General features: G+C 42.4%; 2 protein-coding genes, 1 long non-coding RNA gene and 1 pseudogene across 3 annotated transcripts; all 4 read right to left on the bottom strand.

The window, feature by feature from the left end:
* Window positions 1-13,722, bottom strand: part of LOC119890526 — a 21,279-nt pseudogene extending 7,557 nt beyond the window's left edge.
* Window positions 13,723-16,424: 2,702 nt separating this feature from the next.
* Window positions 16,425-40,779, bottom strand: LOC119890523 (NACHT, LRR and PYD domains-containing protein 12-like). Its single transcript, XM_038701838.1, has 18 exons — window positions 40,630-40,779; window positions 35,725-35,859; window positions 35,366-35,476; window positions 33,744-33,854; window positions 33,536-33,614; window positions 27,892-28,120; window positions 25,874-27,665; window positions 25,590-25,763; window positions 25,322-25,495; window positions 25,050-25,223; window positions 24,785-24,958; window positions 24,528-24,689; window positions 24,271-24,444; window positions 24,005-24,178; window positions 20,583-20,756; window positions 20,375-20,421; window positions 16,994-17,321; window positions 16,425-16,771 (listed from the first exon to the last, which is right to left on the bottom strand). Exons 2-18 carry the CDS (start codon window positions 35,769-35,771, stop codon window positions 16,576-16,578), a joined length of 4,320 nt encoding a protein of 1,439 aa, XP_038557766.1. The 5' UTR covers window positions 35,772-35,859; window positions 40,630-40,779; the 3' UTR covers window positions 16,425-16,575.
* Window positions 40,780-45,763: 4,984 nt separating this feature from the next.
* LOC119890250 (NACHT, LRR and PYD domains-containing protein 3-like) lies at window positions 45,764-67,934 on the bottom strand. The gene is given in 16 exon segments (XM_038701423.1): window positions 45,764-49,970; window positions 51,137-51,183; window positions 51,333-51,506; window positions 58,054-58,227; window positions 58,324-58,497; window positions 58,597-58,770; window positions 58,870-59,043; window positions 59,449-59,626; window positions 59,629-59,688; window positions 59,691-59,771; window positions 59,774-61,243; window positions 65,525-65,753; window positions 65,933-66,011; window positions 66,842-66,982; window positions 67,437-67,500; window positions 67,813-67,934. Coding segments are annotated over 14 exon segments (3,600 nt in total). The 5' UTR covers window positions 66,883-66,982; window positions 67,437-67,500; window positions 67,813-67,934; the 3' UTR covers window positions 45,764-49,425.
* LOC119890252 lies at window positions 56,921-57,834 on the bottom strand. Its single transcript, XR_005442204.1, has 3 exons — window positions 57,804-57,834; window positions 57,553-57,717; window positions 56,921-56,973 (listed from the first exon to the last, which is right to left on the bottom strand). It is a non-coding gene; the product is annotated as an uncharacterized LOC119890252 (long non-coding RNA).
* Window positions 67,935-72,089: the final 4,155 nt, after the last annotated feature.

The following is a 72,089-nucleotide window of genomic DNA, read 5'->3' as shown; positions in this document are numbered from 1 at the left end:
CATCAGCTGCCTTTGGCACAGTCAATCACAGGATACTGCTGAAGGCTTGCCACCTTCAACAAAATCTAAGACTGAATTCTTGGTCATTCCAGCCAAGCAATCTATCCACCATAACACCCAACTGCAAACTAACTCCTCTTCTTCACTCCAACCAAGGTGGTGAGAAACTTGGGTGTCATGATTGATGACCAGCTGTCCTTTTCAGACCATGTTGCTGCTGTCTCTTGGTCGTGCCGCTTTGCTCTATACAATGCTCTATTTAAAAAATCAGACCCTACCTCACTCAGTACGCCACTCAGCTTCTGGTGCAAGCCATGGTTATCTCTCGCCTCAACTATTGCTACCTACGTTCCTTCTGGGCCACTGCGCTCCTCCAACGAACGCTGCCTCCCTACAATCTCAGTCCCTGTTCTCATCTGTGACACCATGATGGGGCTACCACATGCAATCAGAATAGGGTCGTCCCTCTCTAGCTCTTTAAAACTCATCTCTTCCGAGAACACTTTCTCTTGTAACACCTCTAACATTACATTACATTTATTCATTTAGCTTGCACTTTTATTGAATGCGACTTACAGTTGCTATACATGTCAGAGGTTGCAAGCCTCTGGAGCAACAATGGGTTAAGTGTCTTGCTCAGGGACACAATGGTGGATGGTCACAGTGGGAAGTGAACCTGGGTCTCTCACACCAAAGGCATGTGTTTCATTTATTGCACCATCGCCACATGTGCTATTCTTCTTCTATCCCCTTACAATTCTCTTGTACTGATTACAATTTTTTTTTAATTCTTACTTTTTTCCCTAGGTATTTACCCCATTGATTCCATACGTGCTATTAGTTCTTACTAGTATTTATAGCTGCCCTTATTAGTATGTATTGTCAGTTGAAGATCTTGTGCTGTATTTGACGCTTTGTTGATGCTTCTATGCTGTTCCTCACATGTAAGTCACTTTGGATAAAAGCGTCTGCTAAATGAGTAAATGTAAATGTAAAAAATTTACATTTGCAGTGGCGCAATGGATTAGACACACACCTTTGGTGTGAGACCCTGGTTCAATCCTCCACTGTGACCCATCCACCATTGTGTCACTGAGCAAGACACTTAACCCCTAGTTGCTCCAGAGGCGTGCGACCTCTGACATGTATAGTAATTGTAAGTCGCTTTGGATAAAAAGCGTTAGCTAAATGAATAAATGTAAATGTAAAAAAAAAGAATGCAAGTCCAACTAATGCTCCATCTCCTGCACTACCTCTGGCTTTGAAACCAAACTCCTTGATGGTGGCTGGACTGTTGGAGTTGCCCTGGGTGAAAGACACCCATGTTGTGTGTTGATGTGTTAAGAGTTTTCTCCAGAAAATGAGAGGGTTGCTTCTATGTGACTAATGGTGCTTTCAGACCAAAAGCGAAGCAAGCGTTCGGGGCGGTGAGTTTACACACAAAGTCAATGAAAAGATGTGTAGAGCCGCAATCTCCTGTCGGGGGAGGGGCCCGGCAACACAAAGGCAACGCGAAGGAATTCGCATGAGAAGTCATGCTAAGTCGCGATAGCATATCAATTGATGAGATTGTCCGCACGTCACCGAGGCTTCAGAGCGTTGTGTGGAGAGGGCAAGGCAGAGCGGGGGATTGAAAATCTGCTGGCCGGCTGAGAGATGCTAAACTTGGGGAGCAGGGAGCAGCGCTTCAACCATTAGACAAATAAACCCCCGTAGTCGGTCGGATTCTGCTCTGACAACTACGTCATATACTCGCAGGAGCTCGGAGTAAACTGCTCTTATTACATTAGCTTTTTACTTTAGTTTTCAACGTTGATTTATCTTCACTGGAGCTTCTCAGCAGCTAGCTTCTGTGCACATCCGGTTCCAATGTTGTTGTTAGCGTCGTTAGCTCTGTCGGACTTCATATTTATATAAATACCAGACAAAACTGGACATTACTTAGAGAAAAGAAAGCGAGGAGGTTGAACTACCTGTTGAGTTCAGAAAACATGTGTCTCTAACTTTATTATTATTATTCCAGCTATCATTGTACTTTAATGTTAGCATAGCCCTGATCGATCCAAACTCCATTCAGAAAACAAACATTTTAGAAGTTGTTGTCTTGCTGATAGACCTAACAAAGCATGAATTCACATGTTTAACAAATCTGCATCATCTTGTAGTTATTTCGGCATCAGTTTAATCCGTTTATTGCTATTTAATCACAGCAAAATGTTTACTTTGGGTTCATACAGTTGTAATAAAGGTGAGTAGTGTTTATTCATGTTATCGCACTAAAATCGCCTTCTCGCATTGTGTGTGAACACTTGCAGCGAATGTACTCATGCGAGGAAAGTGTCGCGAGGCGAAAATTCGCGGTTGGTCTGAATGCGGCATAAGAGTTGCTGAGAGGAGGGCTCCAACTGTTGTCTTTGCTTCTTCACCTAACAGAAAGTCACAAAATGTGCATACATTTAATTTCTGTAGATCTTTACCCTTGCAAGTATACTGGCGTGGTCATGGGGGCTTCTCTTACCTGCCTTTAAGACTGGAACAACATATTTCTTGTGCTTGAAGTTCTGGCAGAAAATTATGTTTACATACAACTCCTGACCTGGCTTCCCCTTAAGTACCATATTGCTGTGACATTTAATACAAGATCATAAAAATGACTATAAAGCCTCAACATTTAACTTGCCAGATGACTCTTTGCAGACAGCTGAATTCTGACCTGAGAGTTTCCAGTGTACAGTGTGAACTCTCCAGTCCAGCAGACAGCAGCTTCACTCCTGAATCCTTCAGGTCGTTGTTATTCAGGTGCAGCTCTCTAAGACTACAAGACTGGGAGTTGAGAGCTGAAGACAAAATTTCACAGCTTCTCTCTGACAATTTACAGCCATTCAACCTAAAAATGTTTGATCAGGCAGTTTATTCACTGGTCAAGTGTTTTTAGAAAAAGGTTTGCTCAATACATTTAAACAAAAGGCTGAATCCTGACCTGAGAGATTCCAGTGTTGGGAAAGAACTCTCCAGTCCAGAAAACAACAGCTTCACTCCTGAATCCTGCAGGTTGTTGTTACTCAATTCCAGCTCTCTCAGACCAGAGGACTGGGAGCTGAGAACTGAGGACAGAGCTTCACAGCTTTTCGCTGACAGTTTACAGCCACTCAGCCTAAAAAGGATTTTTGTCAGTACGTTCAATTAATATAATTAATATCTGTCATAAGTAAAGCTCAGAGAGTCATCATTTTCAAATAGCCAAACACTAACCTGAGATTTTCCAGTCTGCACTGGAGACTCTGTAGTCCAGAAGACAATAGCTTCACTCCGGAATCCTGCAGGTTGTTATTACTCAGGTCCAGCTCTCTCAGACTACAAGACTGGGTGCTGAGACCTGAAAACAGAGCTTCACAGCTTCTCTCCGAGAGGTTACAGCCACTTAACCTAAAAGGGATTTCAATCAGTTCATTCAATAATCAATAGCCTATATGAAGTAAATATCAGTGTAAAGGGTCATCATTTTAAAATAACTGAACATCAACCTTAGAACTGACACTCTGCAGTGTGGACTCTTCAGTCCAGCAGAAAGCAGCTTCACTCCTGAATCCTTCAGGTCATTGTTATTCAGGTGCAGCTCTCTCAGACTACAAGACTGGGAGCTGAGAACTGAGGACAGAGCTTCACAGCTTCTATCTGAGAGGTTACAGCCACTCAGCCTGAAGAGGATTAAGCAACACATGAGAAGAAAAACAAACGATAGTTGTTAGTAGTAGTTTTACAGGTTTTAGTAATGCCAAATTTAACATAGATAGTTCTGTATGCACATACAGAGCTTTGTTGGAGTCATGGACCACTGGCACCAGCCTCAGAAGAGCCTCCTCTGAAGCAGAATATTTCTTCAGGTCAAACACCTCCAGATCTTTTTCTGATGACAGTAAGATGAAGACCAGAGCTGACCACTCAGCAGGAGAAAGTTTATCTGTGGAGAGACTTCCTGAACTCAATGACTGTTGAATCTCCTCCACTAGAGAACGATCATTCAGTTCATTCAGACAGTGAAACAGATTGATGCTTCTCTCTGCAGACAAATTCTCCTTGATCTTCTTCTTAATGTACAGGACTGTTTCCTGATTGTTCTCTGAGCTACTTCCTGTGTGTATCAGCAGGCCTCGTAGTAGAGTCTGATTGGTCTCTACTGAAAGACCCAGGAGGAAGCGGAGGAACAAGTCCAGGTGTCCATTTGGACTCTGTAAGGCCTTGTCTACAGCACTCTCATAGAAATCTGTAGATTTGCTTTCTGACACTTCCTTTGGCAGCAGATTGACACCAGAGTTGATGAATGTCAGATGGACATGAAGAGCAGCCAGAAACTCCTGAACGCTCAGATGGACGAAGCAGAACACCTTGTCCTGGTACAGCCCTCTCTCCTCTTTAAAGATCTGTGTGAACACTCCTGAGTACACTGAGACTGCTCTGATATCGATGCCACACTCTGTCAGGTCTGATTCATAGAAGATCAGGTTGTCTTTCTGCAGCTGCTCAAAAGCCAGTTTTCCCAGAGACTCAATCATCATCCTGTTCTCTGGAGTCCAGTGTGGATCCGTCTCAGCTCCTCCATCATACTTGGTGTTCTTCAGTTTGGTCTGAACCACCAGGAAGTGGATGTACATCTCAGTCAGGGTCTTGGGCAGCTCTCCTCCCTCTCTGGTCTCCAAGACCTCCTCCAGAACTGTAGCAGTGATCCAGCAGAAGACTGGGATGTGGCACATGATGTGGAGGCTTCGTGATGTCTTGATGTGGGAGATGATTCTGCTGGCCTGCTCCTCATCTCTGAATCTCTTCCTGAAGTACTCCTCCTTCTGTGGGTCAGTGAAACCTCTGACCTCTGTCATCATGTCAACACACTCAGGAGGGATCTAATTGGCTGCTGCAGGCCGTGTGGTTATCCAGAGGCGAGCAGAGGGAAGCAGGTTCCCCCTGATGAGATTTGTCAGCAGCACATCCACTGAGGTGGACTCTGTAACATCAGTCAGGACCTCATTGTTGTGGAAGTCCAGAGGAAGTCGACACTCATCCAGACCGTCCAAGATGAACACAACCTGGAACTCTTCAAAGCTGCAGATTCCTGCTGCTTTGGTTTCAGGAAAGAAGTGATGAACAAGTTCCACCAAGCTGTACTTTTTCTCTTTCAGCACATTCAGCTCTCTGAAAGTGAATGGAAATGTGAACTGTATGTCCTGGTTGGCTTTGTCTTCAGCCCAGTCCAGAGTGAACTTCTGTGTTAAGACTGTTTTCCCAATGCCAGCCACTCCCTTTGTCATCACTGTTCTGATTGGTTCTTCTCTTCCAGGTGAGGGTTTAAAGATGTCTTCTTGTCTGATGGTTGTTTCTGGTTTTTCTGGTTTCCTGGATGCTGTTTCAATCTGTCTGACCTCATGTTCATCATTGACCTCTGCAGTCCCTCCCTCTGTGATGTAGAGCTCTGTGTAGATCTGGTTCAGAAGGGTTGGGTTTCCTGCTTTAGCAATCCCCTCAAACACACACTGGAACTTCTTCTTCAGGGTACACTTGAGTTTTCGTCGGCACACTGTAGCAGTTCCTGAATAAGCAAACAACAAATGAAGTCAGTGAGTGGATCCTACAGAAAATCTGAGAATCTAAACATTTAAATGTGGCTGTTTCCCATGTCGCCTCCAATTCCTCTTTCCATCATGTTAAATCTGTTCAAATATTCTTACTACTCCGCCAGAGACGCTCAGCCAGCTCCTCCTGCTTCATTCTCCTCAGGAAGTCCAGTGTGATCTTCAAAAATGCCTCTCTGCTGCTCCTCCTCTGCTCTTCATCCTCACCGTCCAACACCTCCTCATCCTTACTCAGACTTTTTTTCAGGACATTTAATGACTCAATATGTGACTTATTTCAGCGACACCAGACATTATGTTGTTCAAGCCAGCTGTTAGACAAAAAGCTAAAGGAAGAATGGAGAACGAGGGAGAAAGGCGTTCTTTCCACAGCTGGAAGTAGCTGCTGCCATTATTGTGTCACAGTCTAAGATGCAAAGAACATTGTCGTCTATGGTAAACTCTGTGCGACCAGCAAAAAGCTTTCAACCGTGAACAATTCTACATCTAATTTATTGAAGCATCTGCTAAAGTAGCACAGCAACATGAAACTTACAGAAAGAAATGTTTTGTGAAAATACGGAATAGCCTACTGCTCTTAAATACATGTGCAGATAATAGTTCAAAAGTCGGGATTTACTTGCTTTATTTTTTTATTTCAGCCGGTGGCGTTATATACGTTATATTAAAAAAAAACATACTCCTTGCTGCTGTTATGAATATCATATTAGTTAAAAAGTGGGGAGAGAGTCCTTTGTTTGGGGGTGAAGGAAGTGGTAGTAATAGTAGTAGTAGTTGATTTATTTGTGGCAGCCCACAAATAAATCAACGCACACACATATTGAATTTTCTATGTTTTTTTACTAGACGTATTTAAAGTCATATTTGATTGCAGAGCTGCATGCAGTGCATATATTCAGGCAGCACCTCCACCTGCTCTCTCTCTCTATGTAAAAAAAACACATTCTCCACTACAAGGACGCTCTTTCTACAGCCAAATCCACCTATTATGCAGGTATAATTAGTTCAGGCGAAGGAAACACCAGAGCCCTGTTCTCCATGGTCAACAATACACTGCGGCCACTGGACTCTCTCGTACCTCATCTGTACACAACTGCTTACTGTAACTCCTTAATGTCATTTTTTAATGCCAGTACACAAGATTCACCAGCAACTGACTACTAATACCTCTCATAGTTTGTCTTTTTCAGTTCTCCCGACACCTCTTTGTCGTTCATTTTCAAGTTTCTTGCTTACCTCTGTTGCTGAAATATTGGACGTTATGTTATGAGTTAAGGATTCTGGTCTTGTTTTGGTTCCATGTCTTGAGTTCTACTGTTTTGCCTTGTTTATTCTTGTGATGATTTTGTGTTGCATGTCTTAGTTCCTAGTTCTGTCCCTTAGCTCATGTCTTGGTGTTTACTCCTGGTCTGCATACTTCTGTGTTGTTATTTTGCCCATGTCTGCTCTGTGATTAGTCTTTTTTCCCTGATGGTTGTAGTTTATTTGTATAATTTGTGATATGTCTGCTTGTGTTCTGGATTAGTGTGTTATTTATATTATTCTGATCTGTTCTGTTCAGTGCCAGCCTTAGTTCTTGTCCAATTCTATTTCTACGTGGTTGTCGTTATTAATTTCCCAATTGTCATGATTGGTGTCTGTCTGTCAGTTCATGTTCCCTGCCAGTTTCATTTATTCATTTGGTTATGATCATTCGGTGTTAGCATGTTCTGTTCTGTTCAGCCATCTTAGTCCGTTCTGTCTTGTGGAGTTGCTTGTATTTCTCACTTCTGGATTCTGGATTTTCTGTTGCATTGCTCTTTTGCTTGGATTGTGTTTATTTTTTAATTTTTGTTAATAAACCTTTTGAACTGATGCTGCTCTGTGTTCTACATTTGGGTCCTCCAACCTGCTGAACCCTACACTCGCTGTGACACGTTATTAGAAATTTTAAACCAACTACTTGTCAGCTTGACCCTCTTCCTACCATCTTGGTGAAGGCCTGTTCAACTTCTCTCTCTCTTCCCATATAACTACCATAATACATTCCTCTCTCACCTCTGGTATTGTTCCCTCGTCTCTCTATCAGCTGCAATAACTCCTATACTTAAGAAACCCGGTGCAGACCCCAACAATTTCAACAGCTTCCGTCCTATTTCTAACCTACCTTTTCTTTCTAAAATTCTTGAAAAAACAGTTGCATATCAGGTCCATGCACACATGTCTGAGAATAACCTCTATGAACAATTCCAATCTGGGGTTAGGGGTTAGGTAAAGGGTTAGGGTTTAGTGCAGCCTTTGACACCATCTCTCATAACATCCTCCTTGACAGATTAGTCTCTATTGGACTCGCCCTTGGACTGGATTAAATCATATCTCTCTTGCCGCTCTAAGTTCATCCAACTCAAACATTTCAAATCAGAGCTATCCCCTGTCACTACCGGTATTCCCCAGGGCTCTGTCCTGGGGCCCCTTCTGTTCATCATCTATCTGTTTCCCCATATCTTTCGTAAATTTAACATCCATTTCCACTGCTATGCGGATGACACCCAGCTCTACCTGTCCACCAAACCTACCACATCTCTCCCACCCACCTCCCTCTCTGATTGCCTAACAGAAACCAAATCCTGGTTCTCTTGCAACTTCCTCAAACTTAACAGTGACAAAACCAAGGTTCTCCTCATTGGCTCCAAATCCACTTTGACTAAATGTGACAGTTTTTCTCTTACCATTGACAACTCCCCAGTTTCCTCCTCCCCTCAGGTCAAGAGTCTGGGTCCTTCAGCAGCTTCACTGGCTCCCAGTTAAATAACGCATTGATTTCAAGACTCTGCTCCTGAGCTTCAAGGCCATTCATAACCTCGCTCCTCTGTACCTCAGTGACCTCCTTCATATTAACACACCCACCCGTACTCTTAGGTCTTCTTCTTCTATTCACCTCACTGTACCTCCTGCTCGTTTGACCACCATGGGGTTCAGAGCCTTCAGCCGCTCTGCCCCTCATCTATTGAACTCTCTTCCACCAGACATCTGCAATGTTGACTCGCTCTCCATTTTGAAATCCTGCCCGAAAACACACCTTTTTAAACGGGCATATCCCACATGATCACTATTTATCAGAATATAGCAATCTTTGTTTCCAAATATTATGTACCCTGACTTAATGCACTATAATTATACTTGTTGATTTTATCGATTTATTGTTTTACTGTCATATTATGTTTTGTGAGGTGACCTTGAGTGTTCAGAAAGGCACCTATAAATAAAATGTAGTATTATTATTATTATACATCGCTGCACAAACCTGTCCATTGTTACAATATAGCCGGGTTGTCAAGGTTAGCACGCTGTATACAGCTGGTAGTCAATATTGACTTTTCAAAGACATACTGATATAATTGAGGTGACTGTTGTACAGGTGTACACTGTGATGTCACTGCTGAAATGGTCTACTGTTCAGTCCTACAACAGACTATGAAGCTCTGGAGCAAGACGGGATCCCTCTTCTCAGGAGAGTCAGATAATAACTGTTCACTTTTAAATTCTTACCTTCCACTCTTCAGGGACACACATCTGGGTTCAGTAGAGTCTGGTTTCTGTCGCTGCATCCTGATTCAAACAAACAGTTGACCAATGAAAAGTTATTTAAAAGTGAACAAAACAGGTTTGACCAGATTCGCTCTGTTCATCAGAATATTGATAATACTAAGTCATGTTTTAAGTATTGATACTAGTGTCAGGATCAATACTAATGGATCTGTATCTCCTTTGATCATGCCCTGGACATCAGAACACTCCTCTTGGGGACAATAAAGTCTAGAAGGATTTAAAGAACTGCCCTCTGGGAGTCTCTCGCTCTCAGCGTGTCTACTGCATGAACCTCAGCTGTCTTCATTTTGTTTGGTTTGCCACCAGCCAACATGCATTACACCTCATTTTCACTCAGCCAAAAACATGATTGACTGAATTTTCTCCTACTTACACACCCCAGCAGGTAGTTCATATGTTTATTAGTTTGAGTTAAATAAACTACTTTTGACGGGTATTTCCTGTTTGAGGCCTCCCTTATGTTGCCAGCCTTGAGCCAAGCGGTGACAACTGTTTTGTGCGTTGATCACCTCGTTAGTTTAGTGCTTCAATCAGTCTCTGTAGGATGATATCGCTGTACAAAAGCATCTCATCGTCACCTTAGCAAACACAAAAGACCTTTAAAACAATCTGTGGGATCTCCCACAGATGGCGATGTCAATTCCCAAGAGAGCTGATCGGTCAGTAGGCGGAGTTTTTATAGAGTTAATCTCTTACTTGGAACATAGCCTGCTCCGGAGCAGGTCACCATAAGTTACTGTACCATGGTGAGGAACCTCAGAAGGAAGTGAAGCACAGTCTTTATTTAAAATTATTAATATTAAACAGTATCAGTGTTGACATCAAACTGATGGTTCTGGTCCTGGTATTACTTTGCATCAGATCAAAACTCTATTTTGTGGCATCGACCACCTCTACTTTGAAGCTCTGGAACAAGATGGGATTCCTCCTCTCAGGACAGTCAGGTTTTAAAAATAACAATAATAATCTTTTTTTATGAACCACTTTTCAAAAACATGTTACAAAGTGCTTTCAGAAAGACAAAAACACAAGTAAAACAAGATACGCGATAATAAGAAACGTCAGGTTTAAATTGTTACCTTCTATTAGCAGGTTGTCCATACATAAAGTCAATAGGATGACCCATGGACCAGTCACTCTTCAGGGACACACAGCTGGGTTCAGGAGAGTCTGGTTTCTGTTGCTGCATCCTGATTCAAAAAAACAAATAACTACTAATGAAGTTTAAACTTGAAAAAGATTCATTCTGACCAGACTATCACCAGTTTTTAGAAGCAGATAGAAAATCAGTAAAATTACAGTATATGAGTAAAAGATGAGCGAGAGATGCAATCCCGTCTTAGTTGATTAGCTGAATAATTAGTTGCTGGAGTGTGTTCATTAGGAAAGATATTAGTTCATTATTAGTTCCTGGAAGCTGTTGTTGGAAGCTGAGCGTGTAGGTTCACTACACAGATGTGACAGTGAATAATGATGGTGGAGAGATATGAGAGCTCTGACATGGAGAAGAGTCGTGAATCTCACCTCTGAGCTTCCTGTTCCCCCTCCTCTCTCTCCTCACACTGATCCATAGCTGCTGCAGAGCTGCACTCTGTCACCACAACAACACTGAGGACGTTCAGCTGATCCACATCCGGTCACAGAGACTCTGAGCTTCAGCTGGAGAGGCAGCACAGAGAGAGAAGATGCTGCTGGTTCTCCTTCATCAGTCTATTTAAGGTGAGGCTGCTGTCACTTCATCATCACTTCACTGTCAAAGTCTACAAACACCAGGGACACCACATCAGATCTACCCTCTCCTGACAGCTCGAGGAGGGGCCCCACCACCATCGTGGGCCCCGTTACAAACAGCCAGACTTCATATGGAGAACAAACATTTAACAGGCTCAGCAGCTGATAGTTGATTTGAGGAGACAGAAGGTGAAGACACACAATGATTACATCAAAGGATCTAAAGTGGAAGAGCAACATCTAAACTCTTTCTAACATTTCATCTCTCCTCATTGACAGAAATGGAGAGGACAAAATATTAGAAACACTTCTTAGTAAAAGACAATACAATTCAACAGCAGCACAAACTACAGCCTCCAGAATGATCAACTTAAATTAACACATCTCTCACAAACTCAACATTAATACATACTCATATATTTGTAAATATTTTATTAAATGACAACGCTGAAAACACTTTGCTACAATGGAAAGTAGTGGGTGTACAGCTTGTACACGCTTGTCAGAAGGGAGGCAGGATCCCGTCCCTTCAGAGACCGGGCCGCAGGACAGTATTCCAACATGATAACGACCCCAAACACACCTCCAAGACGACCGCTGCCTCGCTAAAGAAGCTGAGCGTAAAGGAAATGGACTGACCGAGCATGTCTCCAGACCTGAACCCTACTGAGCATCTGTGGGGCTCCTCAAACAGAAGGTGGAGGAGCGCAAGGTCTCTAACATCCACCAGCTCTGTGACGTCATCATGGGGGAGTGGAAGAGGACTCCAGAGGCAACCTGTGAAGCTCTGCTGAACTCCAGGCCCAAGAGGGTTAAAGCAGCGCTGCAAAATAATGGTGACCACACAAAATATTGACACTTTGGGCCCAATTTGGACATTTTCACTTGGGGGTGTCCTCACTTTTGTTGCCAGCGGTTTAGACATTAACGGCTGTGTGATGTGTCACACAGTATAGCATATGCTGCTACTAATCACACAACTGTGTAACGTCACCTGAGACAGTACTGCACAGTAGTTCAACACAGGTCGAGAGTACTGTGTGTATGTGTACTGTTGGCTTTGTAATTTGTAATTTAAATGTTCGCCGTACCTTTCATTCAGCACAGCTAAGCACCGCTCCGTAACGTTACTCTATTAACTCTAACACGCTATTCAGTGCAGCGAGCAGCATATTGGCACAACACTCCCGAAAATAGGCAGAGTGACAGCGGCTATAGAAAGGCAGGGAGACTGCTTCACACAACATGCTGCGTGATTGTGTCAAGAGTTCTGGGAGGCAAGGTGGTAGGGTCTTCTGGTCAGCCTGAGAGAGGTCAAACCATCAAATGACTTGATCGATAGACTCTGTGGCCTTGCCATTGGTAAATATAAATAATCATTAAATTATGCCATACTACATATAAAGGGGCATTATGGAGTTTCCAGCGGCCACTAGTGGTGCGGTTTTAAGATTACAACCAGGCGTGTGCTCGTACACGTGCACGCTTGAACTCATGAGCGAGTATAATCTGAAACACAACCGCTTTCATACAGAAATCCTGCAATAAATGCAGAAACACCAGCATGCAGGCTGTGGCTTTTCACAGGCAACTCAACACCGGCTCTGTAACGTTACTTCACGTTACACCACAATAAATCTAAACTGAATGTTACGAAGCAAACAGTGGCAGGTCCGAGCTAATGTATCATTAGCTGGCTGCTCCTGGCTGGATCACTATAGGCTAATTTAGTAAACATATCGCTCCACATTTGGAACGATTTGTTAGTGGACTGCATGTCATTAGCTGCCGTGTTGTCGCGGTAGTACGAGAGAGGCTTGGGAGCGCGCACAGGGCTGAACCCAACCACGCATTAAAAGCAGAATAGTGGTTGATGCAAGCAACAGAGAAAACAGGCGTGTGCTTCATTTCTGAGTGAGTTTTGAGCCCACTGACAATAAGGCAATGAAAATTTGATTTATTAATAAGTAATTTCATTGAAAATCTGACAGATAGTCCATTTAAATAACTGATTTTGAATCAGTTCAACAACTTAGAGTGTACTGAAAGAAAAAGCCTCAGTAATGTTTCATGTGGACAATCATATGTCCATAACAGTATATCTACACAGGAGCGTTTAAACCACGTTTTTCAGTCCGTCTGATGGAACAGATACACTTCTTGTTTATGAAACACAGCTGTCTACACAGGTTACTGCCAAAACACAGGTGACCTACAATCAACACTGTGTGTTAAGGCATCAGTGGACCAGGAGCCACAAAAGAAGAACAATCCTCTGAGCCATAACTCAGTCAAATCTGAACACACAGACATGAAACACATTAAATCATTATCTCTCTGTCCCTCATGAAGAAACGTCCAGAAATCCACTTAGAAATCTGAGAAAGACGCTGCAGAACCTGCCCGAGAATATTCATGTTTAAGTTTTCTTCAGTATCACAGTAATCCAGTGGCAGCTGTCTGCTCATCTTTGGGAACACTGCTGCTAACAAGAGCTGCTAACAGCTGATTCAGCTTACTGCTGATGGGAACAGTTTGATTAGATGTTAATAAATATAGGCAACAAAATGGCCTAGGTAACTGTTAGCACCGAGCTGAGCCCTTCAGCACAAACAGCAGCTTTTCACACTCAAATGTTAAAATTTTCTGCTTTTTACATTTTTGTAAGCTAATAGTAGAAACAGAGAGCAGCTGAGTGTTTCAACACTGAAACTTACCAAACCTTCAACACGATGAAAAGATCTGCATCACCATGAGGGACAGAGTGAAAATAAAAAACGACTGAAAGAAAACAGGAAATAACCACAGAGAGAGAGAGAGAGAGCAACATTTCCTGCCACAGTGCACATATGAAGACTTTTGAACAAAGGTATTTACTTAAACGTGAATTATGTACAGTAGACACACACATTCATGACAATAAATCATACTGAATTAATTAATCATCAGCCAGGTTCATTATACATTAACATTGTCTATATCACCTGGCTCTATCCTTAAAAACCAGGAAGGACTTGCCCACCGGCTATCCTCCAGACTATAAGGAGTTAACAGTCAATTCAAAAAAACTTCCTGGAGTAACAACAGAAAGAAGCTCAGGGGGAATAATTATCTGGTTTAAAGCTCAATGTACCAATTCCATTGAACTTGTTAGAGAAGGTGAAAATTAGACAGTATATGGCTAAGTTGAAAAAGACCTGACCTCCAGCACCCAGCAGCACAATGCAAGTTCCACGTAGAGATTTAAAATAATAGTTATGGTAATGGAAGTGGCAATAATAATAATAAGTCGAGTTAGTAACATGCAATAATGGGATGAGGGAGAGAAAGTAGAGGAGAGAGGAGCTCAGTGCATCATGGGAAATCCCCCGGCAGTCTAGGTCTATAGCAGAATAACTAAGGGATGGTTCAGGACTCACCTGAGCCAGCCCTAACTATAAGCTTTATCAAAGAGGAAAGTCTTAAGCCTACTCTTAAATGTGGAGATGGTGTCTGCCTCCTGAACCCAAACTGGAACCTGGTTCCACAGGAGAGGAGCTTGATAGCTGAACGCTCTGGCTCCTAGTCTACTTTTGGAGACTCTAGGAACCACAAGTAACCCTGCAACCACAAGTAACTTCATTTAGTACAGTTATACATGAAATGTTAGGCACATCTGCCAGCTCATATGATATAAAGCTGCAGCAGTCCATGTGTATGATGTCAGGATGTGGTTTGGAGTTTTTCTTTTAATGGACTGGATCGTCTAGATCTTGACAATGTGTTATGACATAACATCTTTGCTAAATGTCATTTATCCGTGGATTATTATCCAGACTTTATAGGTGAGTCACTTCAGTTGTGATTGTATGTAGGCGGTCTGACAGAGGCGTAGGTTGTATTGCCGTTGCAATTTTATCTCTACCGCGTGGACCTCGTAACGGAGCTCACGGGGAAATTGAGCGGTGGAGGTCTTTGTATCTACGGTTATGCTCAGTTTGTTGGAGAGCATAACAAAGAGGAAGGTTCGCACTGAAAACTGTTTAAATGAACAAAAGGATTTATTAAAGATAACGCAACTTACAATTAACTCAAAACGCAACTAAACTCAACATACTCAAAAAAACAACCAAAGAAACAGGAGCTCCTGAAAGGCACCTGCCTTCCAGGGGGGAGATCAGGAGGAAAAGAGAGCCGTCTTGAATCCGCCATGGCTTTTAAAGACTTGAACAGGTGGCCGCAATCACTGACAAGGTGGGCATGTCCACCCAAACAGGAAGAAAGACCTGAAAACAGAAGAGAGAGAGAGCAGGCCAACACTACACAGTCCTAAGGCCCCAGGTCGTGTAAAAATGGAAGAATCATGCAGGCCTCACTTTTGAGGCTTTATTCATTAACCCACCTAAACAGAGGTTTCCCTTCCTCACGTGAGAGGCCTGACTGAAGCCCTAATATTGTTTTGAAATTAGTCTTCCAGGAGCCTGGGCACTGGCCATCACAAATGCTGAGAGGATTTGGATTTTGCTTCCTCTGCTTCATATTGCTGATGCTGCGAGTCCCTGATTCAGTCCATCTGACAAGGACTCGACATAATGAGCAGCAGGGTATGTTGAAGTGTGTAAAAAGACAGTCCCCTTGTGCCCTGGAGAGGAAATGTGTTGTTCTCTGCATTTATCCCATCCTAATTAGCAGCATTTGGACAGCTATTGTGAAGCACACAGTGCTCCTAGTTCAGGGCCTCGCTGTGGTGCACCTTCAGCAGCGGTCTGTGCTGGACTCGAACCAGCGACCCTCTAGTCTCAGAGAATGCGAAGAGTTTGAAGAGAGATTACTGAGTTATTAACAAGTCCCCACAGATTGAGCTAATGCCGCAAAGAGTTATTATCAAGGTCTTGAACCCCCAACTTCTTGCTACACATCCCTTCACATTACCGCTACAGGAGCACAGGAGCTACTCGTCAGATGATGTCTGGGGATGAACGTCATTCAACTACAAGCAGTCCACTAGTAAAACTCTCTGTACTTGTATCACGCCTCACATGGATTCAGTTGCCTGTCTGGTTTGTTGTTGACATGATCAAAGAACCACCGTGTTGAGTAAAGTTTTTGTACTAACGACAAGATCTCCCACTTCAAGCAGTGATGGTGATCAGATGAGAAAGTCTGTGATCTTGGTTGTACAACATCTTACCAAGTTCTTTAAGGCAAATTTGTCAAAATAAAAAACTAAAGACAAACAACAAAAGATAGAACAACGAGAGCTTTTAATTTAAAAATGACTTTATTTCCATTTTCAAGGTACAAAAAAACCCATACAAACATACGTGTCCTATAAATCCATCTAACCATGGAGATAAAAAGTATAGATTTCATTAACAACATCTAAAAACATTAGAAAACATGGTGAACGCTCAGGATTATTACAAGAAGCTGTTCCAAATCTGAATAAAACAACAGTTTAATATCAAATATAAAAGAAATAGCAGTTAGCAGATGGAGTTCATTCTGTTTTAGATGTTGCATGTTACCAAGAGTTGTTGGTTAAACTGTTCAAATGTTAATAATTAAAGTGATGAAATCAGATAAATGAGTTTTTGTGTTTGAGTCTGAGACACACTGTGAGTGCTGATCTTCAGTCAGCAGTGTTTCTGACCTACAGAGAACACAGAGCCACTGAGGAACCAGACCAGAGCCTAAAGCCAGGATAAACAGGTTCAGTGAACGTGGTGTTGAAGGTGTGGAGGTGGGTCAGTTTGTCAGAGGAGACTTCGTAGAAGGACAGAGTGCCAGCAGGACAGTCCACATACACTCCTATTCTGCGAGAGGGGGTGGGGGAGGAGAAGGGGGAGAGATAGTAAACTAAGGAGGAGACAAAGGAGAAGAGAGTGTAGATTAAAGAGGAGAAGAAAGACAAAAAGAAAGAGAAAGAGAAGGAGAAGGACGGACAAGCATTTTGTCGAAGATAAAGGGAGAGAAAGAAGAGGACACCAAGGAAATATTCAGGCCAGGCAACGAGGAGAATGGCAATGAGGAGGAGTGTGAGGCAGTCTTGGAGGTAGAAGATGGATTGTCTTGTGTCATTGTGCCCCACAGAATAACGACCATCAGAACAGCTCAGACTCCAGGACTGATCATTGTCTCCAAACAAACAGTCTTTCCTGTTTCCTCTCCTGCTGATTCTCCTGTAAGTCGCAGCTATTTCAACTCTTCCTCTGCACTCCACCTCCCAGTAGGAGCGACCAGTCAGACCATTTGTACACATCAGCTGAGGCCAGTCAAACCTGTCTGGATGATCAGGATATGACTGCTCCTGTTCCACATATGTCACCTTCTTGTTGTTAAACGTAAGTTTGAGCTCTGCGTTCACTGTGTTTGTGTCCAGCTCCAGTTCACAGGCATCTGATGGAGAGAACAGACACAAACATCTGCAGGTTACCATCTATTCATTTAAACTGATCAGCCATAACATTATAACCACCTGCTGGTCATTATGCAGGTCTCCCCTTTCTGCCCAAACAGCCTGACCCATTGAGGCCTGGACTCCACTCTGTATGCACTGTGTTCTGACACATTTTATCAGAATCAGCATCAACTTTTTCAGCAGTTTGACCTACAGTAGCTCATCTGTTGGGGCCAGCCTTCCCTCAGTGATGAATAAAGTACTTATGATTTGTGATTCTGGTCTCTGCATTGACCTCCTACATAATGAAGACCCTGGAGAGACTAGTGCTGGAACAGCTGCAGCCCATGGTCAGAACTCATGGACCCCCTTCAGTTCGCCTACCAGCCCCAACTGGGAGTTGAGGACACCATCATTTCCCTGCCTAATCGCGTCTACACCCATTGGGACAATCCAGTAAGCACTGTAATCAATCAGTGTTGTTCACTTTACCTGTCAGTGGTCATAATGTTATGGCTGATTGGTGTATTAACAACTTTACTGACAATTACCAAAAGTAAATCAGTCAAACTTTTTTTTTTCATACTGAACTATGAAAAATGTTTGACAAAACTGAAATGAAAAATGCAGTTACTTAACATGAGAGCCACGGGACCAGTGATCTTCAGTTTCTTTTTTCTTTTAGACCCGAGGATGACAACTAATGGAGATCCAAATCAATAAACACAAGTACTGAATAAAGTATTGCTAAAAACTGCTACTGCAGGACAAATAAGCTCTGAATCACCCACTCTCTAAAAATGCCACTACCGCCGCGAAGAGGTCACTTTAAGCAAAAAAGTTTGGACATTCGCACATCAAATCTCAAACTGTGTCAGGCATGCCAAGTTCAAAGGAAAAAAACTTTATTATTTGGATCCAAAAACAGAAACACTAAGTAGAGCAGGATCAGTTTGTCTAGTTTTATAAACAAAAAACACAAAATTGCACAAACTTACGGTGGTTCAGGCTATGACAAAGATATCAATGGAAGCTGCCCCAACAAAAGCTAAATAATTCAAACAAGGCGTGGGCAATCTCTTCAAAGTCCACAGTCAAATGAAAAGGAATATTTCATGTAGAACAGGCAAGTGAACTTAAAAAAACTAAATCCACTGAGAACATTCACACAGGGGTAGAGGCTCAAAAAGGGTCAGAAAAATGTGGGAAGGGATCGTTGGGCAAGAGTACTTGGGCAGGATTAATGGGACCAGGGCTCTGAGGCAGACAACCAGAGGGGCTGGACAAGGGTAGAGCAGGGGACCACAGGTGGACGGCCTTGAGGCAGGAACAAAGGGCTGAACGTGTCTGGAGGGCAACCAGGAAACCGACAGCGAAGACGTAATCCCTCAGGAGGTCGGCCGAGAGGGCTAAGAACACCACACACCACAAATTAGTGTAGAAACTTTCTCCAGAATGCAAGAAATTAAGTGTTTAATGCTCAAAATTTGCATCGTACAGCTGCTTTTATTGCATTTAAATCATTTTACTTATTTTGTTATTTGGCTCAAGATTCTAGTCTAATGTACATTGAAAAAGGTTATAGTTATAAATACACTATTTTCTGTGAATCAAAGTTCATATTTACAACGGTTAAATTGAGTAGCACCTCCTCTGTATATATGAAGATTTAAAACATTTATATTGATATGATATTGTACATTATCTTCAATATCAGTAGTGTCAATGAGTGGTCTACGAGCCAATCAATGGACGAGCGAGAAGATGTGCTGTGCAAATGCGCTATGGCGCTCTGCAATCAAATAAGATTTTAAATAGGCCTAGTAAAAAAAAATCGAAAATCAATCTGTGGCAGTCAGCTTTGATATCGTGGCGGGCCGCCACAAATAAATGAACATATTGGAAACACTGATATGGAACACTGGCTCCGTCTGGCTCAGTAATACCTAGAACGGAGCTCTTGGTAGAAAAAGTAGTTCAAAACAGAGCGTTCAGACCAGGAGGAAATATTTGTTTTAGGTAGGTTTTTGCTCACAGGGATTTTTTTTTTTAAGCTTTGGCCATGTTTAACACAAACATCCAACATTATAGCATTGTAGATAAGTCATAAAATATGGGAAGTCTCCTTTAACTACTGCTTACGTTGCTTAAGGTTGAATCTAATTTAATCTGAAATTTTAGACAAAATGTGTAAATCGAATTATATATTTCATATCGTGATATAAGCCATATTGCCCAGTCCTACCCACTATGTGCCGTACAACTTGGCATCTCAACCAGATGTGCATACTTGTGTAAGGCAGCTGCCTGTATAAGCCCCTAGGTGTGCCGTAAGCCATTAGGTGATTTAATCTGAAAAAATAAATGTACGATGGGGCATTTGCTGCTTTCTGTACCTTGCATTTAGAGTTTGCGTTTTATATTACGCTCTTTTTAGAGATGTATTTCATTTGACTGTACATTAACCTTTATATAATTTCTCTTTATTTTTGGTACTAGAATATTATTTAAGTAAGAGATTCATTTATTTTGCAAGAAGATAAATGCTTTATGTTTGCTTTCTGTGCCCTGTAAGGTATTGGCTGTGTGTCAGAGAGAGAGGATTGTTGCAGTGGAGCAATAAAGAGCAGTGAAGGTCTCAACCACAATCCCGAATCCAGCGTCTGGCGCCTCCTTCCCTCCATACGACACCACACAACACCTACCAAAACACAACGCAGAGTCCAGGGGAGGCCTAGAGATGCCGCGACAGTCTGCACTGACTCAGATGCTGTGGGTTACACTTGCTTAGCTGTATCTAGGCTGCTGTATTCATCAGTTTTGTTGCATCAGAGTGTTTAGCTAGTTTTTGTGGATTTTAAATTGACTGACCGATCTTTTCAGCCACACTAACAAAAACAGAAGGTAAACCTGATTGAAACTGAGAAATCCACTACGTTAGTTAAAAGGATAAAAAGTGTGCAGACATGTGCAGCTGTGTTCTTGTGACTTCAATTAAAAAATCTATTTTGTCTTTTACATAATAAACAAACCAAACTTAAAACACACTCACACTTCCTCAGCCCACGTTTCAGTCTCTGCACTCCAACATGGTCCAGCCTGGAGGAAGAAACAAAGTCAGAATCGGCTTCATACAACGTCACTCATTTTCACAAAACACGAAAACACAACCCAAGCTCCTTGTTTAGTCAGAGTAAGAGCTGCTATTGACTGTCCATATGTCTATGGCTGATAGTGTCCAGACTGTTGACTATTCATACCTGACAGTGTCCAGTCTCCAATGTGGATAGCGCAGTCCAGCAGACAGCAGCTTCTCTCCTAAATCTCCTGGATGGTTGTAGCTCAGGTCAAGCTCTCTCAAATGTGAGGGGTTGGAACTCAGAGCTGAGGCCAGAGAGACACAGCCTTCCATTGTGACCTGACAACCTGACAGACTAAACACACACACACACAAAACAAACTTAGGAATAACATTCCTAACTTTTTTCAAAAGCATGGTCTTTCAATGTGAGAGCATGACTTACTGATTTCACGATCAGCTTCTCTAATGCTTTTCCTCAAAACCCTGCCTTTGCACTCAAAAAGACCCTGCTCGCTCTTAAATTTGCTCTGCCTCTGTTCAGACTGTGTGTGACGCACACATTATATGGTCACATTCTTGACAAGTATTCCAGCACTTGCTGATATTTTATAAGGCTTCTTTTATAGGTCATTGTCGACTTTGTTATTCTGGGTGCAATACTCAGCAGGATTTGGCAGCTGACCAGAACGCTGCTTTACGTTCTTGTTGGCTCTCGGGCATTCTGCTACAGGAGTCAGAGCATCAACAGCATAATGTTGTCCTGTCTGCTCATTTCACCTTTAATCAGGTTAGTGTCATGTATAAGCACGAAGAACACACATAAGTGATGTATGAATGTTTAATGCATTTTAAATGACCTGTAAGTAGGTCTAGTTTTATTAGTTGTTGTGCCTCTGATCCGTAGGCTAGCGCCGTCTTTAAATCCATCCGTCATGGCAGGCTAACAGTTCAGTTGCTTTGTGTATCTGCTCCTCACTTGTTTGGGTTAAAGACCTGAGAGCTCCTGTAACCAGAATTGTTAATTAGGTTTATAACTGATATACTATAATGTTACATATTCACCTGAATATTTAACATTATAGTTATTTTACACATACGCTTGTTAACCTGTTAAAAGCTGATCTTATATACAGTAGCATGAGGAACTTAAAGATATTTTCATATTGTTAAATATTTGTCTTGCTAAAACTGTGAAAATGTGAATAAATATTCTGCTATGAGTCACTGCAGCAACAGCATACGGTTGTCCTGTCTGCTCATTTCACCTTTTATCAGATTAACTGTTTGCATGTTCGCATGTCTGGGTTCTGCAACATGTGCTTGCAGATGAGGGCTGTGCGTTTACAACTATGCTCTATCATTTATTTCATTGTGTCGCAAAATTCCACACTTTACAGTAACATTTTAGAAAGAGGACAGAGCTTTGAACTGTGTTTTACGCAAAACTAACTTCAACCTGGTGCGTTCTTCCACACGTGCTGGTGTCTTCCAGGGAAGAAATTTGCATTAAGGGCTGCTTTCTCTTCCTGCTTTCTTACAGTGCAGATGCTTTGCTGCTTGCTCTTGCCTCCGCTTGCATTCTTTTGCTTAAACTCTCTTTATCTGCTAGAAATCAGCTCTTGGATACTTTTAAATCACTGGGACTGTCAGATAAAGTTGGCTCTTGCCATAACAAAACTTTTATGATCTCAGTGCTATGTGAGTGCGGTCTATCAATAGCACTAGCCTGTACTGGAGTTAAAGCTAATGCTAATTAGCAACAAGTTGCCCCCCTTCTCCACGGACGACTTCTACAAACTTCTACAGAAAATTTCAGTACTGGAAACCAAGATCCACAGGTTAGAAGTGAATGGACTACGTGGGAATGACACCACTTTACCGTGGACCCAAAACAGTGGACAAGAGCATGCTAACACACGACTAATTAGCACCAACAAGACTACCAAGAAGCAGGAGGCCTGTGTACTGGGTAATAAATCTTAAAGTGGGAGTCCTCCTGGAACGCTCTTGGTGCAAAGCCTAAGAGTAAATAATTTCCTGGGGAAATGGGAGGACGAGTAACAGGCAGAACCCAGCGCCCTGAGATTTGTGATGCGACTGGCTGACCTGCATTATCATCCAGGCAGAGCGCCTCTTCAACCCCTGTTCTTGGTAGGACGCAGCCGTGGACAGTTAGCAACAAACCTCCCCAACCACCCTCATTGGTCTCATCTCTGGTGGGGATGAGTATGCCTACAGGTGGGAGATTGACCATCTGGTGACCTGGTGCTTCCAGAACACGGTCGTGGATTTCAGAAAGAGCACAGCCCCACCCTCCCCCGTTGCAACTGTGGACTCCTTCCGCGTCCTGGGCACCATCATCTCCCAGGACCTCAAGTGGGAGCTGAACATCACCTCCCTCACCAAGAAGGCCCAGCAGAGGATGTACTTCCTGCGGCAGCTGAAGAAGTTCAGCCTGCCAAAGACAAGGATGGTGCACTTCTACACCGCCATCATTGAGTTCATCCTCACCTCCTCCATCACCATCTGGTACGCTGCTGCCACTGCCAGGGACAAGGGCAGGCTGCAGCGCATCATTCGCTCTGCAGAGAAGGTGATTGGCTGCAATCTTCCTTCTCTTCTGGACCTGTACGCCTCCAGGACTCTGAGGCGAGCAGGAAAGATTGCAGCTGACTCCTCCCACCCCGGACACAAACTGTTTCAGACTCTCCCCTCTGGCAGGAGGCTGCGGTCCATCAGGACCAAAACCTCTCAACACAAAAACAGTTTCTAACCGTCTGCTGCTAGCCTCATCAACAAGGCCCGGGCCCCCCCACTGACACTCCCTCCCCTTCGAATAATACAATCGTCTTCGCACATGTAAATATCACTTCATGTCATATCATGCACGAACCTGGCACATTGAACATATTTGTTGTTAATTTGTTGTAATAAAAAAAGTAAATTGTTGTTGATCCATTGTTATTTTTATTGTATTATTTTTCTCTATTCTTCTGTTATTCTTATATAACTTGCATTTGTTTATTACATTTATATATTTCTACATCTATTTATGTTAGCTGTATGTCTGTCTGTGTGTAGCACCTTAACACCAAAGCAAATTCCTTGTATGTGTAAAACACTACTTGGCAATAAAGCTCCTTCTGATTCTGAAAGAGAGACGTCTGTTGTATGGACAAGTCACTGTTCCAGCAGTTCCAGTCATGATTTGTGTCAGGTAACGTTTAATGACATTCCCATAAACATTCAGCTTACTTTCTAGTTCACCAAGACATGCTGTTGTTGTGATGTTAGCTAGTAGCAGAAGAGTTATGACTATTTCAGACTGGAGCTGCTGTGCTGCTCTGGGACCATCTTGTCCTCTCATGTTAGCTTTCCAGCAGCAAGTAGCCACAGTTTGCTAACCCACAACCTAGCTAACATTAACATTAATTGCTGTGTTGTTGTTCACTATAATTCATGGTACTGGATTTCTCCAGAATCTAAATAATAATATTTGATAGCAGTTCACATACAAACTCCTGAGTCAGCTAACTCCTTTAATACAAGATCATAAAAAAGACTCAAAATATTGAACTCTACAAACAGCTGAATCCTGACCTGAGAGTTTCCAGTCTGCAGTGTGGACTCTTCAGTCCAGCAGACAGCAGATTCACTCCTGCATCCTGCAGGTCGTTGTTACTCAGGTCCAGCTCTCTCAGACTACAAGACTGGGAGCTGAGAAGCGAAGATAAAGCTTCACAGCTTCTCTCTGACAGTTTACAGCCACTCAACCTAAAAATGATTTTCAGTCAGTTAATTCACATGTCAAATATATTTAGAAAAACTGTCTGTTAAGAACTTTTAACAAAAAACTAAATTATGACCTAAGAAATTCCAGCGTTGAGAATGAACTCTCCAGTTCAGCAGTCAACAGCTTCACTCCTGAATTTTGCAGATCATTGTGACTCAGGTCCAGCTCTCTCAGACTAGAAGATTTGGAGCGGAGAACTGAAGACAGAGCTTTACAGCTTCTCTCTGACAGTTTACAGCCACTCAGCCTGAAGATTTTAGACAGTACATTAAATAATGAAAATATCTCAAAAGTAACAGGGTCATCATTTTCAAAAAGCAAAACACTAACCTGAGAATTGCCAGTCTTTGTAGTCCAGAAGACAACATCTTCACTCCTGAATCCTGCAGTTTGTTGTTACTCAGGTCCAGCTCTCTCAGACTAGAGGACTGGGAGCTGAGAACTGAAGACAGAGCTTCACAGCTTTTCTCTGACAGTTTACAGCCAATCAGCCTAAAGTTAAATTCCAGTCAATTAAATCACAGGTCAGATATAAAAAGCAGAAAAATGTTTGCTAAGAAAATTGTAACAAATAGCTGAATCTTAACCTGAGAGTTTCTAATGTACAGTATGGGCTCTCCAGGCAAGACGACAAAAGCTTCATTCCTGAGTCTTGCAGGCTGTTGTTACTCAGGTCCAGCTCTCTCAGACTAGAGGACTGGGACATCAGAACTGAAGACAGAGCTTCACAGCTTTTTTCTGAAAGTTTACAGCCAGTTAACCTGAAGAAGAATGTCAGTCAATAAATTCACATTTCACAAACAAAAATAACAATATGTTTAAGAGAAATTTTAAACAATGCTGAATTCTGACCTAAGACCTTTCAATATACATTGTTGGCTCTCCAGTCCAACAAACAGCAGCTTCAGTCCTGAATCCTGCAGGTTGTTGTTACTCAGGTCCAGCTCTCTCAGACTACAGGACTGGGAGCTGAGAACGGAGGACAGAGCTTCACAGCTTCTCTCTGAGAGGTAACACCCAATCAGCCTGAAGAGAAATTTGAGCAGTCAATCACAGATCAAATATAATAAATGAACTGAATAAAAGACTTCTGGGCAAACATTTACAACTAGTTATGTCATGACCTGAGAGTATCCAGTCTGCAGTGTGGACTCTCCAGTCCAGCAGAGAGCAGATTCACTCCTGAATCTTGCAGGTTGTTGTTACTCAGATCCAGCTCTCTCAGACTAGAAGACTGTGAGTTGAGAACTGAGGACAGAACTTCACAGCTTCTCTCTGAGAGGTTACAGCCATTCAACCTATAAAATATTTTCAGTCAGTCCATTCATTAATTACTAGGCTATATAAAGAAAAAAGGAGCCCAGAAGGTCATCGTTTCAAACAGTTAAATACCTGAAAGTTTCCAGTCTGCAGTGTGGACTCTTCAGTCCAGCAGAAAGCAGCTTCACTCCTGCATCCTGCAGGTTGTTGTTACTCAGGTCCAGCTCTCTCAGACTAGAAGACTGTGAGTTGAGAACTGAGGACAGAGCTTCACAGCTTCTCTCTGAGAGGTTACAGCCACTCAGCCTGAAAAGGATTCAGCAATACAAAATCAAACAATTTCAAAAAGTACATTTAGTTTTATTCAATGAAAAAAGACATTTATCTGGGTAGTTAGATGTACAGTATGCACGTACAGAGCTTTGTTGGAGTCTTGGACAACTGGCAGGAGCCTGAGAAGGGCCTCCTCTGAAGCAGAATATTTTGTTAGGTCAAACACGTCCAGATGTTTTTCTGATGACAGTAAGATGAAGACCAGAGCTGACCACTGAGCAGGAGAGAGTTTAGCTGTGGAGAGACTTCCCGAACTCAATGACTGTTGAATCTCCTCCACTAGAGAACGGTCATTCAGTTCATTCAGACAGTGGAACAGATTGATGCTTCTCTCTACAGAGAAATTCTCACTGATCTTTTTCTTAATGTACTCGGATGTTTTCTTTTTTGTCTGTGAACTACTTCCTGTTTGTGTCAGCAGACCTCTTAGTAGAGTCTGATTGGCCTCCAGTGAAAGACCCAGGAGGAAGCGGAGGAACAAGTCCAGGTGTCCATTTGGACTCTGTAAGGCCTTGTCCATAGCACTCTCATAGAAATGTGTTGATTTGCTTCCAAACACTTCAGGCCACCAGGATGTAGTTTGTTCTTCTGCCAGCAGATTGACACCAGAGTTGATGAAGGTCAGATGGGCATGTAGAGCAGCCAGAAACTCCTGAACGCTCAGATGGACAAAGCAGAACACCTTGTCCTGGTACAGCCCTCTCTCCTCTTTAAAGATCTGTGTGAACACTCCTGAGTACACTGAGGCTGCTGTGATATCTATGCCACACTCTGTCAGGTCTGATTCATAGAAGATCAGGTTGCCTTTCTGCAGCTGCTCAAAAGCCAGTTTTCCCAGAGACTCAATCATCTTCCTGCTCTCTGGAGTCCAGTGTGGATCCGTCTCAGCTCCTCCATCATACTTGACTTTCTTCAGTTTGGTCTGAACCACCAGGAAGTGGATGTACATCTCAGTCAGGGTCTTGGGCAGCTCTCCTCCCTCTCTGGTCTCCAAGACCTCCTCCAGAACTGTAGCAGTGATCCAGCAGAAGACTGGGATGTGGCACATGATGTGGAGGCTTCGTGATGTCTTGATGTGGGAGATGATGCTGCTGGCCTGCTCCTCATCTCTGAATCTCTTCCTGAAGTACTCCTCCTTCTGTGGGTCAGTGAAACCTCTGACCTCTGTCATCATGTCAACACACTCAGGAGGGATCTGATTGGCTGCTGCAGGCCGTGTGGTTATCCAGAGGCGAGCAGAGGGAAGCAGGTTCCCCCTGATGAGGTTTGTCAGCAGCACATCCACTGAGGTGGACTCTGTAACATCAGTCAGGACCTCATTGTTGTGGAAGTCCAGAGGAAGTCGACACTCATCCAGACCGTCCAAGATGAACACAACCTGGAACTCTTCAAACCTGCAGATTCCTCCTGTTTCAGGAAAGAAGTGATGAACAAGTTCCACCAAGCTGTACTTTTTCTCTTTCAGCACATTCAGCTCTCTGAAAGTGAATGGAAATATGAACTGTATGTCCTGGTTGGCTTTGTCTTCAGCCCAGTCCAGAGTGAACTTCTGTGTTAAGACTGTTTTCCCAATGCCAGCCACTCCCTTTGTCATCACTGTTCTGATCGGTTCATCTCTTCCAGGTAAGGGTTTAAAGATGTCTTCTTGTCTGATGGTTGTTTCTGGTCTGTCTGGTTTCCTGGATGCTGTTTCAATCTGTCTGACCTCATGTTCATCATTGACCTCTGCAGTCCCTCCCTCTGTGATGTAGAGCTCTGTGTAGATCTGGTTCAGAAGGGTTGGGTTTCCTGCTTTAGCAATCCCCTCAAATACACACTGGAACTTCTTCTTTAGGGTAGACTTGAGTTTACGTTGGCACACTGTAGCATGAGTTCCTGCATAAGCAAACAACAAATAAAATCAGTGAGTGGATCCTACAGAAAATCTGACAATTTGCAGGTGTGGCTCTAGTCATCACTTGAGGACAAACTGCCTCTGTTTTGATGCAGACCTGTGTAGCATATTAACCACAATTTCTTTGGAAAGAGGAAACAGTGTCAACATGGTATAAATTCATCATGTTGCTTCCATTTCCTCTTTTCATCATTAAAATCCTCTTACCGCTCTGCAGACAGTTAGCCAGCTCCTCCTGCTTCATTCTCCTTAGGAAGTCCAGTGTGATCTTCAGAAAGGCCTCTCTGCTGCTCCTCCTCTGGTCTTCATTCTCACTGCCCAACACCTCCTCATCCTCACTCTGACTCTCTAAGCAATCTGCGTAATCTAGACTCAGAACCCTCTGGACTCTTTTCAGCTCATTCTTCACAAAAGTGATAATATTCTCCTCCAGCAGCTGGAATAGAAAGATAAACTGCATCAAAGTGTTCATTGTGGACCAATAAAGCCATATTGATATAATATAATAATTTGTAAAACTGTCAAATAAATGTATCGGATACTTTGTTACATTTTTGTAAATATTTGATTATATCTTTTCATGTGACAATAAAGAAATTACACTTTGCTACAGTGTAAAGTAGTGAGTGTACAGTTTGTATGACAGTGTAAATTTGCTGTCCCCTCAAAATAACACATCACACAGCCATTAATCATTAGTCTAATCTGCTGGCAACAAAAGTGATAATAACTCATAATGGCCACCATTATTTTGCAGCACTGCTTTAACCCTCTCGCATGGAGTTCACCAGAGCTTCACAGATTGCCACTGGAGTGATGACAACAGGAGCAAACAGAATGGAGGTGGCAGTATTTAAATGAGGGTTTTGCGTGTTTTAATGCTTTCCGCCATGGAGAGTCGGGAGGGAAAGCAGCCACTGCGTGAAAACCTTGGCTTGTTTTATTCAGTGCGTCCCGAGTATGTGGAAATCGTATGTCTGCCCATCCTGCCTGAGATTGCACTAAGTACTTGGGACAGCACACCTGAAAAACTGCTTTGGCAAACCCCAGCAGAAACAGTATGTTGGAATGACCCAGACGTAAGGAAATGCCAGCAGATCGTGCTTCATCCAGCCAGAGGGAACGACCACCGACCATCCGCAGAGGGCCGGTCGCTCTGCGATCTCCTGTTCCTGGCCCTGTACGCCCTAGTGCCCAATTCCCTCTCTGATACCTATAATGGGTTGTGTCGCTATTGGTGATATTAAGTTTGCACACGTTTTTTACTCACGCAGACCTTTAGTAAATCTGGTCAACAACACCGTAGAATTGTTCATCACCTTCAGGAAACACCCACCACTGCATTCACCATTACTCCTCAACGGTGCAGCAGTAAACGTGGAGGAGCATGTTAAGTTTTTGGGTACTGCCATTACCAGCGACCTGAAATGGGAGACACGCATCTATTGTCATCAAGCGTGCTCAACAGAGGATAGTTTTCCTGAGACTGCTCAGAAAGATGACCTTCTCCTTGATGGTCTGCAAACAGTTTTACAGAGCCACCATCAGGAATGTACTTACCTCCTCCATCACTGTGTGGTACCCCGCATCCTCTGCCCACATCAAGCACAGACTGGAACGCATTATGCGAACTGCTACCCAGCTCACAGGCCAAGTACTGGTGTCTGTGAGTGTTCTGTATGAAGCTCGAGCCGGGCATACACGTAGGAGCCATTATACATGGGGGGGACACCATTTACCCCTCTCTCTCTCTCCCTCTCTCTCTCTCGCCTGTCATTGACCGGTCTTGTGCAGAGTTTTGTGTGCTTGCCGTGCTGCCGACAGCTACATGCACGTTCCTCGCGGGTCTATTTCAAGTAGCCGGCTGTTTAAAAACGATATAATATTCTTTGTGTGGTTCATCAAAAGTGATAAATTATCTCCGTCCCACGAGGTGCGGACAGTCCTGGACATTCTAGATAAACTCCCGGAAATTTTATCCTCACTCCCAGCTTCCATTCGCCGGGTGGTCCTGTAAATAATGTCGTTTGTGGTGTGTCTGAAATGGCAAAAAAGGATATTTTCAAACTTTTTAGTCTTTTGAAGAGTTATGGAAAGTCCGTTTTCATTTCTGGCGTCAACGCCAGAACGATTCTCGACGATTCGACTCCTCTCCCTCAACGAATGGCTCCAGTCAGCCTGCAGAATCCACGGTTTTACTTTTATTGACAATTTTAACTTGTTTTGGAACCGTTCCTCCTACTTCAGGGCTGATGGGGTCCACCCCAACAGAGAAGGAAGCCACATACATGTTGGCTGCTAACATCTAACATCTGTTTTGTCTTACAGAAACTTGGTTGTATCATGATGAATGTGTTATGTGAATGTGCTTAATGAATCTACTCCTCCCAGCCACACCAATACTCATATTCCTCGAGGTACTGGAAGAGGTGATGGAGTTGCAGCTATCTTTGACACAAGCTTGTTGATCAACCCTAAACATTAAAACAAAATTTTAAATTATTTCAAAGTCTTCTGCTTACTCTTTCACATCCTACCTGGAAAACTCTACAGCCAATTTTATATGTCATAGTGTATCGCACACCAAGTCCATATTCTGAATTTCTACTTGAATTTGCAGAGTTTTTATCATGTCTAGTTCTTCAATCAGATAAATTAATTATTGTGGGTGATTTTAATATTCACGTGGACGCAGATAATGACAGACTTAGTACTGCATTTTTATCATTACTAGATTCAGTTGGTTTTAGTCAGATTGTTCACAAACCCACTCACTGTTTTAACCACACCCTTGATCTTGTATTGTCATATGGCATTGACAATGAACAGTTTTTCCACAAAATCCTGTTCTGTCTGACCACTTTTTGATAACCTTTGAGTTTTTTCTACTAGACTACATGCCTTTAGTCAAATATTCTTACACTAGATGTCTATTGGAGGATGCTGTGGCGAAATTAAAGGAAATTATTCCATCAACACTTGTCTCCACACCAGCTCTCCTTATGACAGAGAACTCCTTTACTAACATGAGTCCCTCCAAACTCCAAACTTGATCATTTTGTTGACAGTGTTGCAGGCTCACTGCGAATGACGCTCGACTCCATTGCCCCACTTAAAAAGAGAATAATTACACGAAGAAAACAAGCACCTTGGTATAACTCGCAAACGCATAAACTGAAGCTTATATCATGGAGGCTGGAAAAAAAAATGGCGTTCCACTAGCCAAGAAGAATTACACTTAACATGCAGGAAAGTCTCAAAACTTACAGAAGAAGAGTTGCTTACTTTTCATCATTAGTTGAGGAGAACAAGGACAACCCCAGGTTTCTCTTAAGCACAGTAGCCAGGCTAACAGGGAGTCACACCTCCACTGAGCCGTGTATCCCTGCCAGCATAAGTAGTAATGATTTTATGAGCTTCTTTAAAGAGAAAACTAAAATCATCACCATATACTACTACAGAGACTGGAAAATTTTATTGGCATCAAAGGATCAGCCCTCAGTCCCAATTTGTATATCTGAATAATGATTCTTCCATGCACACCAGCATTGACCATGGAGTACCACAAAGTTCGGTGCTCGGACCAATCCTTTTTGTCCTATATATGCTTCCTCTCAGTAGAATTATAAGAAACCATGACATAAATTTTCATTGCTATGCTGATGATACTCCGCTATATTTAGTTATCATGCCGGATGATTCACATCAGTTAGCCAAACTCCAAGGTTGTTTACAAGATATCAAATCCTGGATGACCTGTAATTTCCTCATGCTAAAGTCAGACAAAACTGAAGCTATTTTACTAGGGCCCAAACACCTTCGAGATATATTGTCCAACGACATTGCTACTATGGATGGCATCACCGTCCTGTCCCAAAACGCTGCAGAAAAACTTGTCCAAGTTTTCATTACTTCCAGGCTTGACTAGCGGGCAGCACAATTAAGTCTCTAAAGCCTCTCAAGCTGATTCAGAATGCAGCAGTGCGTGTTCTGTCTAGAGTCAGGATTAGAGAGCATATTTCTCCAATTCTAGCATCCCTTCACTGGCTCCCTGTGAAATATAGAATAGATTTTAAAATTGTTCTACTTACCTTACAAAGCCTTAAATGGCCAGGCACAATATCTTACCGCCCCAATAGAGCACTGCGCTCTCAAACTGCAGGGCTGCTTGTGGTGCCTAATGTAACTAAGGTTAGAGTGGGACAAAGAGCATTTAGTTATCAAGCGCCTCTACTATGGAACCAGGTTCCAATTTGGTTGCAGGAATCAGATAAATTCCCCACTTTTAAGGCTAGACTTAAGACTTTTCTGTTTAATAAAGCTTTTAGTTAGGACAGGGTTGAGCAAATTTATAATATATATATATAATAATTTTATCGTTTTATCATTTTATTTAGTTGATTTTATTCTGATTGTATTTATTATTTGTTTATGACATGTTCTGTATTTTATGTTTAATTTTATTTAGTTTCAATGCTTTTTGTAAAGTGTATTAGGACCATCTCTTTTGGTGATTTTGCACTTTAAATAAAACCTGACTTGACTTGACTTAAGGATTATGTTCATAGATGCTTTAGGAATAATCAGATTTTTTTGGCTGCAGCTCATAAGTGTAACATTAGGATAACTAAATACATTTGTGCTGTGTCTCTCTGACTGTGCACCCGAGTCCTCATAATCTCCCCTCTCCAGTCTACTCTCCATCTTCTGTCACTGCAAATATCCTCATTCAGCCACACTAATAAGTACATTGTTTTCAAAAGTCATTCGAAATCTAAGTACCTTATTTAAAAGAAAACTGGGAGTGGGGGTAGGGGGAGGGGCATGCCCCCGAACCCCCCTAGCATTTCAGTGTCCCCCCAGGTTCAAAGTCGCTCCTACACCCCTGGAGCAGGGCAGCGGGCTAGTAGGATAGTGGCGGACCCATCACACCCAGCTTACTGCCTTATCAGAAAACTTCCATCTGGTTTTAGGTTCTGCTCCATCAGGACCAAGACCACCAGACACCTGAACAGTTTTTTCCCCTAAGGCTGTTGGTCTTAAACAATCCTCCCTAGCTCCTATTTTATCCTCCGATTGTTATCATACAGTGTCACCAGTGCCCAAAGTGTATTGAAAAGAGTACCTAAATGGGGCCACCAGATGGTGCAAAATAGCATTGATGGTTGCAGAAGAAACAATGAAAAACTTTGGTAGAGAAGTAAGGAATGGAAATTTACCAAATAAGAGGATTTTGGAAAGGTACCACAGTAGAAGGCACCAGAGAATTAACATATTTAGGAATAAAGGCGGGAATCTTGCAAGGGCACTGCCTAGAGTAGGAGACTGAGGACGATATAATTCGAGACACAGCGGCTCCTCCTTAGTTCGTGCTGAAGCCTGCCAAGATGTAACTGGTTTTTGTCTTTAAATACAACAGTCTGCAGCTGGACAATGGACTTATTATAATTTTAAATATTTGTTTGTCATGTATGTGCAGCATGAAGGGAGCTAAAACTTTCATTTTATTGTGTTATTAAGTTGAGGGTTAGCATACTGTGGCTACAGCTGCTGCAGCAAAGCTAACATTCAGAGAGGACAAGACGGTCCCAGAGCCAGAACACCAGGTAGCTAAGGTTGATGCTAGCCTACATTAGTGGGTAAGACGATTTCAAAGCAAAGACAGATATTGGGCTATCCCAGTCAATCTCCAGTTAATCCTCACTCACTCAGACACCCACCTTTTTAAGAACTCTTTGGATTTACACAATTGAAGCGAATGACCTGGTTGACACTAAAAATGGCGATTATTGAAAGGTGACAAGGTTCGCAGGTATGGTAGTGTAGGTGTTGTTTTTTTTTATGAACACACCATAAATATGGAGTCCAGGTCTGTTGGATGCTGCTGAGCAGACTGATCACTGGGAATCTTTGAGCTCTTCTGCTGAACTCTGAGAAAAATCAAGTTTAAAGACATTAATGACTCACATCTGCACAGAGTTTCTTACAGTCATAATGACAGGTGAGACTACAGAGTCAATGCAGATGACATGCACAGTGAGGATCTTTAAAATGCTTACTTTGGATAAGCAGATTGTCCATCTTTAAAGCTAATGGGGAAATCCTTGGACTGGTCACTCTTCACTGACACACAGCTGGGTCCCTGAGAGTCTCGTTTGTGATGCTTTGTCCTGATACAAACAGAAGTTATAGATGTTAAATAAGCAGATAGTAACGAGATTAACATTTCTAAAAGAATGTCTTTCCTAAAATTAAATTAGGTAATTTGATTTTAACTGATTATTTGACTATTTAATTATTGCCCTCCTGTCCAGAGTGGAGCTGTTGCCAAATCAGGCAGTGTTGTTTCCTGTCAGGATGCTCTCTACAGCTCCAGAGTAGACTGATTGAAGGATCCTCACTGAGACTGAATTCTCTCAGCGCTGCCTTGCTTTCTCACCAGAGTGTCAGAGTGATGTGTAGAACCTGGGAGCTGCATAACCTGTGGATCTGTTTGGCAACTACAAGGGAGGAAGGTGTAGATGTAGTCCTTGATCAGCTTCTCAAAGCATTTCATGACCCTTGAGGTGAGGGCCACTGGTCAATAGTCCTTCAAAAGCTGGAGAAACATTCTTAGGCACAGGGTGGATAGTGGATCTCTTTAAGCAGGTGGAAACCACGGACTTCAGAGGTTGGATATTTTGGTAAACACTCAAGCTAGCTAATTACTACTGGACAAGGGTCAGAATGCTGCTCATGTGTCAGAGTGTGTCTGCTCAGACCCAGCAGCTGAATAAACTCCAGCCACTCTAGCCAGCGTGTTCAATGTCACCAAGGAGGAGGTGGGGTGGACGGAGAGTCAGACCCAGGACTTTCACACAGAAGAAAATGCCAAAGTTATTTAGCTATTTGAGTTAAATAGCATTACTGACTGAGGTTGTACCAGAACAGGTTTACATACTTTCATCTACAAAATAACACCATAATGTTGTCAGACTACCCACTGCTGCAGCTCCTCTTTTCACCCTGTGTGTTCAACGCGCTGTTTAAGCTATGGAGTGAAGCATCTCACTTCTACAAGATCTTTGTTGCACGTCCGCAGTACCTAGTTAAGGACTACAAGCCAATCAGAAGCAGAGTAGGGCGGGTCCTGACAAGCTGGTAAATACGGCGTCGGTTCAGGTATACATGTTGCTGGAGGGGGTGGGGGGGGGCAGGCGGACGTCTTGTCACTGTGTGCTGCAGTGAGAGTGTTTCTCCACCGGTGTTTTTGAGGGCGTGTCGGACTTGCCGCTAGGCGAGCGTAATGACTCGTGTTACCATGAGACATAACATGATAACCGAAATAAATGCTGGACTACAAAAGAGTTCAGAGCAGAGTTTTCTGTGGGAGATGGGAACTCCCTTTGGGCTTTTTCACTTTGCAAACCTGTTACATGCACAAAAAAGAGATATAACTCAATAAAGGAGAGGGAAAAAGCCAAACAGCATAATACCACCTCTTTAACGTACTTACTCCCTAAACCTAACCAAACTGTGTCCGTTCCACAACATTAACCACGTGTTTAATGACATGTGAGAGCGATGTGCAGGACATGGGAGCTGCTGATACAGTCCCACAACAGACTATGAAGCTCTGGACCAAGAGAGGATTCTTCTCAGGAGAGTCAGCTAATGACAAATATCAGGTTTAAAGTCTTACCTTCCTTCAGCAGGATGTCCAACCTTAAAGTTAATGGGGCGACCCATGGACCAGTCACTCTTCAAGGACACACAGCTGGGTTCAGGAGAGTCTGGTTTCTGTCGCTGCATCCTGATGCAAACAGACAAATAACTACTAATGAACGTGTTCAAACTTGAGAAAGATTTTGGTTGGATATTTTCAAAATCTAGCTCCCTCTTGCTGGTTCTCCAACGTTGCCGACCGCAGCTTTGATTAATAAAGTTAGTAGTTATTTACTGGAAGCTGTTCTTCAGTAGCTGAGCGGCAGATGTGAAAGTGAGTGTGAATAACGACAGTGAGTGCTGAGCTCTGATATGAAGAAGAGTCGTGGATCTCACCTCTGAGCTTCCTGTTCCCCCTCCTCTCTCTCCTCACACTGATCCATAGCTGCTGCAGAGCTGCACTCTGTCACCACAACAACACTGAGGACGTTCAGCTGATCCACATCCGGTCACAGAGACTCTGAGCTTCAGCTGGAGAGGCAGCACAGAGAGAGAAGATGCTTCAGTCTATTAAATATGAGGCTGCTGTCACCACAGTCTACAGACATCAAGGGCAACTGGACTTTGCTGAAGATACTCAAAGACGTTTCACCGAGTTATTTCATTTGACTGAAATGAAGGATGACCTGGATAACAGAGAACCTTCACGTACAGTATCTCACAAAAGTGAGTCCACCCCTCACATTTCTGTAAATATTTAATTATATCTTTTCATGTGACATCACTGGAGAAATGAAACTTTGCTCCAATGTAAAGTAGTGAGTGTGCAGCTTGTATAACAGTGTAAATTTGCTGTCCCCTCAAAATAACACATCACACAGCCATTAATGTCTAAACCGCTGGCAACAAAAGTGAGGACACCTCTAAGTGAAAATGTCCAAATTGGGCCCAAAGGGTCAATATTTTGTGTGGCCACCATTATTTTGCAGCGCTGCTTTAACCCTCTGGGACATGGAGTTCAGCAGAGCTTCACAGGTCGCCACTGGAGTCCTCTTCCACTCCTCCATGACGACATCACAGAGCTGGTGGATGTTAGAAACTAGGGCTGCAACAATTAGTCAACATAATCGACGACGTCGACTATAAAAATTTGACCCAGCTGTAAAAAGTTATTAGTAGTGGAACATCTGGCTCATGATGTCGCCTACAGAACATTCTGCACTGGGTTATGCCTAAAACCTATAAGCACTTTTGAAAAATAAACTACAGAAGTAGTATGAAAGGGGACTGTTGCTGTATATTGTTCTAAATAGACACTGTTAGGGTACAGTTGTGGTTATAGTACTTGCTTTTAATTTATATAGTTCCAAAGAAAAAATCTTTGATAAACAGTTAAAGTTTGTATAAATCAGTGAATTATAGGAGGAGCCTACGCTGGTGATACTGGTGTTCATTCTGAATAGTAAACCTCATTCACTTAATGGTAACGTTAGCTTGTTTCGTGTTGGAGATCAGTGATTCAGTTGAAAGATATTTAATTAGTTAAATGGTTTAATTAGGGTTATGGGGTGACAAAAATAATAATGACTAGTCGATTAATCGAATAAATAACATTAGTCGACTACGAAAATAGTCATAAGTTGCAGCCCTATTAGAGACCTTGCGCTCCTCCACCTTCCGTTTGAGGAGCCCCACAGATGCTCAGTAGGGTTCAGGTCTGAGCCAGTCCATCACCTTTACCCTCAGCTTCTTTAGCGAGGCAGCGGTCGTCTTGGAGGTGTGTTTGGGGTTGTTTTCATGTTGGATTACTGTCCTGCAGCCCGGTGTCTGAAGGGACGGGATCCTGCTCTGCTTCAGTATGTCACAGTACATGTTAGCTCCCCAGTGCCGGCAGCACTCATGCAGCCCCAGACCAGGACGCTCCCACCACCTGCTGGACTTTAGGCAGGACACACTTGTCTTTATGCTCCTCACCTGGTTGCCGCCAAACACGCTTGACACCATCTGAACCAAATAAGTTTATCTTGGTCTCATCAGACCACAGGACCTGGTTCCAGTAATCCAGGTCCTCAGTCTGCTGGTCTTGGACATTTTCACTTAGGGCTGTGCTCACTCACACAGCACATTTACACTGTTTTACAAGCTGTACACTCACTGTCATTTCTCCAGTGATGTCACATGAAAAGATATAATCAAATATTTACAGAAATGCGAGGGGTGGACTCACTTCTGTGAGATACTGTACATCTCTGGGGATTGTTGAAGAAAATCATTCAAGTCCAGTTGGGAGGTTTGAAACAGTGGTGTGAGTCTAGTGAACTTCAATGAGTTCACTGGTGAATTTACAGACACTGAGCAGACTGAGCTCAATCTGCATTCAGACCTACAGTTTGCAGGATCAATGGATCACATTAGCAGTGGCCAGTGGGGCATGAAGGAAACACAGTCGGCATATGACCAAGATCAAGATCAAGGGGCAAAACCAGTTTTTGCCCCAGACGTACCCTGATAAGCTAGTCTGCACGGCCCAAATGTGTTTTTCTTCATCAAGATCAATATAGTTTTATCCTATCTAAGCCTACCCTTGATCAGACTTCTTTTATTCAAACTGTAATTAATTCAGATATTTAGTTTGTGTTTTCTGAAATCATGTGTCAAAATGTGCCGCACAGAGGAGCTCCAGCAGCATTTCACTGTGGAGTCATGTGGTGAACTTTGAGCTCACACACACTCTAAAACAGATCAGAAATCAGACGGTGGTGATGCAGCGGGCTCAAAGTGTTGGAAACATCCTCCGTGTTGGATTTGACTCCAAAGCCCTTTAAAAAGGATGTAAATAAGAACGTGGAATGAAAGACTTTGATGAAAACATCTCTGAACGCGTTTCTCTGTGTCACATGACACACTGAAAATGTAGATCTGTTCCTGTCTGCCGTCCCTCGACTCACCTCAGTGAGGAAAAGCTGACATGAGCACAGAAACACATTCAGGACCCAAAGTATTTGATCATTTCATCCTGAAATATTGGGTTCATGATAAATGAAATATGATGCGTTTGTGTGTTTTTAACCCGCTGCAACCAGCTGACCTCTGGGACAAAAACGTTGTTTGATTTTCAAAATACATGAATTAAACATTGACTATAAAAACTGACATGTCCAACACTAGCAGTGCTTAAAAGTAACTGATTGCATTAACTCAAGTACTGTTCTTTTTACATTTTTAAGGATTTCTTGTACTCGAGTATTTAATTTTTTATGTAACTTTATACTTCATCTCACTGGCAAATCTTGTACTTTTTACTGCACTACATTTTTCTGACAGCTTAAGTTACTAGTTTCTTTAGGTTTAGGGAATTTACTGATGAATCGATTAGTCAGTAGACAGGAATAATAAGCAACTACTTTAATAACTGAGTTGAAGTAGTTTCTATTATTAATCGCCTTTATTTCTTTGGGTTTAGAGAATTGACTGGACAAAACAAACTGAAAATGCCTCTTTGGGAAATTGTGACGGGTATTTCTCCCCTTAATCAAGTAAATAATCAGTAGATTAATCAATACTGAAAAAAATCATTGCAGCTTCAAACAAACACTTCAAACAATGACAGTTAAAATGCTGCTTACACGTGACTGTATCAGCAAGAATAATCTAATCATATCATAGATAACAGAACTGCATATGCACGGTATAATATACTGAAATCTAAAGTATCACAAGTAAAACTACTTAAGTCAATTTAGCTGATAATACTTAGGTACTTTTACCAGTGGACACTAAATAGGTACATTTACTAAGTACTGTACTTAACTACAAATTAGAGGTACTTGTACTTGAGATTATCCATCTCAGAGGGAGATCTTGTACTTTTTACTTCACTACATTTATCTGACAGCTTCAGTTACTTTGCAAAGTCAGATTTTTACTCACAAAACACATGAAGAGTTTATAAAAGATGATGTTTAGTTATAAATTAAACAGTTTTTACAAGTACAGCTGAAACGATAAGTCAGTTGAGAGAGAATTAATATGCAACTATTTTGATTGTTTGAGTCATTTTTCCTGTAAAAACATTTCATGGTTCCAGATTTTCTGCTTTTAATTATTATAATAATTTGAATGTTTGTTAATAACGTTGAGGTTTGGACTGTTAGATGGACAAAAAGCAGCATGAAGGAGTCACTTTGGGCTCTGAGTAACTGTCACAGTATTTCTCACTATTTTCAGCAGATTAATTCATAATGAAAATAATAATTAGCTACAGTCCCAAATGATCCATCTCAACAACAGTAAAATCCTGCCTTTGCATGAATGCATGAGGAACATAATCTGAAGATATAAAATAGTCACAAGGGACATTTTTCTGCATTGAGTACTTTTACTTTTAATAGTGTGAAAAGCTGCATTACATACTTTTACTTAAGTAACATTTTGAATGTAGAACTTTTACTTGTAACAGAGTAATTTTAAAGTGGATTTTAGTACTTTTACTTAAGTAAAGGATCTGAATATTTCATCCACGGCTGACTTTTACTTAAGTAACATTTTGAATGCAGAACTTGTAACTAAGTATTTTCACATGGTAGTAGTGGTACTTTTACTGCGATAAAGAAAGTGAATATTTCCTCCCCGAACATTAGACTGCTTTAACAGATTTGTTCTTGATTTTTATGTTTGGAATATAAACAACAGATACACTTCTATTAGCAGCAGATCTGTCTACACAGGCCGCTGTAAAACACAGGTGACCTACACTCAACACTGTGCCTGAACGCATCCTGAGGGGACCAGACGGGGGCGGCGGAGGACGAGACGCGAGGCCTCAGAAATGGAGGGATAACTCCGTGAAATCTTTACACACAGACATTAAACATCATCTTGAAATCATGCAGTGAGACTGAAACTTAATGAGAGATCATTATCGGTCATGTCAGCCACGAAGAAACGTCCAGAAATCAGCTTATCAGAGACAGAGCTGCAGAACTTCCAGAGAATCTTCCTGTTTTTAAGTTTCCTTCAGCTGTCTGCACATCCATGTTAACCATCAGCCAACAGCTGATTCAGCTGCTGTTAAAGGGGCCACTTTGATTAAACGTGAACACGTCCTTAAACACGGGGCTCCCTGTTGATCCTGAACTCGCGATGGGAAACTTAACACGAGCTGAACTCTACAACACAAACGGCTTTTCACACTCAAACATCTGGACTTTCTGCTTTTTACACTTAAACTTAGGCTATTTAAACTAAAGGCGAGAACAGACAGCAGCTGAGAGGCTGTAAATTCTGAAAACTGTCACTTACCAAACCTTCAACACGGAGAACAGATCTGCGCCACCGCGGCGGGCGGAGTGAAAGTGAACCACGGGGAGGGGGGCGGTGCAAACAGGAACTAATGAAGCTCCACACTGAGCGAGCTGTGAGTAAAATGAAACTTAACTGGAGGCTGCAGACAGAAAAGCACACAGTCCTGCTGCTGAGTGCTGCAGGTATTTAACAGAATAAGAACTTTACTCATTCTAAAAAAGAGAAGCTTTTCTGAAAGGTTATCTGTCTCATGGACATGATTCACTGAGATGTTTGTTTCTGCAATAAGTTATTTTAGCTCATAAGCCTTTAAAGTGATTTAAAATAAATAAGATTTTTAAAGTAACATTAACAAAACATGTCTGAAGAGCGCCTTTTTAAATAATGATTAGTTAAAAAAAAGTTTTATATCACAGACTGTAATGGGTCACATGACCTGAGTTAAGTTGAGGGCATAACAGGTGTCAACAGGCGTCACTGACACTGGGGAAGCTGGGGACATGTCCCCATCACTTAAAGGCATTTGTTAAAAATGTTCTGAATAAAACCTTGCAACAAGAAATGAAAATGTTTTGAGAAATACACAATAAGGAAACACGCAATGCAAATGTGCATGCAAGCTGCTGATTACTACATTTTAATATATTTTAATATTTTCATCTTCAGCTGCCGCCTGAATTTTGTTTCCCTTAATTAAATTACTACCAGAACATCAGTGCAGAACATGTGTGTGTTTAGTGCTCTACCCCTCGACCCCATATTACATTTTATTACATTTACTCATTTGGCAGATGCTTTTATCCAAAGCGTCTGACAATTGAGGATATATTTAGTCATTTAATATTTCTTCAAAATAGTTTTATATATCTTTTATATCTCATCTCGTCTTGTTCTCATGAGCCCAATATTGTGGATCGTCACACCTCTAATCTGAGCTCTTATGTCCTTTTTAAGACAAAGTGACGTCCTTGATTTGAGTTCATACAGCCATTAAAAAATGATAAATTTCTTTAAAATAAATAAGATGTTAAAAGTGTCTGAAATGCGCCATTTTTAATGTTTTGTTTTTAATGTATGTAAGGTTTTATTTCAAGTAGCATAGAGTCACATGACCAGAGTTAGATTGAGAGTATAATCACGGAATCATGGGTAAGAGATGGATGCAGAGATACGACTTCCAGCCCCAAAATAACCATATTCTGCATTTGGTTCCAGAGACACACACGGTATAGAGCTCAACAGCGACCACCCACTTTTTTCACGGCCCCAGAAGTAAATTCCCTATTTATTCTATCATTTCCATAAAGTTTTAAGCCTTGAACCAATCCAAGCAGCTACAACATGAATAATGACCAGAAAACATTTGAATCGTAGCAGAAGAACTACTTGAAAAAACAGAAAATGTGAAGAAACTACTAATCCCACAAGCCTTTATGAATGATACCTTTTCCAAGACTTTCACCTTAACGATAGTTTAGCACTTATTCTTGAACTGAATCCTTCTCACAGTGTTTATACGGTTGATGTATTGTAGTTTGTGTTGTCATAGACATAGTACAAAGGGGCGGCTGGGACTCAGGAGGTAGAGCGGGTTGCCCGTTAATCGGATGGACGGCGTTTCAATTCCCGGCTCCTCCAGGCTGCATGTCAAAGTATTTGGGTTACCTACGAAGCACCTTGGGCAAGATACTGAATCCCAAATTGCCTCTGGTGGCTGTTCCACCAGTGTGAGTGTGAATGTTAGTTTCTGTTTGAGCACTTAGACTCAGTGTATGAATGTGTGTGAATGGTGAATGCAATGTGGTGTAAAAGACGTCACTGTTTCACTTCAGGACTCTGGGTAGTTTAGTACTTCTCTGTGACATAAACGTATTTTTATTAAAACAAGGTTGATATCATACGGACTCGTGGCTTCTACAGGAGCATACTATTGTGCCACAATCTCGTAGCTGGCGGAGAGACTTTATCAGGTGGTTACAAAATTCTGGCTCGTAATAAAAATCCCAATTGATCTCCCTGTTGATATTTGTTGGTGTGTTTGTTAATTTATGTGCTTTCATCACATTTTGCTTTTGTGCTAATGTGTTTGGGTTACCTACGAAGACTTTAAAATAAATGCGAGATGTATTTTAAGCTTGTATGTCTATTATTTTCTTGTAGTTTTCACAGCGTCTGCTGACAAGAGGGAGAGACAAAATAAATTTGTAAATCTGTATGATGCTTGGCTATTATTTCGCGTGTAGCTACAGAAAGATTTTTATTCCTGGAGTGAATGTTACTGCGATTTGAGTTAAAATTCCCTCAGCAACAGGGAGGAAACTAGCAAAATGTCTGAGAGACAATCACATTTGTTGAGTTTCTTTAAATCAGTAGGTCTGTGGGCCCTGAAGTTGTTCTGGCGGATCAACAGGGTGGCGGTAACAGCAGCACATCTAGGAGCAAAGTAAGAAGCTTGTGATCTTCAGAAAAGCCTCTGCTGCTCCTCCTTACAGTCCAACACCTCCTCATCCTCACATGGACTCTCTTAGCATTCTGGGTAATATGGACTCAGAAACCTCCTGACTTTACTCTAACAACTGAAATGGAAAGATAAACTGAACATTTAATATAAGCCGTTAGAACACAGCCTGTGATTCATCTGTTCACTTGGACAATGTCAGTATCGTAGGGAATATATTAAGCCACCACGTATAGTAGTGTTGTAGTCAAGACCGCCCAAACCGAGACCAGAGTTTATCGAGACCGAGACAAGACCAAGACTTTTAGGGGTTGAGACCAAGTCGAAACCAAGACCGAGGGAGGGCGAGACCGAGTCAAGACCAAGACTTTTAGGGGTTGAGACCAAGTCGAAACCAAGACCGAGGGAGGGCGAGACCGAGTCAAGACCAAGACTTTTAGGGGTTGAGACCAAGTCGAAACCAAGACCGAGGGAGGGCGAGACCGAGTCAAGACCAAGACTTTTAGGGGTTGAGACCAAGTCGAAACCAAGACCGAGGGAGGGCGAGACCGAGTCAAGACCAAGACTTTTAGGGGTTGAGACCAAGTCGAGACCAAGACCGAGGGAGGGCGAGACCGAGTCAAGACCAAGACTTTTAGGGGTTGAGACCAAGTCGAGACCAAGACCGAGGGAGGGCGAGACCGAGTCAAGACCAAGACTTTTAGGGGTTGAGACCAAGTCGAAACCAAGACCGAGGGAGGGCGAGACCGAGTCAAGACCAAGACTTTTAGGGGTTGAGACCAAGTCGAGACCAAGACCAGTTCCCCACATTACAGGACACACAATAAAATGTGGAATGAGATCGTAGGTACTTCTCAGATTGATCTGAAAGATCTACTTTCCCATTAAAACACCCACATACAAACACTAAGAGCTGAAATCAAAGTTAGGATGTTAACAAATAAATCAGACGATGCAAAAACAATTTATTGGTATTCCCAAAGTTATGGTCTTGACTGGTCTTGAAATAATATTCCAAGTCCTCAATGTCCGAGACCGAGAAAAGACCAAGTACAAAAGACCATCAAAAAGTGTTCTTAAGACCGGTCTTGGTCTCGAGTACTACAACACTACCACGTAGATTTGAATGGAGAGCAGTGAAGCCAGTTTTGAAATACTCAACAAATGATGAGGACACAGCAAAGACTGAACAGAACCGAGCATGTTAAATACAGGGACAAATGAGGAGGGAAGGAGCGAACAGGTGAAATACATCAGGATAATCAGACAACAGGGAACAAAGTGTAGTGAACCTTAATTTTCTGTGTACCACCTTGCTTTTTGGTTTACACAAGCAGCCTGGAAACCTTGGCTTGAAGCATTGGAAATAAACTAATAATCAGTCGACATTAATAGATCAATCTTATATCTGAAGAATGAATTCTCAAGACGTAGATTATAAAAAGTACACACAATTTACTGTGATTAAACAGGAGTATTTATTTACTAACTAAGGTGAAGACAAGTGAAGTGTAAATAAGGATATACTGTATAAAAACAACCAATGATGTGTTAAAATGTATGACATAAACATAGATGACAATAACAAAGTACAATACTGAAGTTGGAACAGAATTAACAGGGTCCCTGGAAATTCTTTTTTGTCTATTGTGAAAGAAATATGATTCTAAAAGAGGGTTTTACCTGTTAGCGGCAGGGAACAGTCTTAAGCTGCGTTCACACCGAAAGCGAATTCAATATTCGCCTCACTTTACTCACACGAGTTTGCCCGCAGGACATTTTGAGTGTTCACACACACGCGTTTTAAGTGAATAAACAGCCCAAGGAAACCCACCAGGTAGTTCAACTTCCTCACTTTCTTTTCTCCAAGTAATGTCCAGCTTTGTCCAGTTTTTATATAAAAATGAAGTAGTAGTCCAGCAGAACTCTGGTGCCATCCGACGCTAATAACAACAGTGGAGCCGGATGTGCATGGAAGCTAGCTGCCAAGAAGCGCAAGTGAAGATAAATCAAGTTGTAATTCCAAAAACTAAAGTAAAAAGCTAATTTAATAAAACCAGTTAACTCTGAGCTCCTCCCACTGGTAAACGGCGTAGCTGTCAGAGCAGAATCCAGACTACTACGGGTGTTTATTTCTCCGAAAGCTGCAGCGCTACTCCCTGTCCACTTCCCCGTTCTTTAGCAGCTCCCCGTCAGCCAGTGGATTTTCATTACACCGCTCGCCTGGTCCTCTCCAAGCAACGCTCCAAAGCCGCCGGTGACGTTTGGACAATCTCACTGCTCATAGGTTTTCGCAACATCGCGTCAAGAATTTCTCGCCCAAGTTGAAAAATTTCCACTTCTTCTGCTGCCCGGAGCAAATTCGCAGGAATTTGCGACTTTGTATGTAATCGAGCCGCCCAAAACGCTGGATTCACTTTCGCTGGGAACGCACCTTTACAGTAGATGTGGCTAGCGCTGGTCTGTTGTTCAGAGTTGGACTGTCTGATGTCCTCAATGTTGCTGGCGGCGCAACTTACTCGTTTGATTAAGCTTCAAACTCTGTTTGCCATTAGAAGTAGTAAGAATCAATTAAAACAAAAAAAGATTTCAAAATAAAACTTGTTGGTTGCTTCTTAACCAAGATCCATAAGTTAAATGAAGTAATAACTTTAACAAAACAAAAGAAAATAAAAGGTAAAAATCACTAACTTTGCTGATGTAAATCTAAAAAGATATGACCTGGGCAATTTCTTCCAGGAAACGATGTTAGAAAAAGGCAAATCAAATCTCCCGCTCTGGGGTTGACAAAACAAAAAGGGGAAATAAAGGTCAAAATTTCTCCGGGCAGGAATCGTTGAAGGCAGGAAAGTTTGAGGAGAGACTTCCAGAGAGTAAGGGAGTTGTAAGCGTAAGCGAGCGTGACAGTGAGGTCCTCAGGGTCTCGTTTCCCACTCTCCCGGGGCGTGACTTAGTGTCTTGAGGATTTACTTTAACTGTTCAATAAGTTTCCAATGTTTATATTGCACATTTAATCATTTATCTTTCCACGAAGTTAACATTCTTCTTCATGAGCATTTCATTTCATTATAACGTGTTCATAAAGTAACATATACTCTTGTTAAAGTTGAACAAGCACAATTCATAGTGCCCTTAACAGATGAATAAACAGGCTAACTAAATAAGTTCCTAGAAAATACACATTCTGACTGCTAAACAATTCCATCCATCCATTCTCAACCGCTTATCCTGCTGACATCGGGCAAAAGGCAGGGTACACCCTGGACAGGTCGCCAGTCCATACGCTCAAACTCACACCTAAGGACAATTTAGGGTCACCAACCAACCTAGGCCACATGTCTTTGGACAGTGGGAGGAAGAACCCGGAGAGAACATGCAAACTCCACATAGAAAGGCCGGGGCAACCGGGGTTTGAACTCACGACCTTCTTGCTGTGAGACCACAGTGCTAAACACTGCATCACCGTTCCTCCCCTGCTAACAGTTCTTAATAGTAAAAATAGAAAAGTAGTAGTGAAACAAGACATCAGGAGCCGGTTGCACCAACAGGGCTTTACTAAGCCTGGTCCTAACTGCTAAGTAGGTCTTAGTTAAGACCAGTCTTTAGAGTTGACCTAACGTCGGTTGCACCAACCAAATTTAAGCCTAGGCTTAACTACGCCTGGTCTTAGCGATGCGCGTTCATGTGAATGGCCACAGAACTATAGCGGTTGCCTAACAGCGTGCGTTGCTGGGTTACGCTGTTTTGTTAACTTGTAGCCGTCTCAATGGAGGATCAAAGAAAAAGGAAAGGAAATTTCACCGACATTGAGATACGAAAGTTAATTGAGCTGTACAGTCAGCACAGACACACACTGACTGCCAAGCAATCAAACTCAATAACGAAGAAGAAGAAACAAACAACATGGAAACAGATAACGGAGGCGATTAACGATTGCTCTGACTCCGGCTGCCTTCGGACAGAGAGCGATGTGAGGAAAAAGTGGAAAGACCTCCTGAGCAAAGCAAAAAAAGATTTGTCTTCAAAAAAACACCACCCGACCGGCGGGGGTCCTCCCCCAAAAACCTCCGTGTACAGTACCATAATTGTGGATATCTTTGGAGAGGATTCCCCGGCTTTTATTGGTTTGGTCGGTGCAGAAAGTGGCGGTACCGATCTGGAAGAAACTGCTGTCTCTCCAGAGATGGATGTCGACCACTCAAGCGAGAGTGTGAATTGTGAAGGTGTGTAGCCTATATATTGGAGTAGCCTACACTAACAGTTTTAGTAGTTGTCAGATAACAGTAGGCCTATGACAGATTCTCTGTATTTTCAGACTCGATGGAGGCCCCAGTCACTCCACAAAATACTCATGAAGGCAGCAGCGGTGCACCGCCGATGAAACGGAGGAGGAAGCTGGAAGATCTGCAGCAGACACTTCTTGAAAAAGAAATTGTTAGAGTGGAGGCTGAAACAAAGAAATTACAGGCCAAGCAGGAAAAGCTGGAACTGGATTTGTGGACATTAATCATGTCTCCAACAGTGTTTTGAAACGCAGCATTTGCATAAAAACAGCTGTAATGCGGGTGTCAATGCTGCGTTGTGATCCGACACAAACTGTAAGTCGGGTGACAGCTCTTCAACAAGTTCATATATATCTCTCCGACAAAATCGAAACCTCTGAATCAGCTCCTCATCATTGTAAATGTCCAATGGATTGCTTCTGTCCCTAATAACTCTCTCCCGTCTAAAAGCCCGCTCATTGTAAAGTCTGTGTATAAGGCGCGCCATGTCTTTACTGCTGAGTTATCAAGTGGTTACTATAGAAACTTTCCTAGATTTTTACTTTACGCCTGCTACTGACTAGGCGTAAGATTTACGCCCGGTCTTAGTGAGAAGAGGACTTAAGCCTGTATGGTGCAACTGTCATAACTATTAGGTCGGTATGCTGAGTTAAGACCTACTTACCTTAAGACCAGGCATAAGCCCTGTTGGTGCAACCGGCTCCAGGTCACTAACACCCACTGACAGTAAATACAGATAAATGAACAAAGACATTTTAAAGTAAAGAACGGTTCCTAGCTAAACCATGTTGCATGTTGCACAAAAGCCCACACCAAGTCCCTGCCCCCTGATACAAACACCCACATCCCTCATCCCTTACTGTTTATCAAGTTTAATTGATCAAAATGAATCCCTAAATACTCTTTCCCCATTGATTAAGACAGGGATGTGATCACTAATAAACCTGGGATCAAATACCATTTCTTTAGTTTTTCCTATATTCAGTCTCAGGTTGTGCTCTTCACACCACTGCACCACCTCTTCTAGCTCTGCCTTATAAACATTAATGTTAGAGTCATTTTTCAGTAGACTTAGTATGGCTGTATCACTTAACACTTAAAAATATAGTTGTTTTGTACCGGCTTCTGCATTCATATGTATATAATGTGAAAAGATGGGGTGAGCTTACATCTCTGAGGGGCCCCAGTGTGAATGGCTTGCACGTTTGAGAAAGTAGAATAAATTTTCACCTGCTGTTGTCATCCAGAGAGAAATAATTTTGGATCACTTCAATACCAAATACGCAAATAAAGACAAGAGTATAAGGACCTTGGTATCAAAGTGGCGTTGTCTGCTCAGTGTATTTTTAGAGAAACATCCAATAATAAAATCTCTCATTCCCATGAAATCAAAATATATATGATGTGATTTGTTTTGCACTATATGGATCATATTTGATTGAGAAAATATTTTGATTGGGAAGATAGATTATGAGGTGCTGCCATCAGGAAGATGATTTAGAGCGAGTAGATACAAAGGTTAAACGCTGCATGAACAGCACCAAACACAACCAGAACAGGGAACCCAGTACAAAGATGATTTACAGAGCTTCTTGATTGATATAAGATCATGATGGATAGCTTTCCTTTTTGTTAAACCTCTAACTGTTACTAACTGTACATTATCTGTCTGCATCTTAGCTAGTTAGCTCAGTTAGCCGTGCATCCCCGGGGTGCCGAGATAACCACCTTGGTGCTGTATTACCATTGGTCAAATTGGCCTTTGTTGGCAGAGGTGAGATGCCTCACTCGGTTACTAAAACAGAGAGTTCAACACACAGGGTGAAAATAATATGGTGTTTTTAAAAGTTAAACCATGTAAACCTGTTCTGGTACAACCACTTAATAACATTAGGAACCTGAGATTGAGCAGAACATGACCTCTGTAAACTGTTAAAATGTTGATGATTGTGTTTGAGTCTAAGACACAGTGTGTGTGATGCTGAACAGAGCTGAGAGGTGGGCTTTGATTTCAGCAGCTGATCTTCAATCTGCGGTGTTTCTGACCCTAAACTACAGAGAACACAGAGACACTGAGGAACCAGAACAACCAGACCAGAAACCAAACCCAGGATAAACAGGATCAGTGAATGTGGTGTTGAAGGTGTGGAGGGGGATCAGTTTGCCAAGAGAGACTTCGTAGAAGGACAGAATGCCAGCAAGACAGTTTACATACACTCCTACTCTGTGAGAGACAGAGGAGGAGGTGGAAGAGGGGATAGATGTTTTTCTCTTATTGTGGCAGACAGAGTAACCACCAACATCAGAGCAGCTCAGACTCCAGGACTGATCATTCATTCCAAACACACAGTCATTACTTTGTGCGTTCCTTCTGATTCCTCTGTAAGTCACAGCTATTTCAACCATGCCTGTCCACTTGACCTCCCAGTAATAGAGACCAGTCAGACGATTTGTACACATCAGCTGAGGGCAGACAAATCTTTCTGGATGATCAGGATATGACTGATCCTCTGTCGAATATGTCACCATCCTGTTGCTGTCAGACAGCTTGAGGTTTCTGTTTGCTGTGTTTGTGTCCAGTTCCAGTTCACAGGCATCTGATGGAGAGAACATGAGAGACAGTGAGTTACTTTATTGTGCTGTTATTGAAACTGACTTAAACTACAAAGTGCTGCACAATAAAGAATATCATGAATAAAACATAGTGAAATAAAATTATGCCTCTAAGGTAAATAAGAATAGTTAGTGATTCACAGATTGCGGTGTACACTGAAAAACACACTATTAGTGTATCTTCCAACAACGACAGCAATGTTTAATTATTAAGCTTCTGTCTCTCATTCTAGCCAACTTATCAACCGCAGCTGGCTCTAGAAAACATGTGCATGCTGGTCTGAAGTCAGTGTGACCATCACACATTATGTTTATATAAATACCAGCTCTTGTGGGAAAATCCAGTATATATGGTATTTTGCAAAAGTATCGTACATTTGGTCCCAAGCCTCCCATTCAGGGAGGAACTTGATGGTAAATTCATCTCAATTCACTTTTAAGATCTTTGAGAATTTTAGATTAATTAGGTTGTGTTGTGGTTATGACTTGTAGGATTTTGAACACTAATTTATTAAACAAATCCAGAGTAGAAAACTGAAGGCTACTTGAACACAAGAACTTATATCTGTCAAACTTGTATGAGCTTATGGGCAGCACCTGAAGGTGACAATGTTTCAATGGGACTTTCCTGTTTAAATAAAGGTTAAAAAAATCCTCACAGAAAATGAAAAAACTCAATTAATAATTCATTTAAAACAAACATGACAGAATGTTCATACAATTAGATATATAACAAAGGTCATTATTCATAATGACTGGATAGTGGCATATTAAATATCTACATGGAAATGTACCTTGAGAAGCTTATATAGCTTCTAAAGTGATTGGTTCCATAGTGGTCCAAATCTAATGTGAAACCGTAGGGACTGTCTGAAATCCACTCACCGGAGTAATTTAAAGACTACGTATAACTCTAAATTGCAACTCTCTTGCTTTGTTGGTAAATAAGCATCCTGAGATCTTGATCACACAGATTAAGGTTTCATCTTTTTCTTTCTGCCAAATGAATTCCTGCCTTGCTGGAGTCTCTGGCCACCTAAATTACGATGCTATTCAGCACTATATTTTGGGGGACTGACCACTTACTCAGCTGTACGTTTACATTTACTAACATGTTCAGCTGTGTACTTATGAATCAAAAAACACTCACACTTTCTGACCCCACATTTTGGCCTCTGCAGTCCACCACGGTCAATGCTGGAGGTAGAGACAAAGTCAGAATCAACTTCATACACTTTCACTTATTTACACCATTAAACAGTTAGTCGGTGACAGAGAAATGATGTGAGAGCTGCTGTTGCCCATCTGTCCATTCTTGAGTGTCCCGTCTTTCTGTTTGTTCATACCTGAGAGTGTCCTGTTTGCAGTGCGATTCTTCCAGTCCCGCAGACAGCAGCTTCACTCTTGAGTCTCCTGGATGATTGCAGCTCAGGTCCAGCTTTCTCAGATTGGAGGGGTTGGAGCTCAAAGCTGAGGCCAGAGATTTACCGCCTTTCTTTGTGATCAGACTGCCTGACAGACTAAACACACACACAAACAGATGCATTTGACCACCAACAAGAACTACCTTTCTCTGTCGTACTGAGATGTATCTCAGTAGACCTCGTAGGAGAGACTGATTGATGTCGAGTGAAAGATCCTTTAAGAAGCAAACTAAAAAATCCCGGTGTCCGTTTGGACTCTGTAAGGCCTTGTCTACAGCAATCTGGTAGAAATGTGTTGATTTGCCTCCTAACTTTTATAACCATGTTAAGATAACCAAGAAATGTTTGTTCTTCTCACAGCAGATTGACACCAGTGTTGATGAATGGCAGATGGTCTTTCTGTTTGTCTATACCTGTGTAGATCCTCCAGTCCAGCAGACACCATCTTCACTCCTGAGTCTCCTGGATGATTGTAGCTCAGGTCCAGCTCTCTCAGATGGGAGGGGTTGGAGATCAGAGGTGAGGACAGAGAAGGACAGCCTTTCTTCTTGATAAGACTGTCTGAAAGACTAAACACACACACACACACACACACACAAACAAACAGGACCTCAGTGTAAACTGTCTAAAGTAAAATTAGTTCTATGTTATATCGAAGGTGGGTTAAATTCAAGGGCAACTTCAAAAGAAAGATCCATTTGTTCCCAGATCCAATTTCCAGGGACACTAACAAACCAAGCTACATCCATCACCTTGATAACGCCCACACAAAGGTTAAATAGGTGGGATTTCCTGCCAGTCAGTCAGAACTGAAAAAGCCTATTGAATGAGAGGTGAAACATGTTCGAGTATCTTCTTCAACCAAGTCCAGATGCCCTTGATTTTAATCCACCTGGATGACTGAGAATCTTCACAGACATTCTATATTATACTTTTACATAAGTCCTCTGTTCATACTGTTGGTTCAGGCAGAGCACTGAAGTCATGCTTGTACTGGTTGACTAGCATCAGCTCTTTCTAATATTCTAGATGTTCTAATATTCTAGATGTCTAGATACATAGTGGCCTCGGTGGTAGGTGCTCTTTGTTTTGTTCTGTTTTTGTGTGTTAATTCAGTTTTCGGCTGTGATTCCCGGTGCTCTTTTACCAGAGAAGAGCTCACGAACATCAGGGGAACAACTCCAGCAGATTTAGTTCCCACTTTTCTCACGTCATCAGTGGAATTATTGGACATTAAGTGTCCAACCAGAGAGGGTAACACTGCTACACCACAGTTAGCAGTGCCTATCACGCCGTCACACGCGCTCCACTGGGATACTCTGATCAAGTCATGATCTTCCTGATTCCTGCTTACAGGCAAAAAATAAAGCTCTGTAAACCTGTAGTGAGGACATCAAAGAAGTGGACTAGTGAAGCTGTTGAGGATCCTCAGGCGTGTTTGGACTGCACTAACTGGGATGTTTTCAGGACTGCTACCAACAATCTGGACGAGTTTACAGAGGCTGTGACGTTCTATAACAGCTTCTGTGAGGACACTTGTATACCAACATGCACCAGGGTGAGTTATAACAATGACAAACCCTGGTTTACAGCCAAACTCAGACAGCTAAGGTTGGAAAAGGAGGAGGCATTTTTGGGGTGGGGACGAGCCAGATGCAGAAGTACAGGTTTAGCAAGGAGGTGCGAGAAGCTAAACGACTATACGCAGAGAGGCTAAAGAACCAGTTCTCTGCAAACAATGCTACTTCTGTCTGGAGGGGGTTGAGACTCCTAACTACAAACCCAAAGCCCACCACTCCATCAACGACTCTCGCCTGGCAAATGAGCTGAACCAGTTCTACTGCCGCCAATAGGACACCATCCCCCGTGACTCCTCCGCTCAGCTTCAAGCCCTGTCCACCATCTCCTCCCCCCACTCCTCAGAGTTGACCATCTCCACCCCTTCCCTCCTCTCTCCATCTCAGGGGGGGATGTCAACAGAGGAGGCAGAAACCCCACAAAGCAGCTGGGCTGGACTCTGTCTCCCCATCCACCCTGAAGCACTGTGCTGATCAGCTGTCTCCAGTGTTCACAGACATTTTTAACACCTCACTGGAGACATGCCATGTGCCAGCCTGCTTCAAAGCCTCCACCATCATCCCTGTCCCCAAAAAATCAAGGACCACAGGACTGAACAACTTCAGATCTTGCTAATTGCCTATAATTTCCACCTGTTGTCTATTCCATTTGCACAACAGCATGTGAAATTGATTGTCAATCAGTGTTGCTTCCTAAGTGGACAGTTTGATTTCACAGGAGTGTGATTGACTTGGAGTTACATTGTGTTGTTTAAGTGTTCCCTTAAATTTTTTGAGCAGTGTAGTTCCAGAGCTTTAGAAGTGTTATCTTTGAACTTCTGACCCAGCCCCATTGTCTGCAAGATCTTTATTTACCCCTCGGTGGACATATTGGACCATGTTCAAAGCTTGTAAAGTGGATGCGACTATCCAGGGTTGCGACTATAAGCAACCCTGGATAAATGACAGCATTCGCAGCCTAAAAAGGGAATGCAGGAAAGCAGAGCGCAGATGGAAAAAATCCAGTCTCCAAGTCCATTACCTCAGTCTGAAGGATTTATTAATTAACTACAATAACTTGGTTAAGGATGCGAGAACACACTATTTTTCCTAACTCATTACTACACATAAACACAATCCCAGGTTTCTGTTTAAGACTGTGGATCAGCTGGTAAACCCAACCCTCCTTGTGCCTCAGCTGGAAGTATTACCCCCGCGGCCTCTTACTCAGAGGTCCCTCACCAGCAACAAGAGAGTTTTAACCAGTTTTATCCCATCGACTTGTCTGAGCTTTTAAAAACAGTATCACAAATGAGAGTGTCCTCCAGCCCACTTGATGTAATACCTACAAAGTACTTACTAAAAGTAATAGATTCTGTTGGGCCCCATTTGATCTCTGTTTTCAACAGCTCCCTATCTACTGGTAGTGTCCCTGATTATTTTAAAACGGCTTGCGTGAACCCACTTTTAAAGAAACGTGGTTTAGATCCCTCCCTCCCACATAATTTTAGACCAATTTCAAAACTGCCTTTTATTGCAAAGATTCTAGAAAGAATTGTGTCCAAACAGCCGCTCACTGTACTGGAAAATAACAAAATATTTGAAAAGTTTCAGTCTGGTTTCAGGAAGTACCACAGCACTGAGACTGCCCTGCTTAAAGTCACCAATGACCTTTTAATGTCTGCTGATGAAGGCATGTGCTCAGTCCTGGTACTCCTGGACCTTAGCGCTGCTTTTGACACCATTGATCACAACATCATGTTAGACAGACTGAGGCACTGGGTGGGGATCTCTGGTACTGCCCTAGAATGGTTTTCATCCTACCTGTCAAATAGGAAGTTTTGCGTGTCTGTAAACAACTATGTCTCCTCGTTCTGTCCAGTTAAATATGGTGTGCCTCAGGGGTCGGTCTTAGGACCCATTTTGTTTTCCTTGTATCTGCTTCCCCTTGGACATATTATCCATAAACATGGTATTTCTTTTCATATTTATGCTGATGACACAGAAATGTACTTGCCCGTCAGATCCACAGACCCTGGAATGCTGAGTTCACTTAACAACTGCCTTTGTGAAGTTAAAAAATGGATGTCAAATAATTTCCTCCAGCTGAACTCAGACAAAACAGAAATCCTGGTCATCGGGTCTCAGCAGACGGCAAAACAAATACTGCCATCTGCTGGTTCCCTAGTAAATCACATTAAGTCTGTGGCAAAGAACCTTGGTGTTTGGTTTGATAGTAATTTAAATTTCGAGCAGCACACCACAAAGCTTGTTCAATCATGTTTTTATCAACTTAGAAATATAGCAAAAATTTGATCTATGTTAACTTTTAAGGACACCGAGTCCATTTTACACGCCTTCATCTCATCACGCCTGGATTATTGCAACAGCCTTTTCACCTGTTTAACCCAAAATCTACTGATCGACTCCAGACTGTCCAGAACTCAGCTGCCAGGCTTTTAACCAGAACAAAGAAATATGACCACATTACTCCTATTTTAGCTTCATTACACTGGCTCCCAGTATGTTTTAGAATTGACTTTAAAATTCTATTGATCACTTTTAAAGCTCTTCATGGCCTCTCGCCTTGTTATATTTCTGACCTTTTAGTCCCATACGCACCAGCACGTACCTTGAGATCCTCGGGCAGAGGTCTGTTGTCTGTTCCAGAGTCTCGACTGAAAACTAAAGGGGACAGAGCGTTTGCTGTCAGGGCCCCGAGGCTCTGGAACAGCCTGCCCGAGGAAATCAGGTCGGCTGAGTCGGTGAACTCTTTTAAGTCCCTTCTTAAAACATACTTTTATAGGAGAGCCTTTCCCGATCTTATTTGACTTTATTTTATCCCTTTTATTTTATTCTATTTTACTATTTTTATATTTATCTTAAACATGTATTTTAGTCTTTTCAATGTTTTCATGCTTTTATCTTGTATTTTTTTGTATTATTGTCTTTTGGGTATTATTGTCTTTACACTTGTTAAAGCACTTTGTAACTTGTTTTTGAAAAGTGCTCTACAAATTATTGTGGAAAACCACACTATAGGCCAATCCAACTTTGATGTAATGTCCTTAAAACAAGTCAAAATGAGGCTCAGTAGTGTGTGTGGCCTCCACGTGCCTGTATGACCTCCCTACAACGCCTGGGCTCCTGATGAGGTGGCGGATGGTCTCTTGAGGGATCTCCTCCCAGACCTGGACTAAAGCATCCGCCAACTCCTGGACAGTCTGTGGTGCAACGTGGCGTTGGTGGATGGAGCGAGACATGATGTCCCAGATGTGCTCAATTGGATTCAGGTCTGGGGAACGGGCGGGCCAGTCCATAGCATCAATACCTTCCTCTTGGAGGAACTGCTGACACACTCCAGCCACATGAGGTCTAGCATTGTGTTGCATTAGGAGGAACCCAGGGCCAACCGCACCAGTATATGGTCTCACAAGGGGTCTGAGGATCTCATCTCGGTACCTAATGGCAGTCAGGCTACCTCTGGCGAGCACATGGAGGGCTGTGCGGCCCCCCAAAGAAATGCCACCCCACACCATTACTGACCCACCGCCAAACCGGTCACGCTGGAGGATGTTGCAGGCAGCAGAACGTTCTCCACGGCGTCTCCAGACTCTGTCACGTCTGTCACATGTGCTCAGTGTGAACCTGCTTTCATCTGTGAAGAGCACAGGGCGCCAGGGGCGAATTTGCCAATCTTGGTGTTCTCTGGCAAATGCCAAACGTCCTGCACGGTGTTGGGCTGTAAGCTCAACCCCCACCTGTGGACGTCGGGCCCTCATACCACCCTCATGGAGTCTGTTTCTGACCGTTTGAGCAGACACATGCACATTTGTGGCCTGCTGGAGGTCATTTTGCAGGGCTCTGGCAGTGCTCCTCCTGCTCCTCCTTGCACAAAGGCGGAGGTAGCGGTCCTGCTGCTGGGTTGTTGCCCTCCTACGGCCTCCTCCACATCTCCTGATGTACTGGCCTGTCTCCTGGTAGCGCCTCCATTACCAGCGCTGGCACTAGAGTGAAAGCACGGCCAGCATTCAAAAGTGACCAAAACATCAGCCAGGAAGCACAGGAACTGAGAAGTGGTCTGTGGTCACCACCTGCAGAATCACTCCTTTATTGGGGGTGTCTTGCTAATTGCCTATAATTTCCACCTGTTGTCTTTTCCATTTGCACAACAGCATGTGAAATTGATTGTCAATCAGTGTTGCTTCCTAAGTGGACAGTTTGATTTCACAGGAGTGTGATTGACTTGGAGTTACATTGTGTTGTTTAAGTGTTCCCTTTATTTTTTTGAGCAGTGTACTACAAGGCCAGAGAGGCTGCAGCTTTGGTAGTTACCAACGCAAAAGGTGAGTGTGTCAAGAGTTCAGGGATGTATAGCAATTGTAAGTTGCTTTGGATAAAAGCATCAGCTAAATGTAATGTAATTTCTGCTTTGTGGACAAGCTCACTATGCTGGCAACAAGCTTCTAAGTCAGCTATGTCTTTGTTATGATATTACTGCCACATTGTATACAGGATCATAAAAGACTAAAAAGCTTCTTTATTTAACTTGCAGGATGACTCATTACAAAACGCTGAAATCTGACCTGACAGTTTCCAGTGTAAAGTCTGGACTCTTCCGTCCAGCAGACGTCACTCTTGAATCCAGCAGGTTCTTACTCAGGTCCAGCTCTTTCAAACTAGAGGACTGGGAGCTGAGAGCAGAACACTGAGATGCACAGCTTCTCTCTGCCTCTTTACAGTCACTCAACCTAAAAGCAATTTTCAGTCAGTCAGTCAATTTAACAATATGTGTAGTACTTAGTTAGCCATCATTTTCAAACAGCTGGATCCTGACCTTATAGTTTCCAGTTTACTGTGTGGACTCACAATAGTTTCATTCCTGAATCCTGCACATTGTTGTAACTCAAATCCAGCTCTCTCAGACTACAGGACAGGGAGCTGAGAATTGATGACAGAGCTTCATGGCTTCCTTCTGACATTTTACAGCCATTCAACCTAAAAATGATTTTCCATCAGTTAATTCAATAATGAATGTATGTAGTGGTTAAGAGCTCAGAGAGTCATCATTTTAGCTGGATCCTGACCTTAGAGTTTCCAGTGTGCAGTGTGGACTTTTCAGTCCAGCAGACAACAGCTTCAATCCTGAATCCTGCACATTGTTGTAACTCAAGTCCAGCTCTCTCAGACTACAGGACTGGGAGCTGAGAACTGAGGACAGAGCTTCACAGCTTCTCTCTGAGAGGTAACAGCCAATCAACCTGAAGATCATTTTCAGTCAATCATTTCACATATCAAATATAAAAAAATGAATTAAATCTTTCTGAGTAAAATTTTAAAAATAGCTGAATCCTGACCTGAGAGTTGCCAGTGTACAGTGTGGACTCTTCAGTCCAAACGACAGCAAATTCAAGGCTGAATCCTGCAGTTTGTTGTTACTCAGGTCCAGCTCTCTTAGACTAGAGGACTGGGAGCTGAGAACTGACGATAAAGTTTCACAGCTTCTCTCTGACAGATTACAGTCTCTCAATCTAAAAACAATTTTCAGTCAGTCCATTCAATAATTAATAGGCTATACGAAGTAAATATGAGCTCAGAGGCTCATCATTTTCAAATAGCTGCACACCCACCTGAGAACTGACAATCTGCAGTGTGGACTCTTAAGTCCAGAAGACAACAGCTTCACCCCTGAATCCTGCAATTTGTTGTTACTCAGATCCAGCTCTCTCAGACTAGATGACTGGGAGCTCAGAACTGAGGACAGAGCTTCACAGCTTCTCACTGAGAGGTTACAAACAATCAACCTAAAAAGGATTTTCAGTCAGTCCATTCAATAATGCATAGGCTATATGAAGTAAGTATCTGCTCAGAGGGTCATAATTTTCAAATAGCTGAACACTAACCTGACATTTTCCACTCTGCAGTGTGGACTCTTCAGTCCAGAAGAAAGCAGCTTCACTCCTGAATCCTGCAGGTTGTTGTTACTCAGGTCCAGCTCTCTCAGACTAGAGTACTTGGAGCTGAGAACTGAAGACAGAGCTTCACAGCTTCTCACTGACAGATTACAACCACTCAGCCTCAAGATGATTCAGCAATACATGAGAAGAAATTCAAACAATAGCTGTTGTTAATAGTTTTTCTTGATAGAGTAATACCAAATTCAAAATACACAGAACCAAAATTATAAACGCAACACTTTTGTTTTTGCCCCCATTCATCATGAGCTGGACTCAAAGATCTAAAACTTTCTCTATGTACACAGGATTATTTCTCTCAAATATTGTTCACAAGTCTGTCAAACTCTGTGTTAGTGAGCACTTCTCCTTTGCCGAGATAATCCATCCACCTCACAGGTGTGGCATATCAAGATGCTCAGACAGCATGGGGAGTGTACAGGTGTGTCTTAGGCTGGCCACAATAAAAGGCCAAAAAAACAAGTGTTGTGTTTATAATTCAGTTTAGATACTTATGTGTACACGTACAGAGCTTTGTTGGAGTGTTGAACCACTGGCAGCAGCCTCAGAAGAGCTTCCTCTGAAGCAGAATGTTTCTTCAGGTCAAACACCTCCAGATGTTTTTCTGATGACAGTAAGATGAAGACCAGAGCTGACCACTGAGCAGGAGAGAGTTTAGCTGTGGAGAGACTTCCCGAACTCAATGACGTTGGATCTGCTCCTCTAGAGAACGGTCATTCAGTTCATTCAGACAGTGAAACAGATTATGCTTTTCTCTACAGACAAATTCTCACTGATCTTTTTCTTAATGTACTGGACTGTGTTCTGGTTGGTCTTTGAGCTACTCCTTTCTGTGTCTGTAGACCTCGTAGGAGAGACTGATTGGTCTCTACTGAAAGACCCAGGAGGAAGCGGAGGAACAAGTCCAGGTGTCCATTTGAACTCTGTAAGGCCTTGTCCACAGCACTCTGGTAGAAATGTGTTGATTTACCTCCAAACACTTCAGGCCACCAGGATGTAGTTTGTTCTTCTGCCAGCAGATTGACACCAGAGTTGATGAAGGTCAGATGGACATGAAGAGCAGCCAGAAACTCCTGAACGCTCAGATGGACGAAGCAGAACACCTTGTCCTGGTACAGCCCTCTCTCCTCTTTAAAGATCTGTGTAAACACTCCTGAGTACACTGAGGCTGCTCTGATATCGATGCCACACTCTGTCAGGTCTGATTCATAGAAGATCAGGTTGCCTTTCTGCTGCTGCTCAAAAGCCAGTTTTCCCAGACACCCAATCATCTTCCTGCTCTTTTTATTCCAGTGTGGGTCTGTCCCAGCTCTTCCATCATACTTGATGTTCTTCAGTTTGGTCTGAACCACCAGGAAGTGGATGTACATCTCAGTCAGGGTCTTGGGCAGCTCTCCTCCCTCTCTGGTCTCCAACACCTCCTCCAGAACTGTAGCAGTGATCCAGCAGAAGACTGGGATGTGGCACATGATGTGGAGGCTTCGTGATGTCTTGATGTGGGAGATGATTCTGCTGGCCTGACCCTCATCTCTGAACCTCTTCCTGAAATACTCCTTCTTCTGTGGGTCAGTGAAACCTCTGACCTCTGTCACCATGTCAACACACCAAGGAGGAATCTGATTGGCTGCTGCAGGCCGTGTGGTTATCCAGAGGCGAGCAGAGGGAAGCAGGTTCCCCCTGATGAGGTTTGTCAGCAGCACATCCACTGAGGTGGACTCTGTAACATCAGTCAGGTTTTCATTGTTGTGGAAGTCCAGAGGAAGTCGACACTCATCCAGACCGTCCAAGATGAACACAACCTGGAACTCTTCAAACCTGCAGATTCCTGCTGCTTTGGTTTCAGTGAAGACGTGATGAACAAGTTCCACCAAGCTGTACTTTTCCTCTTTCAGCACATTCAGCTCTCTGAAAGTGAATGGAAATATGAACTGTATGTCCTGGTTGGCTTTGTCTTCAGCCCAGTCCAGAGTGAACTTCTGTGTTAAGACTGTTTTCCCAATGCCAGCCACTCCCTTTGTCATCACTGTTCTGATTGGTTCATCTCTTCCAGGTGAGGCTTTAAAGATGTCTTGTTTTTTAATGGTTGTTTCTGGTTTGTCTGGTTTCCTGGATGCTGTTTCAATCTGTCTGACCTCATGTTCATCATTGACTTTTGCAGTCCCTCCCTCTGTGATGTAGAGCTCTGTGTAGATCTGGTTCAGAGGGATTAGGTTTTCATCTTTAGCAATCCCCTCAAACACACTCTGGAACTTTTTCTTCAGGGTAGACTTGAGTTTACGTTGGCACACTGTAGCATGAGTTCCTGCATAAGCAACAACAAATGAAATCAGTGAGTAGATCCCACAGAAAATCAGAGAATCTAAACATTAAGTGTGGCTGTTTCTTTCCTCTATCAGTTTTATTCAGCTTATCAATGAATAACAAACTGCCCCTGATCTGATGCAGATGTGTGCATCATATTTGTTGGGGTTTTCAACATGAGGTCAGGTTTGGTTATTAGCTGAATATCAAAGATATTCTAGAAATATTCAAAATTATTAATTATAATTAATAAATTCAGGGCACCACCCTGAAATCACGGACCAATAACCAAATATGAGCCGAAAATAATCAGTCTAAAAGAGGGTTTGTCCACCTATAGATGGCAAACAGAGAAGGGTGAGTCCCCAGCCCCAGGTTAAATATGTCGGCCATATTGTGTCCACCTCAGGAAAAGCTTGATCCTGAAAAAATCGAGCCATCACCCACTGCAAACGACCTACTGTCCCATTGATTCACTAACATTGCATTGAAGAAATTAACAACTGGAGGTGATAAGGTGGCAGCAAAACTGGCAATTTGCTGCAACTCAATACATTACATTAACTCATTTGGCAGATGCTTTTATCCAAAGCGACTACATTTGAGGACAACATATAAGCATCAACAGAGCATCAAATACAGATCTGACAACTGACAATACATAATAGTAAGATCAGCAATAAATACTAGTAAGAGCTCATAGTACATATCACATCAATGGGGTAAATACCTTGCGAAGGAAGTAAGAGTTAACAAAAAGTGCAATCAATACAAAAAAAGTGCAATCAATACAAGATAATTGCAAGGGGATAGAAGAAGAGCACATGAAGTGCATGTTAGAGGTTAGGAATTAGAGGTGTTATAAGGGGAAGTTTTCTCGGAAGAGATGAGTTTTCAAGAGCTCCTTGAAGTTAGAGAGGGACGTCCCTGCTCTGATGGCGTGTGGTAGCTCGTTCCACCATTGTGGTGTCACAGATGAGAATAGCAAGGACTGGGATTGCTTTGTGTGAAGGGATGGCAGAGCCAGGCGGCGTTCGTTGGAGGAGTGTAGCGGCTGAGAAGGAACGTAAGTTTGTATAATGGAGTTTAGGTAGATGGGTGCAGACCCAGTAGTCACTCTGTATGCAAGCATTAGTGACTTGAATTTGATTCTGGAGGCCATGGGGAGCCAGTGGAGGTCACTGAGTAATGGAGTGACATGAGTCCTTTTGGGCTGTTAAAAAACCCGACGCGCTGCTACGAACCATTTGTAAGGGTTTCACCGCACAAGCTGGAAGATTTGCTAGGAGGGCATTGCAATAGTTCAGGCGAGAGATAACCGTGGCCTGTACCAGAACCTGGGTGGCGTACTGAGTGAGGTAGGGCCTGATTTTCCTTATGTTGTATAGAGCAAAGCGGCATGACAGATAGACAGTAGCAACATGGTCTGAAAAGGACAGGTAGTCATCAATCATGACACCCAAGTTTCTCACTACCCTGGTTGGAGTGATGGTTGCGGAGTCAATTTGTAGTTTGATGTTATGGTGGATAGATTGCTTGGCCGGAATGACCAAGAGTTCCGTCTTAGAGAGATTTAGTTGAAGGTGGCAAGACTTCATCCATGCAGATATGTCCGAGAGACAGTCTGTGATCCGTGCCGAGACGGTGGGATCGCCTGGTGGGAAGGATAGGTAGAGTTGCGTGTCGTCTGCGTAGCAGTGGTAAGAGAAGCCGTGCGAGCGAATGATCGGCCCAGTGGGGTGGTGTAAATTGAGAAGAGAAGGGGCCCAAGCACTGAGCCTTGGGGTACCCCTGTGGAGAGGCAGTAGGAGGGGGATAATTGTCCTTGCCACAAAACACTGTAGGAACACCCCGAGAGGTAGGATTCGAACCACAGGAGTGCTTTACTCGAGATGCCCATTGCTGAGAGAGCGGATAGCAGGATCCTGTGGTTGACTGTGTCAAAGGCAGCTGATAGGTCAAGAAGGATCAGAACCGAGGATTGGGCTGCAGCTGACCTTAGGGCTTCTGTTACAGACAGAAAAGCCGTTTTAGTACAGTGGGCACTCTTAAAACCAGACTGATATGGATCTAGGAGGTCATTCCCTGAGAGGAATTCTGAGACCTGTTTGAATACTGCCCGTTAAAAATGGTAGAAGAGACACTGGTCCATAGTTCTCAACTTAAGTTGGGTCAAGTGATGGCTTTTTGACCAAGGGTGTAACCCGAGCCCTTTTGAAAGTGTCGGGAAGGTCCCTGAAGCCAAAAAGTATTTATCAGATGAGTGATTGTCGGGACAACGGTAGGAGATATGGCTTGGAGGAGATTCATAGGAATCGGGTTCAGTGGGCATGTAGTGGGACGGCTACGGGTCAGGAGCTCTGATACTTCGCTCTCTGTGAGAGGAGTAAATGAGGAGAGTGAAGAACCACTGACCTGGGAGGGCAGAGGAAAAGATGTAGTAGGACTGCTACAATGGTTGAGTTTGAGTGTTTCAGAGAATTGGCTAGTTATAGCCTCCACTTTGCCTGTGGAGAAGGCAGCAAAGGTATCAGCAGACAAGTTTGTGGGTGGTGGAGGTGGAGGAGGATTTAGTAGCGCTTTAAAAGTCGAAAATAATTTCCTTGAGTCAGTGGCACTGCTACTTCTGTTATTATAAAACACAGTTTTGGCAGCACTGATGCTTGTTGAGAAGGAGGATAGGAGCAATTGGTAGCCCTTAACGTCGGCGGGGTCTTTGGTTTTTCAAAATTTTCTTCCAGCATCTCTGAGATCAGTACGGAGCCCACGATGGTATCAGTTAGCCACGGGTGGGGCTGGTTTGGGCGAGCAGGCTTGGTGGAAAGAGGACACAGGATATCCAGGCACTAGCTTAGTGTAGAGCACAGAGATTGTGCGGCATCATTGACCTCAAGTGAGGAAAATGTGTTGAGGGAAGGTAGAGCGGAAGCTACCACTGAGGCAAAGTGAGTGGGAGACAGGTTGTGGAGGTTCCGGCGGTGTGAGACCAATGGTGCTGGAACAATGGGCTCTTCCTGTAGGCATACCGTGAACTGAATGAAATAGTGGTCTGACACATGTAGAGGTGTGACTTCCCTACTTTCTCTTGTTCTGTGAGAAACATGAGCTGTGGCTTGTCTTGGGAAGAATGTACAATTAAGAATCTGTTTGATTAAAAGCCACGTGAAATCTCTTTTCTCTTTCGTCTCCTCTCTCCATGTGTATTTCACTCGCGGACTCGATTCGCAATGATTTTCGGAATGCACAGATTTGATTGGCTGAGCAGCAGCACATGAGACCATGCAATTGGTCTGTGAGTTCCTGGGCCGCTAAAGCAGGACAGTAAATGCTACAAAAGCTGTGAGGGTTCAAATAGAGACGCTCCGTCACAAGGTAGTAATTCTTAATAATAAATCGGCTATTGGTCCGGAGAGAGCGGTGGCTGGGTCTGGATCGCGGTCTGCCAATTAGGGACCTCTGCCCTCAAGTGTTAAAATAATATTGGTTGTGCCCAAGGCGTCACTTTGTGTTGAAAAATGGTGGGGACATTTTAGAGCTCGTATTAGGGGTGTAATGAAACACAGTCCACGAGATGTGAGAATGCACAATATTGGGGTCATGAGAACAAGGCAAAAAGATTTTGAGCATTAAACACTTAATTTCCTGCATTCTAGAGACATTTTCTGCACCAATTCATGGTGGAAATGTCTTTATTTATATGAAGGGAAACAAAATTCATGAGGCCAGTGACAATTCAGAATATTAAATATTATCGAATATAATGCAGTAATCAGCAGCTTTTTTTTTTAGCCTAAGTCAGTTTTTTTGGACAAGGCAGATTTGTTTCTTCTATATTTACATTTTCTTATTGTGCAAGTAAACCCTTCTTATAGAATTTTCATCTGTTATTTAACATTTCTTGTTGCAAGCTAATTTTTAGAAAACTTTTAGCAAATGCTTTCAAAAAGTGGTGGGGACATGTCCCCGGTGTAAATGACACCTATGGTTGTGCCCACTGTTCAATAAACTCATATTCAACACCACAATAGGCTTTATTCTTATTTTTCATATAGCCTATGATTCAGATGCTCCAAATTCAGCTGTCACATGAAAAATGACAAAAAGACTCATAGTTATTAGTCGCAAATTAATCATTTCTGTTTCCTGTGCTTAGCACACAGCCCTGTGGCTGAGCTTCAGCTGTCACATGACAAATGAATGAAAGACACAATCCCGAAGACCCATCTCCATGTTGCCTCCATTTCCTCTTTCCATCATGTTAAATCTGTTCAAATCCTCTTACTGCTCTGCAGACGCTCAGCCAGCTCCTCCTGCTGCATCCTCCTCAGGAAGTGTAGTGTGATTTTCAGAAATGCCTCTCTGCTGCTCCTCCTCTGCTCTTCATCCTCACCGTCCAACACCTCCTCATCCTCACTCTGACTCTCTAAGTATTCTGGGTACTCTGGACTCAGAACCCTCTGGACTTTCTTTAGCTCGTTCTTCGCAAAAGTGATGATGTTCTCCTCCAGCAGCTGGAACAGAAAGATAAACTAAACATTAAATTTAAACTGGTAGAACATAACGTGATTCATCTGTCAGTCTGCTGGTCTAAACAGAGCAACATGGAGACTGTTAGGACCTGAATGGTAGCATTCCATTCTGTAGTTAATGTAGTTAATAGTAATAGTAGTGTGCATGTACATGTGCAGACCATAAATATGGAGTCCAGGTCTGTTTGAGGTCGCTGGGCAGACTGACCTCTGAGAAACTCTGAGCTCTCCTGCTGAACTCTGTGGAAAAAATATGGAGTTTAGGGATTTAATGACTCAAATCTGTACACAGTTTACTATATGTGTTCTAAGATGATGACAAAATGCGTCTGTGGCTCAGGAAGTACAGTGGGTGGAAGAAAAGTGCCATCATCATTGTTGTCCTACTGTCAGAAGCCTCACAGAAGGTGATCAAATTTGAGCCGACTGTCCTGGGAAAATCAGACTGACCAAGGTCCAGAGAGAAAGAGGACCATAACCAGCTATGAGGTCACCGAGGTCCGGACCTCCGTTATTATATGTAGGCTTTAATTCTATCTATAAAAAAAATAGAATAAAAACCACTGATAACACGATCAACAGGCAGACTGAACACAAGACAAAAAACAAACAGGACTGAAACCCCAGACACAGAAACATAAAGCAGACAAGACAAAAGCAAAATAAGCGCAGACCGACACCGACCAGGATCGTAACACAGGGAGTGAGCGAGCAAGGAAGTGAGTTGCTTGATAGAGGCTCCCTTCCAAATCTCTTAACAGCTGGTCGTGCACGGACAGTGTACTGGTTCACTTATCTTTTCCAAAGAGGATGGTGACATCTACCTTCTACCTTTTTAGAAGTAAATAGAAAATCACTAAGAAGTGGAAGAGTGAAAGATGCCATCCCGTTTTAGGTCATTAGCTGACTAATCAGACGCTGGATTGTGTAAATTAAGAAAGTTAGTTGTTAATTGTTGGAATCTGTTTTTCAGTAGCTGAGTGGCAGTGAGACTGTGAATAATGATGTGATTTGATTGCTGAACTCTGTCATGGAGAATCGTCATGGACAGTCAGAGATCTTCATCTTACCTCTGAGGGACTCCCTCCTCTCTGTCTTCACTCTGATCCATAGCAGAGCCCACAGCTGCTGCAGAGCTGCACTCTGTCACCGCAACAACACTGAGGATGTTCAGCTGATCCACATCCGGTCACAGAGACTCTGAGCTTCAGCTGGAGAGGAAACACAGAGAGAGAAGATGCTTCAGTCTATTTAATGAGAGACTGTTATCACCACAGTCTACAGACATCAGGGGCCACATTAGATCTTCCCTCTACTGGATGCATCACAGTCCACAGCTGCTGCAGAGACGCACTCTGTTACTACAAGCCTCTCGTCACAGGACACATTAGTTCTCCGTCCTCTATCTAAAAGTTACTGTAGGAACAGTGAATCAGCTGCTCCAACCTTCAGACACACTGAGCAGGTGCACCTCAGAGAGCCGTGCAAAAGAGCTTTCAGTCAAATCAGTCCTGCTTGCATGTTGGAAGATGGTTGCATTTTGAATAAACACATCACAGCAGGGAGATCCAACCTGTTGGACCAGTTCAGACACACCCTAAATTTTTCACTGATGATGTGAGTTCAGTCAACAAACTTCTTCATGAAAACTGAAAACATTTCTACCTGTTAAATGCAGGTTTCTCCTTGCCTGGCCAAGTGCTTGCTCATGGTGGGAATTGTTGGGTTTCTGTTAATAATAATAATAATAATAATAATAATAATAATTGAAAGAGTAAAATCTAGACCTGCTGTAAATCAAAAGTGCAACGAGATAACTTCTATTATGAATTGGCGCTTAATTGAATTAATACATGCATAACATTCTCACAAACATCCTCTCCATTAGCTCAGATAAAAAGGCTTAGTGCAAATCTGAAGAATTAAACAGGTTTAAACAAGGTTAAACATTTCAACTGCGCAGTCAAACAGTGAGACAACACAATGTCACCAAAGTGATCCTGATTATCTAACATCTAGATTTCTCCTGTTGGATTCTCACCTGCTGAACTCACTTCGGGCAAACTTTCAGACACTTTCCACCTTCATGTGTAGAGGAAACACTGGCAGAGAAGAAGCTGCTTTGTCATCCTCGTCTGTTTTGATCTGAGGACGCTGTCACATCCTCATAACTTCACTCCGAGTCTAAAAATAAAGATATCAAATTGACGTCAATACGAGACTAACCTGCAGAAACCCAATCAGAGAAGTCACACATCAGACTATGGAGTTCCACCAGCTGTCCACTAGGGGGTGGTCTCAGGGGTTTTTGAATGCTATGTTTGGCCTATGCAGAGGTGCAAAGTGACTATTATAACTAACTATAACGGTGGTCCAGTGGATAGCACTGTGGCCTCACAGCGAGAAGAGTTTGCATGTCCTCCCCGTGTCTGCGTGGGTTTCCTCCACCATCAAAAACATGTTAGTTCTTCAGTCAGTGCAATTGACCGGGCACTGGTAAAGATCTGGAGTTGGTTCCCGGGCGCTGCACAGCGGCTGCCCACTGCTCCCTCGAGGGATGGGTTAAATGCAGAGAATGAATTTCGTAACATGTATGTGACAATAAAATGTCTTCTTCTTCCAATATAATTTACTCAGTTGTAGTTTAGTCAAAAATAGTTTTCTCACTTTTTCTTATTTGCTTCCTTATGTATTTTCTTATTTAATTCTTTATTTTCTTCCTTTAAAACTGTCATTAGAACTGTCCCAATACATCAGGCAGGCTGGTATTAATTTATTGCAGACATATCAGTATCAAAAAACTCAAACCGTCTCCTACTCCCCAGAACTAAGCTCAAAACCATGGGTGATCGTGCCTTCTGCTCTGCCCTCCCTGACCATCTGAGGGCACCGCAGACTATTGAGACTTTTAAAAAAGGACTAAAAACATTTATTTTTAGCAGAACTTATGAGTTTTAACCTTTCACTGAGACTGACCTAAAACTGAATTGAAAACAGCTGTTTCAGGGAGTCAGAAACAATCAGGTAGTTTATCTGAAGCTGACTACAAATTCAACTTAAACTAATAAATAATACATTTAATATATTATATGAAAGTAAAAAAAGTTTATTTCCAGAGCTTGTGACAAAGGTTTTCACCTGTTTGCTGTTCGATGAAACGCGCAGCAGAGGGCAGCAGAGACTCACCGAGCTTTCAGCTGCTACATGAAGGAAAAGAAGAGATTCAATGTGAGTGTTCAGAGTTTTACACCTTTTTACTGACAGGACAGAAAACAAGCGCTCGCTGTTCAGTCAGACGTCTGCAGACTCAAGTCAAAGTAATAATAAAGTGAAATAACACCTCGAATGCGATAACAGTAAAAATTAATTTGTTTTTACTTTCACTTTCACTCTCACTATCTGATTTGTTGTTTATTGTTAATCATTGTAATTCCATATTTTTATATTTTGTTAATTTATATATTTATGTTCACAATATTCTCTTCCCTTGCACAGGTTTTTTGAAAAAGGACTAAAAACATTTCTTTTTAGCAACTTATGAGTTTTAACCTTGCACAATAATGTTGTTGCACTATTTATCTATATTTTTTATAACTGATGTTTTTTCGTTGCTTTTATGATCTGACCTGTAGCACTTTGAGGTTTGTCTTAAATGTAAAATGCATTACAAATAAAATGTATTATTATTATTACTATTATTATTATAATAGTGTGTATGTCCCACACAGAAATAATAGTAATCTCTTAAGGATTAGGACAACTGCACCAACTCCAGCACCCAGAACAAACTCATTTAAAATGGCTCTCTTCAATGTGAGATCACTTTCAAGTAAGACTTTTATCTCAAATGATTTTATCTTGTCTGCAAATCTAGATTTTATGTTTTTAACTGAATCCTGGTTGCAGATGAATGACTATAGCCAGCTAGCTGAACTGTGTCCGCCTCAATATGATTGTTTTAGTCAACCGAGGGTCAGTGGTCGTGGTGGTGGGCTAGTGAGCGTGTGTAGGAAAAATTTTAAATGTCATCAAGTACGCTGTGATGAATTTAACTCATTTGAAGTTCTCACTCTTAAAGTTGGAGGGCTGCAACCTATCATATTTGTTATAATTTATCGCCCCCCAAAACCGCCTGGAGGAGTTTTATCAGAACTTCCTGAATTTTTATCTACTCTGGTTTTAAATTATGACAGAATTGTTCTTTGTGGCGATTTTAATATTCATGTTGATGACCCCACCAATGTTAATGCAACTGACTTTTTAAATATGGCCACTTTTAACTTCAAACAACATGTCAAAGGGCAAACACATAACCGTGGTCATACACTGGACTTGGTTTTTACCCTGGGTGTCAGCATTTCCTCTGTGGAATTAGTGGACATGACCACATCTGACCACAGATGTATTGTTTTTAGCTGCGATTCGCCTGTTACTCATGCCGCCTCACCAAGCTCCGTGTGTTCTCGCTTCTTTAATGAACAAAGTGTTTCAAAGTTTTGCGCATTCTTTCAGAGCCAAAGCCAACACCTGTCTGATTCCAACACCAACAATCTGGTCGATCACTTCAATCATATCTGCTTGTCGTCACTAAATATTACTGCTCCTCTAAAGGTTAGGCCTACGTCTAAAGTTAGTAAGCAACCCTGGATAAATGACAGCATTCGCAGCCTAAAAAGGGAATGCAGGAAAGCAGAGCGCAGATGGAAAAAATCCAGTCTCCAAGTCCATTACCTCAGTCTGAAGGATTTATTAATTAACTACAATAACTTGGTTAAGGATGCGAGAACACACTATTTTTCTGAACTCATTACTACACATAAACACAATAAGACTGTGGATCAGCTGGTAAACCCAACCCCTCCTTGTGCCTCAGCTGGAAGTAATGATGACTGTGAATCTTATTTTACCAATAAGGTGGTGTCAATCAGAGCCTCTATTACCCCCGCGGCCTCTTACTCAGAGGTTCCTCACCAGCAACAACAGAGTTTTAACCAGTTTTATCCCATCGACTTGTCTGAGCTTTTAAAAACAGTATCACAAATGAGAGTGTCCTCCGGCCCACTTGATGTAATACCTACAAAGTATTTACTGAAAGTAATAGATTCTGTTGGGCCCCATTTGATCTCTGTTTTCAACAGCTCCCTATCTACTGGTTGTGTCCCTGATTATTTTAAAACGGCTTGCGTGAACCCACTTTTAAAGAAACCTGGTTTAGATCCCTCCCTCCCACATAATTTTAGACCAATGTCAAAACTGCCTTTTATTGCAAAGATTCTAGAAAGAATTGTGTCCAAACAGCTGCATACTGTACTGGAAAATAACAAAATATTTGAAAAGTTTCAGTCTGGTTTTAGGAAGTACCACAGCACTGAGACTGCCCTGCTTAAAGTCACCAATGACCTTTTAATGTCTGCTGATGAAGGTATGTGCTCAGTCCTGGTACTCCTGGACCTTAGCGCTGCTTTTGACACCATTGATCACAACATCATGTTAGACAGACTGAGGCACTGGGTGGGGATCTCTGGTACTGCCCTAGAATGGTTTTCATCCTACCTGTCAAATAGGAAGTTTTGTGTGTCTGTAAACAACTATGTCTCTTCATTCTGTCCAGTTAAATATGCTGTGCCTCAGGGGTCGGTCTTAGGACCCATTTTGTTTTCCTTGTATCTGCTTCCCCTTGGACATATTATCCATAAACATGGCATTTCTTTTCATATTTATGCTGATGACACACAAATATACTTGCCAGTCAGATCCACAGACCCTGGAATGCTGAGTTCACTTAACAACTGCCTTTGTGAGTTAAAAAATGGATGTCAAATAATTTCCTCCAGCTGAACTCAGACAAAACAGAAATCCTGGTCATCGGGTCCCAGCAGATGGCAAATCAAATACTGCCATCTGCTGGTTCCCTAGTAAATCACATTAAGCCTGTGGCAAAGAACCTTGGTGTTTGGTTTGATAGTAATTTAAATTTCGAGCAGCACACCACAAAGCTTGTTCAATCATGTTTTTATCAACTTAGAAATATAGCTAAAATTTGATCTATGTTAACTTTTAAGGACACCGAGACCATTTTACACGCCTTCATCTCATCACGCCTGGATTATTGCAACAGCCTTTTCACCTGTTTAACCCAAAAATCTATTGATCGACTCCAGACTGTCCAGAACTCAGCTGCCAGGCTTTTAACCAGAACAAAGAAATATGACCACATTACTCCTATTTTAGCTTCATTACACTGGCTCCCAGTATGTTTTAGAATTGACTTTAAAATTCTATTGATCACTTTTAAAGCTCTTCATGGCCTCTCGCCTT

This window comes from Micropterus salmoides, unplaced genomic scaffold (genome assembly GCF_014851395.1).
Source record: "Micropterus salmoides isolate LMB-PRFRI ecotype aquatic unplaced genomic scaffold, ASM1485139v1 Ms_hic_scaffold_6, whole genome shotgun sequence".
Classification (NCBI taxonomy): Eukaryota; Metazoa; Chordata; class Actinopteri; order Centrarchiformes; family Centrarchidae; genus Micropterus; species Micropterus salmoides.
The sequence above is the reverse complement of the archived record's forward strand: the minus strand, read 5'-3'. Positions and strand labels throughout refer to the sequence as shown.

Excerpts from the sequence above, each read along its gene's own strand:
- LOC119890523 (XM_038701838.1), bottom strand. The coding sequence starts at position 35,771 with ATGGATCAGTGTGAGGAGAGAGAGGAGGGGGAACAGGAAGCTCAGAG. Across the intron at positions 25,764-25,873 it reads CAAGACTCCAACAAAGCTCT|GCTGAGTGGCTGTAACCTCT; the intron begins GTACGTGCATAC and ends AATCCTTTTCAG. Across the intron at positions 16,772-16,993 it reads GTGGGGCACAATGACACAAG|CTCCCCCTTCTCCTCCCCCA; the intron begins ACAATCCATCTT and ends AGTTTACTATCT.